The sequence below is a fragment of the Lactuca saligna genome, chromosome 7 (assembly GCF_052625555.1).
Source record: "Lactuca saligna cultivar CGN05327 chromosome 7, ASM5262555v1, whole genome shotgun sequence".
Lineage (NCBI taxonomy): Eukaryota > Viridiplantae > Streptophyta > Magnoliopsida > Asterales > Asteraceae > Lactuca > Lactuca saligna.
The window spans coordinates 129,135,823-129,207,911 of NC_136423.1; the positions used below are offsets into that span (position 1 = coordinate 129,135,823).

At 34.3% G+C, this 72,089-nt stretch overlaps 2 protein-coding genes across 2 annotated transcripts; one reads left to right on the plus strand and one right to left on the minus strand.

Annotated features, from left to right (window-relative positions):
- The first annotated feature begins 8,038 nt into the window (after nucleotides 1-8,038).
- MAA3 (P-loop containing nucleoside triphosphate hydrolases superfamily protein) lies at nucleotides 8,039-13,986 on the plus strand. The gene is made up of 19 exons (XM_078964925.1): nucleotides 8,039-8,207; nucleotides 8,286-8,439; nucleotides 8,715-8,842; nucleotides 8,916-9,113; nucleotides 9,219-9,410; nucleotides 9,501-9,536; nucleotides 9,614-9,699; nucleotides 9,802-9,852; nucleotides 9,954-10,065; nucleotides 10,146-10,251; nucleotides 11,150-11,247; nucleotides 11,350-11,463; nucleotides 11,542-11,634; nucleotides 11,746-11,799; nucleotides 11,949-12,007; nucleotides 12,083-12,167; nucleotides 12,250-12,741; nucleotides 13,369-13,455; nucleotides 13,546-13,986. The coding sequence occupies exons 1-19, from the start codon at nucleotides 8,106-8,108 to the stop codon at nucleotides 13,750-13,752; spliced, it is 2,454 nt and encodes an 817-aa protein (XP_078821051.1). The 5' UTR covers nucleotides 8,039-8,105; the 3' UTR covers nucleotides 13,753-13,986.
- A 2,058-nt stretch (nucleotides 13,987-16,044) lies between these two features.
- On the minus strand, nucleotides 16,045-17,286 carry LOC145005972 (uncharacterized). Its single transcript, XM_078965070.1, has one exon. It carries the CDS (start codon nucleotides 17,139-17,141, stop codon nucleotides 16,122-16,124), a length of 1,020 nt encoding a protein of 339 aa, XP_078821196.1. The 5' UTR covers nucleotides 17,142-17,286; the 3' UTR covers nucleotides 16,045-16,121.
- Nucleotides 17,287-72,089: the final 54,803 nt, after the last annotated feature.

Sequence of the window (72,089 nt, forward strand, 5' to 3'; positions counted from 1 at the left end):
CTTGATCTTGACTCTTGAAAGCTTAGTGTCATAAGTGTTACACCTCTAATGGCTCACAAACACCAAGAGCAAGAGAATGATGCAGAGGAGAGAGGATGAGATGCACAAAAACGTCCAAGAACCCTTAGGGATTGCTTCCACGCGTTTTGGGGCCTTAGGGGTTTCTTATATAGTGAGGCTATTAGGGTTATCAAACAAGGAAACCCTAATTTGACTGCTTAAGCTCCAAACAGCCCATAGACTCCCTCTTTAGAAGCCTTGGACGAATTCTTATGGGCTTCCCCATAGATTTCGTCCACTCCAACTTCTATGGAGTCCATTAGCCCATTTTGCAACTATCTTATAATTAGAATATCAGTCCCATTTATTTAATTAATCAATTTTAGCCACAAAATTAATTTCTTAATTAATTATAGTCTAATATTAATTAAACTATATGATTTCTCTTTTAATATATTATTCATATAACATATTAATAAACCATCATAACCTTTTTCTTTATAAATCATCCTATCAAGTTGCTTTAGTGAAGACAACCCAAAAGGACCATGCACAACCGGGTCAAGTACTTACCAAATATAGTTATGGGCTTAGACACTAATCCAACACAAATGTCATACCTTTTTGACGTTTGAAGAGCATCGTGTGTTTATACTAGGTCAGTCAAGCATGGTTATAACTTCAATCACATTTTAAATCCTAAATTAACCAACACGGTTATAAGGCAATAAAACTATTAGTAGAATATTTTAACTAATACAGACACTTCATTTTCATTTCTTTAAGAGAACAAATGTACAAACAGTCGGGTCTTGGTAGAAGACTACATTTCATTATAAGCGGAAAATATAGGATTTTCTGGGAAGTAAAATAACATTTTCATGATACAAATATAATCATTTCTGTAAAACAAATGCAACACAATGACTTTAAATACTTATGATCTCACTAACATTTTTATGTTGACACTTTTTTTTTCAAAATAACTTGTATTCTCAGGGAACCAGTAAGACAGATATACTCATTCAGCTTTTGAGAAGATGGAGCGGAATTTAAGACTTGTCTTATTCTGTTGTTACATTCATTTTTGGTGTCATTTGAACTTTATAAAGAACACACTTGTATTAACTATATTATTTAATGAAATGGATGTTGTTGCTTGATTTACTATTATGCATTGTTATGATACCGTACATGACGTCCTCCACCCTCGAATGTTTCCGCCAATTCTGTTTGGGGGTGTGACATCCAGCAAGTCCGAAACCCCAAACTATAGATATGATCCCCTATGGTGAAGATACCACGTAAAGTTGTCAACTTTACGTCTATGCATGGCATTAAGGGGGCTAAAACACTCAATCGTAGCTTCTTAAGGGGTTTAGGGCATGAAGGAAGGCCATGACTTGATAAAGATGGCAATTTTAACTCAAAAGAGGCCATGAGATGTCCAGATCAGAAGTCATAACTTCATGACATGCTCAAATCCAAGAATGGTCCCAAAATGAGTTAATAATTACCATAAACTCCCACATGAAGAGATCTAGCAAATAAGTGACCAAGGTATCAACTATATACCTTAATATGGTTGCCACAACAGCGAAGACACCAGATCTACAACCTCTCTTTTCAGCTATGCACCTCTTACTTCAAACCTTCTTCAAACAAACACCAAAAATGCACTCTTTAAGCTCTCACACACTCAAAATGGTAGGAAAAGCACGGACTAGGGTTTCTCTGGACAAAGGGGCGATGAGGGGGGCTAAGAATGAGGCTTAAGGGCTTTAAATAGGGCACAAACCCTGAAAATTAGGGTTTTCCTTTCCAGCATCTACTTGTCGAGTTGGGGCTCCCCAAATCGTCGAGTTAAGTCCTTAAACCTGCATCCAAATGAATCTCTACACATCGATTTTCAGCCCAAAACCTTAAAATATTGAGAAATAAATAATACATGGACTAAGCGTTGCAACGTGGCAAGTAAAGGCCACGACATGGCCACTACTGACGTCTTAAACCATAATTCTCCGGGTATTTAATGGAAAAGGGAGGATATGGTTGCTCATCCTCAACCTTCATCACTCTCGAACCCCACAAACCTAACCTTAATCCTCCTTGGTACTCTTATGCTCATTTTAGCAAACTTGTGTGGTTTTGAAGGAAGAAGAAGAAGAGCTAGCATCTTGATTCAACAAACAATCCTTTGCTCAATTTGTGGGCATCTTATGGACTCTTTGTAAGTCCTCAAACTTCAACCTTTTTGTGTTATTCTTCATAGATCTAGGTTTTGGAGTATGTTATGGTCATTTTGGAGTAGTTCGAGTGGTTATAAGAGATAAAGTTTGCAACTTTATAGTTTCTTTATGTCCCTTGAATGTTATATATTATAAATCCGAAATCTTGTGGTAAGATGTGAACCATGCATGGATTTTGGGTCATATTGTTCCCTTTTTGACCTAGTTTGAAGAAGGACATGCATGGGTCATGAATATCCATAAAGTTTGGATTTTTATAGACCATTAGGGTCCTAGAAGCATTTTGGAGAAGTTTGACTAAGGACCTTCGGGATTAAGTGCTTAATGGTTGACTCTTTGCCATTTTTAGCCTTATGGAACCTAGAATTAGAGATTTTGTCCTTTTGGATGGACTTAATGGAGAAAGTTGGAAACTTTATCCTTCTAGACCATATTTCGGAAGAGATCTGAGCCTTAGAGCTCTTGGGGCTGAAGGAAGCAACTTAACCCATTAAGTTCTTTTGAACCTAGTGCCCACGACGTGGCATCAGGTCACCACACTGTGGAAACTGGGGTTAGATCGATTGTTTTGTCCTAATTCGATGCCACAACGTGGCCAAGTATGGCCATAACATGGCGATTCGCTGAAGCTAATGTTTGACTTTTGACCTTGACCTTTGGCTGTTGACTTTTTACTTGTTGTCTTGGGTCAAATGTCTAGTTTTAGAAGGTAGACTAAGGGTATTCCTTGCTTGTTTACCTAGGTGATGTTTAGCACTGGTTTTGGACCTTATGAGCTTGTTGATTTAGAGATGCTTTTTGAGGTGAGTCTTTTCACTATACTCGTGGATCGAAGGCACCAATGCCCGCCCACTGGATTATGTTTGTAGGATGCTAGTTGTCTATGTGATACTTTCATGTTTTGTATATTGGGAGGGGCCCATTATACAAGTTAGGGCGAGGCCTGTTATACTCATTGGGTGGGGGTCGTTATGCGAGTTAGTGCGAAGCTTGTTATACTCATTGGATGGGGCTCGTTATGTTAGTTAGGATGAGGCTCATTATACTCATCGGGCGATGCCCGTTACTTGTATGATATGTGGTATTTTGGGGAAACCCACTAAGCTTTGTGCTTATGATTTAAGTTTATGTTGTAGGTACTTCCGCTTCGAAAAGGAAGGGCCCAACTTGATCGCAACGCATCCACCATTATCCAACACTTTTATGATTTTAGGATTGTACTTTGATAGCTATTTTCACATTAACATACTTTTGATGGTTTGATATGAATATTTGATGGTTTTGGTTGACTTAAAAATGAAAATTTGTATCTAGTATTTTTGGGATGTTACAACTGTTATGTGTTATGTTTGACGAAGTGTACCAGGTTTACTCTAAAGTTGGATCATTTTGAAAGTTTGATATGAGTTTTGGTCATGTGTAGTTAACTTTAATAACCCTTATAGTAAATTTACAAATCAATCAATTTGCTTTTTGCTTTTTGACCCATTTGGTATTTAACGGTTTTGTTACCAAAAAGAATGAACTCATTGTTTTTACAAATTCAACACAATGGTTGTTAAAGTTAACTGCATAGTGACCAAAACTAACACGAAATTGTGCAGTACACGACCTAAACTGCAAAAAAAAAAAAAAAATCATTTATGAATACACTTGATAGACAAAACCGCACAAATGGTCCCTGTGGTTTGCTGAAAATTGCCACTTTAGTTCAAAAATGTTTGGACTAGCACCAGAGGTCCAAACTTTTCATTTTGTTGCGAGTTTGGTCCAATTTGGTTTGAACTTTTTTATAAAGACGATTTTGCCCCTGATTATTTAATATTTTAATTTTTGTTTTATTACAATAATTAAAAAGAATTAAAAGAAAAGAAAAAAGAACATACTCTGTCTTTGTCTCTCTCTCTCTTTCTTTCTTTCTCTCTCTCTCTCTCTCTCTCTCTCTCTCTCTCTCTTTCTTTCTCTCTCTCTCTCTCTCTCTCTCTCTCCAAAGCAGACGAGCACCAGAGGTTATACAACCTTGTGATCGATCGACACTCCCCGGAAATCCCCTTCTAGCCTCGCCTCTCATACCTCTCTCTCGAACCAACCGTCACACCCGCTTCTTCTTCTTCTTCTTCTTCTTCTTCTTCTTCTTCTTCTCCTGTCGAGCAAAACCCACCGAGGACCTCGTCTTCTTTATTGTTGTTGCTCGTGGCACCTCATCGGGACCCCCAAATGAACCTTGTTTTCGATTCCTCTTCCTGTTTCAAACCAACACCGGAGGCGTGTGGTCTACTTTCGTTCTCTTCTAACAATCGCTCGGGGATGAAAAGGCCAAATCGGAGACCAAATTTGCAGAGATTGGCACTCTACCTGTGTGTGTCTAGGGTTTTTTTATTGGGGGTGATAGAAGGTTAGAGAAGGAAGATTCTAATGCTAAAACGACTTCATCTTTGTTCGAAGCAATCCCGATGATCTCGATTCTCAAATCGCCTCTCTCTACAACTTCTTTACGAACCCTTCTCAGATCTTACACCGATGAAGGTTTGGCGCTAAACTCGACTGATGTCCTTCTAGTTTTTTGAAACCCTAGCTATTCAGATCTGTTGTGGTGTTTGTGTGTGTATGTGTGTTTAATCTCTCGTTTGTCTTGTTCGAGTTTGTGTGTGTGTTTAATTTGTATGTGTGTGTGTTTGTGTTGTATCTGTTGAAAAATCGATGGATGTTTGTGTTGATCTGTGTTTGCTCATCAGATTTCATTTTTATGTGTGTGTGTTCATTTGATCTGATTTTGTGTGTGTGTTCATCTGATTTCATTTAGGTGGAGATGGATATGACAAATTGTGGTTGTGGCAGGCGGTCGTCAAACAATGGTGGTGGAGGACGACGGTCGAATTGTGGAAGTGGCGGAAGATATTCTTCAGCATTCTTGAGGAAGAAGAAGAAGATGGGTGAGAGAGAGAAAGAGAGAGAGAGAGAGAGGGGGAGAGATAATATTTTCTTTTTTCTTTTAATTTTAATTCTTTTTAATTGTTGTAATAAAAGAAAATTAAAAATATTAAATAATCAAGGGCAAAATCATCTTTATAAAAAATTTCAAACAAAATCGGACCAAATTCGCAACAAAATGAAAAGTTTGGACCTCTGGTGCTAGTCCAAACATTTTTGGACCAAAGTGACAATTTTCAGCAAACCACAGGGACCATTTGTGCAGTTTTGTCCACTTGATAAAAATTACATAACGTAGGATAGTTTTCATATATGCTTCCTCTCAATCCTTTTGTGTTCACCAACTGGTTACAATATCATTCCCTGCATAATTACATAAACTTAGTCAACATCTTTTAGGATTGTTCTTTGATAGCTATTTTCACATTAGCATACTTTTGATGGTTTGATATGAATATTTGATGGTTTTGGTTGACTTAAAAATGAAAATTTGTATCTAGTATTTTTGGGATGTTACAACCGTTATGTGTTATGTTTGACGAAGTGTACCAGATTTACTCTAAAGTTGGATCATTTTGAAAGTTTGATATGAGTTTTCGTCATGTGTAGTTAACTTTAATAACCCTTATAGTAAATTTACAAATCAACCAATTTGCTTTTTGCTTTTTGACCCATGTGGTATTTAACGGTTTTGTTACCAAAAAGACTGAACTCATTGTTTTTACAAATTCAACACAATGGTTGTTAAAGTTAACTACATAGTGACCAAAACTAACACGGAATTATGCAGTACACGACCTAAACTGCAAAAAAAAAAAAAAATCATTTATGAATACACTTGATAAAAATTACATACCGTAGGATAGTTTTCATATATGCTTCCTCTCAATCCTTTTGTGTTCACCAACTGATTACAATATCATTCCCTGCATAATTACATAATCTTAGTCAACATCTTTTAGTTAAAAAATACGAAATGTAAAGTGGAATGAAGCATTTAGACCAATGATTATCAAATGTGGATAAGAGCTTTTCACCTTCTGGTCACGTAAGCATATCTAGCCTTTCACCTTCCACCTCAACCTAGAGAAAAAAAATAAAGTCAAGAAGACTTAGCAATAATATTCTTACTAGGTTCTTTATATAACAACTAACAATAAAGGTATGTGAGATATTCTCAAGAGTACATCAACATAAAACTAAACAATTATTTGTAAGGAGTAAAACCAATAACAATTCTAAAGTAGTGAAAAATCAACCCATAAATCAGAATAAGAACCCTATTTCTTAGTTTATCTAGAATTATGAAGGCAAATACCATTCCATCGAATTACCCTTTCCAACTTACATGAGTTTTTCCAACGGCAACAAAGTGATCAAGTTAACAACATGGCTGGTAAACCTTTTAAAATGACCATTATATCCTTGGACCTAAAATTTAACAGTTAGGTTCTCAACTTAGGCAACACAAGGACTTAAACCATTAGGAAAATTCAAAATAAGGACTAAATTTCTTAAGATTATCAAGCTCCAAAGGCATTTTTCCTGTTAACTTCATAAGTAAGCAAATTCGCTATAAAGAGAAAATCCATGACTTATATTTCATAAGTAAGAAAATTCCTTGCACACAATAGGCAACCCATTAAAAAGTCCATTAACCTTACCTTGGTTCTGTACATATAAAAGTCAAGGTGAAATTAAGAGAAACAATTTCAATAAAACGTTTTAATTAAATAATGCTCATTAACTTTAATTTCATGGTAGATTTATACCGGAAAAGCTTTGTGAGCAAGATGATAATGAACGAACCTAAAAAGTTAACAACAAAACCCCTAGAATTGATGAACAAATTTACTAAAAAAACGTAAACCTTACCTAAATCCGAATGTGTCACGCACAATGCGTTGGCTCCACCCAGAGGTTAACACATGTCACTCCTCTGTTCATCCACGTCACCCAAATCTCAGCGAATCCGATCGTCAGACGTGCGCGTCACGCGTGACACACGCTCAGTTTCCTTGATCTTGTAAATTACGTATCTTCCACACACGGACTTCGTTTTCGATGTTCTTTATATATTTATGTAGCTATCGATTAATACTACAACTTTCCTTTATGTTATATTGACTAATTTTGACTTTATTTTTCCTCCGTATTTTATACCATAAATGATTTCGCAACAATCATATCTTACTCGTACGAATTCTGTTTTTGACATTTTTTATTTCCTCGGTTTTATAACAAGGAGTACTTTGATTATCCTTCACGTAGTTTTTGCTAAAACTCAACCGAGTTTTCTTTAACTTTTCACACGCTTATTTTTATAGTCTTTTGAATGATTTGACTGATATTTCTTATACACTTGAATAAGAAATTTCACATATTTTCTATAGTTTGATAAATATTACATATTAAATTTATTGTATTTTCCATTTGCTATGCTTTGCGATTTGCGATGGCGATGATTTATGCAATTATCACATACAATGAGCCATCACTCCCCTCTTACTCCTTTGTCGTGATCATGGTGCCTCACCTTCTCCTCATGTCCAATCCCAAATAGAGTTTCTCCATCCACATCTTCAATTCATTGTATCGTGTATGAGCCATTTGAATATGTTTCTTAGAAAATGATGAAGAAATGAAAGAAGCGATGAAAAGGCTACAACCTTGTACTCATTTTGAGTTTTTGACCACCTCACACTAAAATTTTTAATGACTTTTGTTTTCTTGGCAAAAAAGCCCCTTAATGTTTTATCATGTACACTGTCGACCCTCCGTAGCAATTTCAACATTTTGTCAAATTTAAACCCTTTTACTTTTAGAAGTTTATTATTAAAAAGGATAAATTTGGAAAGGCTCTACTAATTAAACCCTGGTGGCGTCTAAAACCCTGGGTTTTCCGAGAGCGTGGGGCGATCAGCGATGGCCATAGAGAGGAATTTGATCGAAGAAGAAGGATGCCTCCATCGTTTCTACAAAATTGTTCTCGGTTGGGACTATCTCCGCCTCCTCAAAGAATCATCGGTAAGTTCTCTCGTCAGCTTTAATTTCGTACGATCAATATGCAAAATTTTCATACTCATTTGATTCGATTTTGAGCAGAAAAAGAACAAAAATGCTGCTAATGAAAAGGATTTGGGTCTGAAACAAGTTAAGGACACTTATAAAGATGTCGATGATTACCTTGCCACATTTGAGCCTCTCTTATTTGAAGAAGTTAAAGCTCAAATCGTACAAGGCAAAGATGAGGAAGAAGGTTTGTTGTTCGATCTTATTCTAGTTATGATCCGAGTGTCACCATAGCATTATAACGATGTAGTTTCATTAGAATGCAGTCGAACTAGTTTCTGTTTCTACATTTGATTTATGATGTTAACCTTTTTCAAAAAGTTCGGATATTAGTTAAATTAGCTGTACCAAACCTTTAATTTTCCTCTAATAATCAATAAGTCTTCTGTTTTTCTTTCTGTTTTCAATATGTATTCATTCAAAGCCATGACATGTTTATGTGATTTTTTCCCTCTTTTAAAGAAACGGAGTGGAAGATGGGTATAGTAATTCAATGTCATGAAACCGGTGGATTTCATCTACCAGAGGTATTTGGTGAAGACTGGGGATCTGTATCACAGAATGACTTACTATTGCTGACAAAAAAGAAGGTAAGTATAGATTTGAAACTTAATTTGATCTTATACATTTGATTGGTTGTATTATATTGATTCAATTTTGCAGTTTGGAGATGATAAAGAACTTCCCACTACATATGCATTTGCATTAGTTGAGCATCGTCTACCAGACAAGATCAGACTCAGAATGCAATTAGATGGAGAACTAAAGCGAGTAGATAAAGATGAGTTTAACACTTCCAAAAGGCTGATAAACATGCGTTCTCTTATTGGGGAACAAAACAAACCCTGGAGCATAATGAAGGTACTTTTATAGTTTTATGCTTTCAAGAGATTTAATATGCTTACTAATTGTATATAAAATGTAGTTATCAGTTTCTTCTTTAATGACATATTTTGTTAAGTGCAGATTTGCAGTTTATCAACCATAGCTCGTGAATATGTTGCTCTGCGTTCAATTAGCTTCTTGCCATACAAGGATTTGATATTAACAGCTTCTGATAGTGTTCATGGTTCTGAAGATCAAGCTTGGAAAATTTCTAAGCCACTTATGGAGTTCATTCAAACTAATCATAACACAACACAGCTGGAAGCTATACGTGTGAGTTTTCAATACACCACTTGATTACTTTTCTCCCTTTTTTTCGGGATATTATTAGTTAACTCTTAACTATAAATTTGAATCCTGCAGGCAGGTCTTTCACGCAGAAAGTTTGTTCTTATTCAGGTTTGCTTTTTACCATTGATTTCCTTATTGAAGCATTGTGCTTTGAAAATGTTGACTCTTACTTTTTGTCCATTTAGGGCCCACCAGGAACAGGAAAAACACAAACAATTCTTGGGCTTCTTAGTGCCATATTACATGCAACTCCAGCTCGTATACATACCAAGTGAGTATCTAGGCCTCTTAGTAACTCTGTAAGAGATTGATTTCTTGAGGGTATTTATGGTATGTAATGTTATCTTCTTTTGTTAACACTGTCTTTATGCAGGGATAAAATAAGTGAAGTAAGACGTGGGCCAGATTTAGACATTCAAGACAAGTATGCTTTTCCATCGGTTATTTAGTATTTACATTATTCATTTTTACTTTTTGCATAATCACTTGAAAAGAAAAGTGAAATAAAATATGAAATTGTTGTAGATACAATCACTGGGCAAAAGCTTCACCATGGTTATCTGGTATTAATCCTAGAGATGCAAAGATGCCTAAAGATGGTGATGATGGTTTCTTTCCCACTACTGGTAATGATCTGGTAAGTTCTTTTTTTTTTTTTTTTTGTTTTCTTTTTTTCTTTTTCTTTTATATTAATATTATTTTCTTGTGTTTACACAGCAACCAGAAGTTGTGAATTCTAGCAGAAGATATCGTGTACGTGTTCTTGTGTGTGCTCCATCAAACTCTGCACTTGATGAGATTGTGCTACGACTCTTGAAAACTGGTATATAATTCCATTTCTGATTTTTTTTCTTATAAGTTATTGTACTTTGTAAAATCTGCCAATTTTAGCATTTTACTTTCAACCTTTTTCTTATTTTTAAAAAATCTACCTAATTATAGTAATGAAAGTTGCTTTGTATACGGATGACATTATATAATACATATCCCTCTTAAATTGCAGGAAATATCCAAATGACAGTTTTGATCCTTGTAGTTTTTATTTTGCATGATTTACAAATTTGGTCCCTTTAGTTTGTTCAGAGAAATGGTCTATGCATGAGAACAAATTATATAATGGTTCTTAAATATGACACAGTTACAGAAATTGTCCCTGTCTAATTATGTAATGGTCCTTAAGTATGAAAAAATTACAGAAATGGTCCCTGTTTAATAGTGAAGTTAAAGAAATGCTCCTTGTGTAAGACAAAGCTATAAAAATGGTCCTTATGTAATAGTGAAATTACAGAAATGGTCCATGCGTAAAAACAAATTAGTTTAATGGTTCTTAAATATAACACAATTATAGAAATGGTCCCTGTCTAATTATGTAATGGTCCTTAGGTATGAAAATTTACACAAATGGTCCCTGTGTAAAATAAATTATGGAATGGTCGTTTAAGTATGAAATTTTTTTACAGAAATGGTCTTTGTTTATTAGTGAAGTTACAGAAATGGTCCTTGTGTAAAATAAACTTACAGTAATGGTCCTTGTATATGTCAATGCCATAAAATAAAATTAGAGTAATGGTCCTTGTGTAAGACAAAGCTATAAAAACGGTCCCTATGTAATAGCCAAATTACAGAAATGGTACATGTGTAATAACAATATTACAGAAATGGTCCCTGTGTAAGACAACTAAAATTGTTCGAATTGACAAATTGTTTGTGATTATTTTCAGGCATACGTGATGAGAATGATCGTGAATATACTCCTAAAATTGTTAGAATTGGTCTCAAGGCACATCATTCTGTCAAAGCAGTATCTATGGATTATCTTGTATGTAATTCATTATTATTTTTATTAAACCTCTAAAAGAAATAAAAATATAATAATGATTTTAAATATTAATATGGGAGGTTTGATTTTTTTGCTTTTTAGGTGGAACAAAAACTTGCAGGCATGGATTTTCAAACTGCTGATAAACAGAAGCAAGGTGGTGCTGGAAGGGACAGAGACACAATGCGTGCTTCCATCATGGATGAGTCAGCAATCGTATGTATTTTTATTTTCTATCCCAAATCAGCATATTATTATTTATTAATAATTTTTTTTTTGGTTTTGGTTTTCCAGGTTTTTTCCACTCTTAGTTTCAGTGGTTCGAGTCTTTTCACAAAACTTAGTCGCGCTTTTGACATTGTTGTTATAGATGAAGCTGCTCAAGCAGTAAGATTATTGCTCTATTGTTTGCTTTTTCATGATTAATATTACTACTACTATTAATAATAATAATACTAATATAATATTTGAGAATATATTATTATTATTTTTCTACAGGTGGAACCAGCTACACTAGTCCCTTTAGCCAGTGGATGCAAACAAGTATTTTTGGTATGTACATTGTGCAAACAAGACTTCTTAGCATTGTACTTTCAACTACTTTCTTATTAAATCAATGTTATAATAATAAACAACTAAATAAAACTACATTGCTATTTTTTTTCAATTAACCCTATTCAGATACTCTTCCGTTTTGCTAGGTTGGTGATCCTGTTCAGTTGCCTGCCACTGTTATTTCTCCTGTTGCAGAGAAGTTCGGGTAATCAAATCATTAAAAAAAAATATTTAATTGTGATAACTCTTAGTTAATTAATTACCTTATTTTGTACAACAGTTATAGCATGAGCTTATTTAAAAGGTTTCAAAAGGCTGGATATCCAGTACAAATGCTCAAGACACAATACAGAATGCATCCCGAGGTCTAATTCTAACAATTCTTACAAATTTGTTAAAACGAATCTTTTTACTCAATATCACTGAAGTTAATTTTATGTCACACAGATAAGAAGCTTCCCTTCTAGTGAATTCTATGATGGAGAATTGGAAGATGGGGTGGATGTTAAAGACAGGACAAAGCGTGCATGGCATAAATACCGATGCTTTGGGCCGTTTTGTTTTTTTGATATTCATGAAGGAAAAGAAACACAGCCTTCAGGGAGTGGATCATGGGAGAATGTTGATGAGGTGGATTTTGTGTTGTTGATGTACCATAAATTGATCACTAGTTATCCAGAGCTGAAGTCAAGTGATCGGCTTGCTATTATATCGCCTTACAGACATCAAGTCAAGCTGTTTCGTAATAAATATAAGGAAACATTTGGTGTGGATTCGGAGAAATTTGTGGATATTAATACTGTTGATGGCTTCCAGGGAAGAGAAAAAGATGTTGCCATATTTTCATGTGTTAGGGCCAATAAAGAGAGAGGGATTGGATTTGTCGCTGATTTTAGAAGAATGAATGTTGGTATTACCAGAGCAAGGGCTTCTGTTCTGGTATGCTTTTGTTACTTGGGCTTGGGCCCCATTTTCGTTTATTACATATGACAGGTTGTACTGTGTTTGACATGCATCGGATTGGGACTCACACAGATGCCAACAGGTGACAAAAATTGTAACTTTTTGCCCCACTCAACAAGGTGGGATATGGACTCGCACTCGGTCTCACGTATGTGCAAAAGACATAAATGCCCTTCTCATCCTTGTCATCAATAATAGACCTAGAAAATTTTCCTTTTTTCATCCGGTGTTGTGTCACAAATGCAGCCTTACGGCTGCATTTGTTACATTGGACAGGACTAAAAAAGTTTATTTTTTCTAGGTCTATTTTTTTGATGACGAGGATTGAAGGGCATTTACGTCTTTTGCACACACGTGAGACCGAGTGCGAATCCATGTCCCACCTTGTTTCGCTTTTTGAGTGGGACAAAAAGTTACAATTTCAGTCACCTGTTGACATCTGTGTCAGTTTTTGTCCAATGCATGTCTAATACAGCACAACCTGTGTTGTCCTGTGGAAAAAAAAACGAAAAGAGGCCTAGGGTTTCTACAGTCCAACTTTGTTAATTGTAGCTCTGGTTTTTATTTTGTTTTTTTAACTGACTGATGTTTTGGTTATGTTAGGTGGTCGGGTCGGCCGAAGCACTAAAACAAGACAAGCACTGGAAAAATCTGATTGCAAGTGCAGAGGAGAGAAATTGTCTCTTTAAGGTTGGTTTTTGACTTTTTTCTTATTGCTATTATTTTTTTTCCAGATTTCCAAGAAATGAAGATTTTCTCATTAAATTGTTTTGTGTTTAGGTTTCTAAGCCATACACAGAGTTCTTGACTGAAGCTAGCTTGGAATCCATGTTAAAAGTGGAGGCTGTAGCAGAGGGAACAGGGTTAGATGACATGGAAAATGATGCACTATATGATCCAATTGAACCTGATCAAGGTTTACTAGATGATGATTATGGGGATGATGCTGGTGGAGGGGATGATGATGGTGGTGGCATGGATGACTAACAACTAAAATGATATTATATTTAATTGTGATTTTTTTTGGGTGCATGAATCGATTATCATATCACCCCATTATATGCTATTTTATCCCAAGTTACATAAATAGTGTTAGATAAGATATTTACGAGTCTTGGTATTGAATCTGGAAAAGGAAAAAAGCGAGACTGAAATTATATAATAGAGAAAATAGGCCCACTGTAAATTCCAAGTTACAGAAATGCTTCCAGAAATTTGCTTCGTTTTTGTTTTTAACCACGAATAACACTAGCACGTCAAAAATAGAAATCGACCCTTTAGAACTAAAGTGTTATAGTTTGCGTTAGTTGAGGACAAATGTTTAGTTGAAATTATACGATTGGTCATTTATGGTTTGCCAAAACATGCATGGTGAGGACAAATGTTTGAAAAATCTCATGATAATAATATCTTGTTAACTAGCAAGCTTTTTAAAAAAACTCATCTATTGAGTACTTTTTTGTCATGAAATAACTACTAAAAAAAACTCTTAAAAATCATGGAGAAACTTGAACAAATTCGGCGAAGATTCCTATGGGGCAGGGATGAAAGTAACAAGAAGATCCATTGGGTTGCATGGGACAAAGTCGTTGCTCCCAAAACTGAAGGTGGACTAGGAGTGGGATTTATTTGTACGTTGAATATAAGCCTACTAGTCAAATGGTGGTGGCGTCTAAAATATGAAAAAAGACTCGCTTTGGGTGAAAGTCATAAAAGGAATTCATAACCTAAGCAATAAACCTCATGATTACCTGTCAAGCAAGAAAATAGGGGTGTATGGAACAATATTGCAGAATGCAGGAAAGAACTCATGAAATTTGGACTTGGAATTGATGATGTGTTCAAACTACATGTAAAATCAGGTAAGAATACTTTATTCTCACACGATAAATGGCTAGGACCAACTACATTTAGAGAAAAATATCCATCTCTCCTTGATCTTGAATCCAGGAAGAAATGCACAATTTGACGGGCATTGGAAATCGCAAGTGGAAGACGAAGGAGATGTCAACAATGTAAATAACCTAATAAGAGATCTATCGGATGTGCGGTTGGGTAAAGGTGAAGATCAATGGAAATATATTGTCGATATTACCAGCCTCTTCATGGTAGGCACACTAAAAAAGGAACTCGATCAACTCTTATACCCAAATCGTGTACTTCCATGGTTTAGATGGAATAAAGTGTCCCCGATCAAAGTAAATTGTTTTATTTCGAGAGCAATACAGAAGAAGATCCTATCCGTGGTGGCTTTGAGAAACATGGGCGTTGATATTGAACATGATAATTGTGGGGCTTGTATTAACGACATTGAATGTTCAGATCATATTCTCATATTGTGCCCTTTCGCCTGCGAGGTCAGGAAACAAGTTTTCAAATGGTGTGACATACAATAGGAGAACTTTGTATCTGTAACTGATTTACTTAGTTTCGTAGCAAATTGTGGCAGATGTCCTAAGAAATGGAAGAGATTCATCTCCATTTGTCATGGCCTAATTTGGAATTTATGGAAAAATTGGAACGACCGGGTGTTCAATAGGGTATTCGTAAATCCAACATTGAGTTTAGGGACGTCTTTGGTGTTCTTTTGGTTGAAGTGCAAGGTAAGGGTGGAATTTGCGGCTGGAATGATTGGGTTTCTTCTCCTTTTAAGTTTAATTCCCCTGTATCTCAAATCATGTAATTGTTTTACTTTCTTGTTATTCTTGTTTTGTACTTTTGGGCCCTCGCTAGTTACTTGCTAGTTCGGGGTTTTTTTTTTTAAATATAAATTGCCGTTTCCCAAAAAAAAAAAAAATCTATTGTCGATGCTTTAATGTTGGAGCTCATTTATGAAAACATTGTCTTTACTTTGTGGATGTGTGACTATCTACCCTTCTACCTCTTTGTTACCCTATTCTTATTGTACTTGAGTTTTGTTGATAAATTTGTTATTTTTCATCATCTAAAAATTTATAAACCAGAGATTTGTCAAACATACAATCAGTTTTTATTGAACTCCAACTAAAACAGAAAACATATGCTCATATAAGACTTTCTTCCAAACAAATATGTTTCATTTAGACAAATACTTATCGAAAAAAATAGAACAAGTCCCTAGTGACTAGTCTTGTACCAAAATAATTCTTATTTAAAATGCTTTTAGTAATTTCATGTCGTTTGTTAGTGCAGTTTCCACCAATTAATCACAGAAAAATCAAACACGAGGTCTACTGGAAATATAGCAATTTCATCAGAACAAAAAAATATTTTTATTGAAGAATGATTTTCAGTAGGATTCAGAAGAAGCATATCCTAATTCAAAGAAAATATGAAGCATACACTAATAGCAGTAAAAATTACCAGATGTTTTAGCCTTATTTCTGTGCACAAATCATGTCAGATGCGATATAGAGTTTTCGCGCATGGATTGCAGCATTCTTCGGATCAACACCGTTATCAGCCAGCCAACAGTCGACGGTCTCATCATCCGCCGGAGTAAATTTCTGTAGACGGTTACTGGTCTGTTCGGTAGCCGGTGAAAGGTCGTCGTCAGCGACAGCAGAAGTCAACTCTAATAGCTTTGCTCTTGACACGTGTTCCTCAAGATACGTGGAATCACTCGGCGACTGATTAGGGCTAGCAATTCCGTCGGTCGTTGGGGATAAATCGGAAGAAGAATCGGAAGGAGGAGACTGCACGTCCTCCGGAAACTGAAACGTGAGATTTCCGATTGGATTATAATCAAGGGGAGGAGGAAGGTCCTGTGTGGAGGAGCTAGGAGGTGACAATTCAGCGTCCGGCGATTGCAAACTCATGTTACCGGAGAGATCCGACAACGATGCGGCTGTCACATTCGGAAGCGAACTTCGCGTATGAGGTCTGAACTCGAGAATGCCATCTAATCCATGTACAGCAATGTCTCTACCGTAGAACATACCAGGAACAACGATATCAACACCTCCGACTGTAATCAACGATCTCGGATCCCGGCGCTGCTCGACGAGGATATTCTGACCAGGCATGAGCGTAGGAATGTAATTCTCACCAGGCGGAAGGCTTAACAGATCGGAGATCGACATACGGCGGGGGACAACGTGGTATCGGAGGGCCTCAACGTAATTTGACGCCGCCATGGTCATGTCAATAGCAAACAGAGCGGAATTGATCGGCGCAAATAAGGTAAAGTTGCCGTTGGATTTGATATCGTAGTGGATGTCGGAAGTGGCGATGGCGTTGGCGAAGAGATGGTAGCCTCTGCCTCTCAATACACCAAACACGACGTTAAGTTCGCCTTCACGGACGGCGCTAACGATGGCGATGTTGATGATGGCTATTGGTATGATAAGGAGAGGGATGATCAAGAAGGTTGAGATGCCGGAAGTAGATGATGCCATTGTTGCCGGAGGAGAAAGAGAACACTGTTCGCGAGATGATTGATTTTGGCGGGATATTCCTTTTCTGTTGCAACTGAACTTACTGAAGTCCAAAAGTCGGTGTGAATGACATGTTATTTACAATACCTGTCATTGGTTGTACCTGGTTTCTAAAACCTAATAAAATCATACACTACATCATAATCTAGAGAAATGAATATAAAAAAAAGTTTGCCAATAAATTTAATTTATTATGTAAAAACGTAATGAATACAAGATTTATGTGTTTTGACATGTTATTACAAGTTTATAAGTTATTAAACAGAATCCTGTGTTTCTGAAAAACCGGATAAGATTTTGGGTGAGTATCATGAAGTAGAAGCTAGATAATCTCTCGAGTGTAAATGCAAAATGAACATAACACCAGAGATGTCATCGAAATGAATTTCAATCAACAACAAACCCAGATATCCTCAATGGAGCAAAGTGGATGGTTGTATACGGTCTGATTTTAGGCAATTTTTTTTATTATGTGATATATGTATTATATATTTATTTAAAAATAAAAAGCTTATAATAATGATAAAGATATTTTTTTTTGGATTGTCCAGGAAGTTTGAGGATATTTAAATCCATACGACCGGCCCTACGAAATATCCTCAAATTTAACATCCCAATCAAATTTAAATTAAATTTAATGATATTTGTCACCATCTAAAATAAAAAGTATGATGATATTTAATTTCTTTTTTTCCCAAAAATTTGAAAGTTAGAAAATATCATTATAGACTTTGGTCATAAAACATAAACAAGTTTAAGTTCACTTTAGGTACACGAGCGTTTAATCATGATATCTTCACGAAAATTTAAATAAACCATACATATCATGACATTCTAAAGATCCAATAAGTTAACCAAATCTTAAACTTCATTTGCGAGTACATGTCAAAATAACACATTAGGCTTGAAAAGCTTAATGAGTAATACTAGTATCCAAATATGGTTTGAAATTGGGTAATAACGATATCCCAATTCCCAAGTCATGATTCCCCATCTGTAAAATCTTTTCATAAATATTTAAACCATCTCCCAAAGAAATTTGCAACAAGATATGAGTTTAAATGTAAATGAAATTATACTTAATGCTATACCCAACCTAAGTTCTTTACTCTTAATGAAGTCCCTCACGTTCTAGTCTTCATTGTCAATTAAGCTCATATCTAGCTTACAAAGAGGAAAACTTTTCCTATTGTGTAGATAAGCCGGTGTCTACCTTATAAAAGGGAATATGTTTTCTTTGTCTAGCTCATAATAATCCTACATTCTATCTTATGAGGGAAAATGTTTCATTTATCAAGTAAGCTTCATGGCCGTTCCAAACAAATTTTAGGCTTATAGCAAGAGAAAAAAATGGACCCTTAACATACACAAATGTCATCAAGTTTGTTATAATAACTTAATAATTAAAAGAAAATTATTTGTATTATCTTCTAAATATCATAATTTTCATAAAATATTTAAACCCCTTTAAAAGATGGTCCTAAACAGTCGTCCCTATCGCCAACCCTTTGGGACAGGCTTGGTAAACCTATACCTAACTTACAGTAAGTCTATATCTAGCTTATGAATAGGTGAAGTGTCTCTTTATCTAATAAACTCATGTCTAGCTTACAATAAGCATATATCTAGATTATAAAGATGAATTTGGTCCTTTGTCACACACTATCAAATCATATTTGGAATGCACATTAAGGATGCACAAACCAATTTCAAAATCAAGTTCAAAGAATTTTCCAAAGCAAGTTCAAAATTGAGCTAAACTGTAGTCAATGATAGATCGAACTCATGTTCCAAGGTTATGGCAAAAAATAATCCTTGTATACACTTTAGGGTAAATAACACAAAAGACACTCACTTTACGCCAAAATTCTAATTTGACATTGTTTTTTTTGTCTCAAATTTGATACTGTGTTTTTCAATTTACTACAATTCTGACCACTTGACCAATTAACCAGGTAACATGCTGACGTAACATGCTAGCATGATATGATGACGTGTCAAAATTGATTTTTTTTCCACAAAAAACACTAAGTTTTCATTTTTTTCGATTTTGACACTAAGTTTAATTTTTTCTTTCAATTTTGATACTGTTTTTTTTTTTTTGGTTCAAAATCGAACATCATTTATCAAATTTTATTCAATGTTGACAATTTTCTATTTGAAACCGTATAAATAACTTTTTTTATTACATTTTAAACCTATAAATATATATATATATATATATATATATATATATATATATATATATATATATATATATATATATATATATATATATATATATATATAGAAGTAAGTTAATGCGAAAATATAAATATCCTGCGAAAACGCGAAAACAGCTTTTATCTTATGAAAATTAGATACATGTACTATAAAAAAATAATTTTATTAGCAATAAATTAAAGATAGTAAGTTTACATTAGATGGTGTTATGATAATATAGATTTAAAGACGGTTTTTATAATTATATTTTTTTCACGTCCTTAATCATTTTTAAATTCATGTTTTCATAATAAAAATGTTAAAAATCATACTTTGCTAATATGAAATAGTCTATCATCTATCATCGATTATCATCATGTATTTCAAAGTTTGGATGAATTATTTTCCAAAATATAATGTTGAGGTGACATAATATCATATGGTTTTCTTGTTTTCGCGTTTTCGCAAATTATTTGCATTTTCGCATGAACCCTCCCCTATATATATATATACATATATTTTCATTTAAACCGTATAAATATATATTTTTTTATTGAACAAAATTGGAAAAAATGATGTTCGATTTGGAACAAAAAAACATAATGTCAAAATTGAAAGAAAAAAAATAAAATTAGTGTCAAAATCGAAAAAAATAAAAACTTAGTATTTTTTGTGAGAAAAAAAATTCAATTTTGACATGTCAACATATCATGTCAGCATGCCACGTCATTAAAACTGGCACGTCATCATGTCACGTCAGCATGTAACCTGGTTAACCGATCAAGTGGTCAGAATTGTAACAAATTAGAAAATACAGTGTCAAATTTGAGACAAAAAAAATACAATGTCAAATTAGAATTTTGGTGTAAAGTAAGTGTCTTTTGTGCTATTTACCCATTTCTTTATTTTCATGTTCCAAGGTTTTGGCAAAAAATAATTATTTTATCGCAAGTCTTATTTTTAATATCTTGATGTATACACTTGGGTCTCCTTAAACTTCATCCTAATAGTTTATTTATTTCCACATTTTGATTTCTTTATAGCACAAAATACACATAACCTAGCATAATAACATGTTTCATGAGTTTAGGTGGTGGCGTGACAATGGTGGTGATTGGTGGAGATGTAACATCCCGATTCTCATGTAGTGTTAATATGAGTTTTTGGATTAGGCCCTACTCGACGAGTTGGTTGACCCACTCGTCGAGTAGCAGTGAGAAGGATCGCGGGTTAAGTGACCTACTCGATGAGTCCATATTGGGACTCGGCGAGTAGGAGCTGGCAAGTGAAACCCTAATTCCCTGGGTTTGCACCCCTATTTAAAGGGACCTTAGCCGCCCTTGGACCTCCTTACAGTTCCAAAGAATCCTTAAGAGCCTTATTTGTGTGTGTGCACCTTGTGTGTGTGTTTGAAGCTTGAAAGAGAGTTCTTGGAGGGAGAAGACTTGGAGGAGAAGGAGATTGAAGCAATTGGAGTGTGGGAATCAACACTCATCTCATATATCAACTTCAAAAGGTACCCAAACCGTCATTCTCCTTATAGATCTCCTTTATTGGGTGACTTTTAGGGTTTTCATGGAATATCAAGTTGGTATGATGAGCTATGGGCTAGATCTGAAGTTGTAACTTCAGATCTAGGCTCTCTTTGGATTCTAGAAGCATAAAGTTGCAGCTTTAGTCGTGATTGAGGTCCCCTTTGTGCATAAAGACCCATCAATAGCTTAGATTTGCCATTTTGAGCCTTTAAAGCCATGCATTCACGTAAAGTTTGCAACTTTACGTGATGAGCATGTTGGGTTATGAGCATTATAACATCCCTAAGTGTACATGCAACCCTAAATACCTTGGATCTATGTTTTCTCTATTATACATGCAAATATCAACTTTCCAAGGTATTGTTCTATTCTAGCATACTAAACTTTGAATAACACAAGTTAGAATAACATACCTTTTGTTAGTGCTTGTCTTCATGAAGCTTGAGTGCCTAGTGCCCCAAGTGTGACACCTCAAATGTTTTACACAACACCAAATACACTAGGAATAACTTGAGAGAATTCTACACTTCATGAAATCGGCTAGCCCTCTCTAGAATCATACTAGTGCCGATTTTGTCAAGAATAATATCTTTATATAGTGTTACAATTAGGGCAAACCCTAATTGTCATGACTTTCCATTTCCTTGGATCCATGGGTTCAAATACACCATGGAGCATCATATGGGTTTTGGCCCAGCTAGATAATCCATGGAGCATTAGCCCACTATACAAGTATGGATGATTTACACAATCAACCCATATATTTAATTAGTCTTCTTTTGATCACTTAATTAATCCTAAGATTAATTATTGATCAATACTAATTAAATAATCTTATTATTCTTATTATTAATATACTAGAACTTATAATATATTAATAACCATAAGTATCTTATTTCTCTAATTATAGTCAATCCAAGTGCATGATGCCATGCAACCCAAATGGACCATGCCGGGTCGGGTCAAGTCTTACCAATTATAGTTATGGACTTAGACATTAATCCAACAGTCTCCCACTTGGATAAGTCTAAAACTATTATTGCGTATGACTTCAGGAACCGACTGGCAATCGTAGCTCTCAAAAGCTTTTGTCGAACTCTGACCTTGTCGATGAACTCTGACCTTTGTCAATGACTTGTCCATTAGATAAGGGATCATATATTCCTCCATTCTAGATATCATATGGACTGAGACATGGATTATAATCATTCTCTCTGTCCATTTGTTGTTTCCCAATTTCCGATTTATGACGACTGACTAATTGAACAAATCAAATCAGTCCTGGCCCGGCCGAGCACTTCCATTTGTCATCATCAAATCATCGAGGGGCCCACAGATATCGCTTTTATCCCGAAGGTAAAAGGAATGGATAAACTTCGACTCATATGACTTGTTCTACTACTTGTTGAATCATACACAAAGACACGTTTTATAGCACCGAGTTACCAAATGCGGTTTCGTGCAATCAATGTACTATCAACTCATAGTAACAACTCATATCTCTAGGTTTGAAGAATATAAGATATTATCGTCTCATGATCACTCGTGATAAAATCCATGAAGTGATTCCAATGAGCGTGGGTTGAATCCAATACTCAGAACTTATGAGCACTCATGAGTGTTGTAGCCCTTTGTCCAACACCTTAGACCTCTACAAGCCAACCCATGACAGTCTTAATTCATATCTACTTCCAACATATGACCGACTGTGGATGGTTTGAATAACTTAGTCATTCCGGAAGAATAACCTAGTTTATTCGGGAAGTCAAAACATGCAAAGTGAAACACAATAATAATTGAATCCAATATGGTATCAAACCTATGAACATAAATAAAACACCTTTTATTTATCACCATATGATTACACATTATTCATTGTATACTGTTTCAGCTATCAACTTTATTCTTGAATTTAAAACAATAGTTGTCCCATGCTCCAAGCATGTACACTATGTTTTCTAAACACTAGTCATGCCATACACCAAGTATGCATACTATGTTTGTCTATGATCTTTACTTTGTGAACTAGATCAATTGAACATAACTTCAATGATCCTCTTTTCACACTCCCAAATCCCTCCTGCAAATGCAAGAATTCCAAATTCATGCCATTTACTGAAATCTGTTAGATTCTAAACTTATATGCATTGGTCCTCTTGTAATGATTATGCACAAAGTCATAAAGACTTGACAACAAACATTACAGAGCATTCCAAAGGAGATCAACTCCTTGGAAACATCCTTCTTGCATTAAGTTTCCTTAATCTTACACAGATTGAAAAATCTAACTTTGAAACATTTCCAGATTCATTTTGACTATCACTTCTGAACAAGAGTTTCCTCCTTACAGATTATGTCAATATGGTCCTTCCAAAATTATCACTATACTTCCAACTGTCCTTGAGCAACCAATATTTGGTAAACCTTAGATGGTCCTCGACAATTGTTTAATCCTTTTAGTCATATCCAGTTCTAAACCTTTTCCCTTCTTAATGCCCCAGGCATTTGGAAACATTTAGAAAGGATGAATATAGCACATGTAATCGATCCTATATCCGAAGCATATGGGACACGATTCATGATGTCTCACATAAAGACTAAACCAGTCTTTTGCTATAATATTTCCATTTCTATTTGCCAAGTTCTCATAATTAAGATTATGAAAAAGGGATGCCGTAATCATAATCGAATTTTAGAACGCAAATAATGGACCCATATACAGAATTTCCTTATGTTGAACCATTCCAACATGAAATTCATATATATTTCCTTGACTAAATGATTAAAACCTCACGATCTAAGCTTATAGATTTGAGATGAAGTATAATTTCCTTTCCCTTAATTATAGCAAAACAACTTTTCCCAATTGAAACCTTTTGTTTTCTATAATTAACATTGCTAACTTGCAATACTTATCATAATTATCATGCTCCCACTAACATGATGATTATTAGCATAACACTTATGCTCCCACTAGCTTTGACATGTACTCAGAAATCAACTGACTTTCTTACCAAAGTTCAGATTTCTAATACTAGATTGTTTTGATAAAACTTTATCAAAATCATACACCCTCCTTTAGATTGCACACTCGTGTGTCTACACAATTATGAAGAGGGATGCCGTAATCATAATGTTTAGACCTTTTTTCCACTTCTCACAAGTCCAGGTTAGTGTGCCGGTAAACCACACACGCTCCACTAACGACTTTGAGAATGCAAATATCACAATTGCTATCTAGCTAAAATCTACTTAGTGAAAGTGTTTCCTCACCAACATTTTCATGAATCGGAGAGAAACCTTATGACACTTAGATTTAATGGTGTATGTGTTCTTATCCATGTGAATTGTCAAAACCATAGTCATAAGACAAGGATAATGACAAATCCAAAATCATATGGACTGAACTCAATCTTAATTTCTTGCCACCTGGCAGCTCAAGGACCTGCCATTGCTTCCAAGTTGTTGTACAACACATTAAGAACTCTAAGAACTCATATGCAAAGTCACCTTTAACTGGAATGGGCACAGACTATGCCAACACGATATGTTATAAACCTCAAGTCGTGTGCTAGAGAAGAACTCCAGGTTCTATTCTTAATTAGTTCTTGAGACTTTCAAGACCTTTAAGCCTCCCACTATCCTCTTGACCTATAAGACTCCATTGTCAAACATCCAAGAGATAGTGCAGATTCTAATCAAGACAAACACTTCACACAATTAGCCTTAGTTGGTCTTTGTTTTATCCAAAACATCACAACTTACCAATGCCAAATGTACAAGAGTAGGAAACTTTTACTCTTACATTTGATATGTGTTTTTAAACCTTCTTTAAGACATGCCACTCAAATTACAATCTTGGAGTATGACTCTAAGACTTGTATTGGAACGAAGTATGACTCATCTTCTTGATTTAACCACTTCAACAATTCAAGTTCCTCTTCTTAGTCATAAGAATGCACTAAGATTTTCCTTAGAGAACTAATTTTGATATGGTTTCTTAATCATTAAGATGATCACAAAGCTGATACTAAAGTACTCTCCCATCTTTTCAGATTTGAGAAACTTTTATCCTTCTGCCTAATTTGATTCTTCTTATTCGCTCTGCCATACGTTGGAACCTCTTTCCAATGTCTCAGAGTTACACTTAAGCTTGTAAGTATAATCATATTTACTGAGCTTTAGTAAACTATGACGAATAGTTTTATCAATCTTTTTGTGGTGGACTTGACCAGTGCACAAGAATGTGTACTTGATCCCTTAGTCCTTCACTTGACTCACACATCCATGTAAACAAGTAATTAGTCTTAATTTTTTTCCAATACTTGAAAGTTCTCATTCATCATGCTATACAACTTGCATGATTCCAAGTCCCGGTCCAATTGAAACTTGGGTGATGAGAATCTTTCCTTATTTGGTAAATTTAGACATTACCACAAATGAAAGAATAAATTTCATATTTCCACTCTTGCTATTAATGGAATCATGTAAGCAACAATTTTTCCTCAAATGCCATTGTAAGGATATTTTAAAATAACTAAAATCAAAAAATTTCTTTTATTTTAAAACCGTGCAGAAAAACTTATCCTTACAATCCATATGAAAACTTGTTGTTATCTATTCCTACGCAATATCTCATAACTCCTAAGAAGTAGCTCAAGAATCTGATTTTCAAACTACGCGATAGAAATCCATCTATGCGATCAGATTCAGCATATTCTTTCTTTAAGTTCCTTTACTTTTGTTTGATTCTTAAAACATTACCATGTGACCCAGTCACATCATGTATCAGGAATCTCAGAATAGAAACTTAACAGAGTTAGATTAGTGGACTTTACCTGAATTAGAGTCAACCTTATTGACTTTAACATCCTTAGGTAAATTTGGCAGCTTCGCAACTAATGACCCTTCCTTTGGCAATATAAACATATGGACCCTTGATAATGGTACACGAGACTATTACAAACTTAGCCTTTTCTCTTTACCATTTGGTCAACCTAGTTGACTGTGGTCAATCCCTTTCCTTGGGAAGAGAATGTTTTTTTTCTGTATTTCCAGTGTCACCATTGTCAATGTCCATAAAGTTTTAGGAAGTTGATCTTAGCAAATAGATAAGATCATTAAGGGTCTTGTCATAGTCTGTTTCATAGGTGTTCCAAAGAACTCACTATGTGATTTAGAAAGTAGTTGAACCACCAACTTCCTCATGACTTTGACACCCTTCTCTCCCGGCTTGTCAATATGTGACTACATCTCCAAGATGTGACCACACCTAGACCTTCTCTTGCCAATAGGGTTTGAGTGACCTTAAACTTTTCAAGAACTTGTGGGTTAGGGAGAATAACTGGAGGAGGTGAGAGAAGTATGATTTCCATGGGACATCATCTTCATTTAGGAAAGCTTGTTTCAAGAGATTTGGGAAGATCATAAATGTCTAAACCAGACATCTTTTGGGAGATATTCAAGATAGTTGATCTTAAGTCCTTAATACAACACCCAATATGAAATATTAAGGCTAGGACCCAACAAACTATTTTATAACTTAGAGGAGGTATGCCGTAATCCAAGCTATAAAAAATTTGAAGGTAGGTGAATGACGATTCACCAATTTCCACCAAGATAAACGAAATGTATTATTAGGTTTTAATTGGTTTTGAAACTCCTAAATCTTTTGAGATTCATTGAACTGTTCAATGGCATGTTTCAATCTCGAGTGTGCCCTTCAGGTTTTGTGACTGGGATGCCGAGGATCACAAAACAAGGTGTGAAGTAACCATGCAAATTACTTGGTACCCTTAAGTGTTTACCCTTCAATCAATGTGCCGGTTAACCACACACGCTCCATCGATACTATGATAAACATTAAGTTACCCTTTGCCTACCTTGTTAAATACGAGTTAGTGTGCCGGTTAACCACACACGCTCCACTAATCAACTTAAACAAAGTGCAAAGTGTAATTTCATGGATTAGCACCTTATTCACATTTTCCTAAGTAACTAAGATTGGGTATTATTAAGAGTTTAGTTACTTAGTATTTATCATTAATACTTTTAATGAAGGGAGAATTATAGTCCTGTCAAACCCGTTCGACTAACGACCCTCCACCAATCAAGTAAGCGGTGGGTGAGAGTGGACACCCATTAAGTTGCCATTTTATAAGCAACAACCTTATACCCACCTTATAGACCGGCTTCGTGAATGAGGCGTACTAGCGGTAAGACTAACTTTACTCTTATACATATATATTATTAACTTATAATATTATAAAGTATAATGGTTGAATTTTAACTCTTAAAATTCTAAGGGCTAACTTGGAATTAAAGTATTCATAAGAGAAAACTTTACAAATTCCAAAACTTGAGGGCAAGTTTTGAAACTATTCAAAACTAATTAATTCCATAACTTATGTGTTTAAAGTAGTTTTAATCCAAAAACTCTTCAAGTTCCATAACTTGAGGACAAGTTATGGAAGACTTTAAACTAATAAAAGAATTAACTTTTCTTTATTTTGTAACTTAAGGAATTAATTAAGGTTACATTTTTTTTATTTAATGAAGAGACACTTGGTCCTCCATAACTTGAGGACAAATTATGGAGTCATAACTCCAATTAATTAGAACTAGACTCTTCATTTTGTAACTTTTGCCAACTTTTATGAGTTTTATGAAACTTAAATGTGACTTTTCATATAACTTGAGGACAAGTTACAAAAACACATTTTAGAATCAACTCTTAGATTAATTTGGATTGAAAACCAACTATTCCACTCAACTTTTCTATTAATCTAAGCAACTCATAAGAACAAGATAATTCAAATCAAACTTTTTCATGTAATTAGTCTAACCTTTAAATTAATACAAAACATGAATCTATTGACAATTATCTTTGAAATTGGATTCGCATGAACATTACCACATCAAAAACATGTTTATAAGTTCAAAAACATCTTAGGGTAATGTTCCTAGTCCAATTCCAGCCAAAAAAGTCGAATTTATGCTGTCTGGGGTCCAACTCGTCAAGTGCACTAACCAAATCGGTGAGTTGGATGCTTTTTGCCTTGGACTCGTCGAGTCCCTTCATGGACTTGGCGAGCCTGCTGGGCAGACAGCATCAAAACTCGATTTTTTAGCTCCATTTGCAAGTATAACAAGAAAACAAGCCTAGGCTCTGATACCACTGTTGGGTTATGAGCATTCTAACATCCCTAAGTGTACATGCAACCCTAAATACCTTGGATCTATGTTTTCTCTATTATACATGCAAATATCAACTTTCCAAGGTATTGTTCTATTCTAGCATACTAAACTTTGAATAACACAAGTTAGAATAACATACCTTTTGTTAGTGCTTGTCTTCATGAAGCTTGAGTGCCTAGTGCCCCAAGTGTGACACCTCAAATGGTTTACACAACACCAAATACACTAGGAATAACTTGAGAGAATTCTACACTTCATGAAATCGGCTAGCCCTCTCTAGAATCATACTAGTGCCGATTTTGTCAAGAATAATATCTTTATATAGTGTTACAATTAGGGCAAACCCTAATTGTCATGACTTTCCATTTCCTTGGATCCATGGGTTCAAATACACCATGGAGCATCATATGGGTTTTGGCCCAGCTAGATAATCTATGGAGCATTAGCCCACTATACAAGTATGGATGATTTACACAATCAACCCATATATTTAATTAGTCTTCTTTTGATCACTTAATTAATCCTAAGATTAATTATTGATCAATACTAATTAAATAATCTTATTATTCTTATTATTAATATACTAGAACTTATAATATATTAATAACCATAAGTATCTTATTTCTCTAATTATAGTCAATCCAAGTGCATGATGCCATGCAACCCAAATGGACCATGCCGGGTCGGGTCAAGTCTTACCAATTATAGTTATGGACTTAGACATTAATCCAACAGAGCATGCCCTAGAAGCTTGGATCTGTGATTTGGAGCCACTGCATGGCTCAAAATGGATCTGTATGGAAAGAGGACTGAATGGACTCGACAAGTCGCAAGGTCGACTCGGCGAGTCGCATGAAGATGGCCATTGAACTCAACGAGTCTGATGAAGATTGTCATGAGACTCGACGAGTTGAAGAACAACTCGGCGAGTCGGATGAGTTTTAACCAAGAATATGTTCGCGAGTATATCCGTCGAGTCGCAGGGAGGGAACTCGATGGGTGGCCTTAAGGTCTGATCGAGATTCGAAGGAACTCGACGAGTCACCTCAATGACTCGTCGAGTTGGATTGTGTTGGGTTTTGGTATCATACAGCATCCTATGGTGCACATACAACCCTAAATACCTTGGATCTATGTTTTCACTAATTATACATGCAAATGGTTTCCAAGGCATTAAACCTATAACTAGCATGCATTTGACATAAACCATATAATATACTAGTTAGGGAAACATAGCTTTTATGTGGCTTGAAGTCTTGATGTATTTGGCCTTAAGAGCTTAGCACCAATAGTATGAAATGCCTCAAATGTAATCACAACACACCTAGGACAAAGGTGGCTCTTGAGAGAGAATTCTGTGCACCAAAATACCTCTATATTTCTCTAAGAAAAGAAGTGGTGATTTTGGCTATGGAGTAACCTATTTATATGTAGGATTCCAAGGGTCATGGGTATAACTCATAATCCATACCCATGGATTTTATGATCCATGGTTCATGTGGCCCAACTCTTTATGTATCCATACATAAACTTGGTCCAACATGGATCATAAGCCCAACACATATAAATATAACTAATTATCATAATTAGTCCCCATAGATTTAATTAGTCTCTTTTGATCACTAAATTAATTCCAAATTAATTATTGATCGATACTAATTAAAACATATGATTTCATATTAATATATTATAACTTATAATATATAAATAAACCATAAATAACCTTCTCTCAAAAGTTCATCCTAACAAATTGTCCTCATGATATGCAACCCAAATGGACCATGCTACTCTCGGGTCAAGTACATACCAATAATAGTTATGGGCTTACACATCTAATCCAACAGTCTCCCACTTGGATAAGTCTAAAACTATTATTGCAAGTACGACTTCATAACCCGACTAGCAATCGTAGCTCTTAAAGCCATTGTCGAACTCTAAACAAATCAATGACGCGTCCATTAGATAAGGGATCATATATTCCTCCATTCTAAATATCATATAGACTGAGACATGGATTATAATCATTCTCTCTGTCCATTTGTTGTTTCCCGATTTCCGATTTATGACGACTGACTAATTGAACAAATCAAATCAGTCCTGGCCCGGCCGAGCACTTCCATTTGTCATCATCAAATCATCGAGGGGCCCACAGATATCGCTTTTATCCCGAAGGTAAAAGGAATGGATAAACTTCGACTCATATGACTTGTTCTACTACTTGTGAATCATACACAAAGACACGTTTTATAGCACCGAGTTACCAAATGCGGTTTCGTGCAATCAATGTACTATCAACTCATAGTAACAACTCATATCTCTAGGTTTGAAGAATATAAGATATTATCGTCTCATGATCACTCGTGATAAAATCCATGAAGTGATTCCAATGAGCGTGGGTTGAATCCAATACTCAGAACTTATGAGCACTCATGAGTGTTGTAGCCCTTTGTCCAACACCTTAGACCTCTACAAGCCAACCCATGACAGTCTTAATTCATATCTACTTCCAACATATGACCGACTGTGGATGGTTTGAATAACTTAGTCATTCCGGAAGAATAACCTAGTTTATTCGGGAAGTCAAAACATGCAAAGTGAAACACAATAATAATTGAATCCAATATGGTATCAAACCTATGAACATAAATAAAACACCTTTTATTTATCACCATATGATTACACATTATTCATTGTATACTGTTTCAGCTATCAACTTTATTCTTGAATTTAAAACAATAGTTGTCCCATGCTCCAAGCATGTACACTATGTTTTCTAAACACTAGTCATGCCATACACCAAGTATGCATACTATGTTTGTCTATGATCTTTACTTTGTGAACTAGATCAATTGAACATAACTTCAATGATCCTCTTTTCACACTCCCAAATCCCTCCTGCAAATGTAAGAATTCCAAATTCATGCCATTTACTGAAATCTGTTAGATTCTAAACTTATATGCATTGGTCCTCTTGTAATGATTATGCACAAAGTCATAAAGACTTGACAACAAACATTACAGAGCATTCCAAAGGAGATCAACTCCTTGGAAACATCCTTCTTGCATTAATTTTCCTTAATCTTACACAGATTGAAAAATCTAACTTTGAAACATTTCCAGATTCATTTTGACTATCACTTCTGAACAAGAGTTTCCTCCTTACAGATTATGTCAATATGGTCCTTCCAGAATTATCACTATACTTCCAACTGTCCTTGAGCAACCAATATTTGGTAAACCTTAGATGGTCCTCGACAATTGTTTAATCCTTTTAGTCATATCCAGTTCTAAACCTTTTCCCTTCTTAATGCCCCAGGCATTTGGAAACTTTTAGAAAGGATGAATATAGCACATGTAATCGATCCTATATCCGAAGCATATGGGACACGATTCATGATGTCTCACATAAAGACTAAACCAGTCTTTTGCTATAATATTTCCATTTCTATTTGCCAAGTTCTCATAATTAAGATTATGAAAAAGGGATGCCGTAATCATAATCGAATTTTAGAACGCAAATAATGGACCCATATATAGAATTTCCTTATGTTGAGCCATTACAACATGAAATTCATATATATTCTTGACTAAATACGATTAAAACCTCAATCTAAGCTTATAGATTTGAGATGAAGTATAAGTTCCTCTCCCTTAATTATAGCAAAACAAATTTTTCCCAATTGAAACCTTTTATTTTCTATAATTAATATTGATAACTTTCAATACTTATCATAATTATCATGCTCCCACTAACATGCTGATTATTAGCATAACACTTATGCTCCCACTAGCTTTGACATGTATCCAGAAATTGGCTGGACTTCTAGAAATCAATACTTTATTGACTTTCTTACCAAAGTTCAGATTTCTGATACTAGATTGCTTTGATAAAACTTTATCAATATCATACACCTTATCTTAGATAGCTCACATGTGTGTCTGAACAATTTTAAGAACTATGAAAAGGGATGCCGTAATCATAGTCTCGATTGTTTACACTTTTTCCACTTCTCACAAGTCCCGGTTAGTGTGCCGGTAAACCACACACGCTCCACTAACGACTTTGAGAATGCAAATATTACAATTGCTATGTAGCTAAAATCTACTTAGTGAAAAAGTTTCCTCACCATCATTTTCATGAATCGGAGAGAAACCTTATGACACTTAGCTTTACTGGTGTATGTGTTCTTATCCATGTGAATTGTCAAAACCATAGTCACAAGACAAGGATAATGACAAATCCAAACTCATATGGACTAAACTCAACTTAACTTCTTGCCACCTGGCAGCTCAAGGGCCTGCCATTGCTTCCAAGTTGTTGTGCAACACATTGAGAACTCTAAGAACTCATATGCAAAGCCAACTTTAACTGGAATGGGCACAGAGTATGTCAACACGATAGGTTATAAGCCTCAAGTCGTGTGCTAGTGAAGAACTTCAAGTTCTATTCTTGATTAGTTCTTGAGACTTTCAAGACCTTTAAGACTCCCACTGTCCTCTTGACCTATAAGACTCCCTTGTGAAACATCCAAGAGATAGTGTGGATTCTAACCAAGACAAACACTTCACACAATTGGCCTAAGTTGGTCTTTGTTTTATCCAAAACATCACAACTTACCAATTTCAAATGTACAGGAGTAGAAAACTTTTACTCTTACATTTGACAAGTGTTTTAAACCTTCTTTAAGACATGTCACTCAAGTTACAATTTTAGAGTATAACTCTAAGACTTGTATTGGAGTGAAGTATGACTCATCTTCTTGATTTAACCACTTCAACAATATTCCTCTTCTTAACTATCAGAATGTACTTAGAGGATGAATTGTGATAAGGTCTCTAAATCATTAAGATGATCATATAACATGATACTAAAGTACTCTCCCATCTTTTCAGACTTGAGAAACTTTTATCTTTCTGCCATACTTTGATTCTTCTTATTCGTTCTGTCTCACATTGAAACTTTTCCAATGCTACAGACTTATACTTAAACTTATAAGTATAACCATATTTACTGAACTTAAGTAAATCATGACGAATAGTCTTCTTGATCTTTTGTGGTGGACTTGACCAGTGCACAAGAAGGTGGACTCGATCCCTTAGTCCTTTCCTTATTCACATAATGAATTAGTCTTAATTTTCCAAGCTGAAAGTTCTCATTCATCATACTATACAACTTGCATGATTCCAAGTTTCGGTCCAATTGAACCTTGGGTGATGAGAATCTTTCCTTATTTGGTAATATTAGACACTACCACAACCGAAAGAATCAAATCCATTTTTCCAATATTGTTATCAGTGGAATCTTATAAGCAACAACTTTTCACAAATGCCATTGTAAGGATACTTAAAATAAATAAAATCAAAACCTTTTTCATTTATTTTAAAACTTTGCAGAAAAACTTATCCTTACAATCCATATGAAAACCTTGTTGTTATCTATTCCTGAGCAATATAAATATCGTAACTCTTAAGTAATAGCCCAAAATTTTGATCATCGAACCATGCAATTGAAATCTGTCTTCGCGAGCATGTACTATTAAGAGTTAGACAATGGACTTTACCTAAAGTAGAGCCAAACTTATTGACTTTAACATCCTTAGGTAAATTTGGCAGCTTTGCAACCAATGCCTCTTCCTTTGGCAATAGTTACCTATGGACCCTTGATAATGGGACTATCTCAGACTTAGCCTCTCTCTTTACCATTTGGTCAACCGAGTTGACTATGGCCGATCCCTTTCCATTGGGAAGAGGGAGCTTTACTGGATATCCAATGTCATTATTGTCAATGTCCACAAGTTTTAGGAAGTAGATCTTAGCAAATGGATAAGATCATTAAGGGTTTTGTCATAGTCTGTTTCATAGGAGTCCCAAAGGAACTCACTATGTGACTTTGAAAGTGATTGAACCCAACTCTCCCGGCTTGTCAATATGTGACTACATCTCCAAGATGTGACCACACCTAGACCTTGCCTTGCCAATAGGGCTTGAGTGATCTTAAACTTTTCAAGAACTTGTGGGTTAGGGAGAATAATTGGAGGAGGTGAAAGAAGTATGATTTCCAAGGGACATCATCTTCATTAGGAAAGCTTGTTTCAAGAGATTTGGGAAGATCATAAATGTCTAAACTAGACATCTTTTGGGAGATATTCAAGATAGTTGATTTAAAGTCCTTAATATGACACCCAATATGAAATATTAAGGCTAGGACCCAACAAACTATTTTATAACTTAGAAGAGGGATGCCGTAATCCAAGCTATAAAATATTTGAAGGTAGGTGAATGACGATTCACCAATTTCCACCATGAAAAACGAAATAATAATTAGGTTTTAATTGGTTTTGAAACTCCTAGATCTTTGAGATTCATTGAACTGTTCAATGGCATGTTTCAATCTCGAGTGTGCCCTTCAGGTTTTGTGACTGGGATGCCGAGGATCACAAAACAAGGTGTGAAGTAACCATGCAAATTACTTGGCACCCTTAAGTGTTTACCCCTCAATCAATGTGCCGGTTAACCACACACGCTCCATCGATACTATGATAAGCATTAAGTTACCCTTTGCCTACCTTGTTAAATACGAGTTAGTGTGCCGGTTAACCACACACACTCCACTAACCGACTTAAACAAAGTGTAAAGTGTAATTTCATGGATTAGCACCTTATTCACATTTTCCTAAGTAACTAAGATTGAGTATTTATAAAAGGTTTAGTTACTTAGTATTTATCATTAATACTTTTAATGAAGGGAGAATTATAGTCCTTGTCCTACCCGTTCGGCTAACGACCCTCCACCAGTCAAGGAAGCGGTGGGTGAGAGTGGACACCCATTAAACTACCATTTTATAGGCTTTAACCTTATACCCCCCCTTATAGACCGGCTTCGTGAATGAGGCCTACTAATGGTAAGACTGACTTTACTCTTATACATATATATATATATATATATATATATATATATATATATATATATATATATATATATATATATATAAATATTATTAACTTATAATATTATAAAGTATAAGGGTTGAATTTTAACTTTTAAAATTCTAAGGTCTAGTTTGGAATTAAATTATACATGGGGGGTAACTTTACAAATTCCAAAACTTGAGGACAAGTTTTGAAACCTTTCAAAACTCTTTGATTTTTCATAACTTATGAGTTTAATTAAGGTTTAATGAAAAAAAAACCAAGTTCTATAACTTGAGGACAAGTTATGGAAGACATTAAATCATTTAATGATGACATTAAAAATAGAGACTCTTCTATTTTCATAACCTATGAGTCTTAATGACACTTTAAAAAGAAAAACTCTTCACTTTCCATAGCTTGAGGACAAGTTATGGAGTTCATAAAAACCATTAAGATCAAATATTCCAATTAACACAATAATCAAATAATTTTTCTATGATCTAGATTAAACTCATAAGTAAAGATAATTCATATCAATAATTTTCAAGAAATTAGATAATCATATAAACTAATACAAATCTTGAAACTTTGATAATTATCCTTTGAAGACTCTTGGACTTCATAACCTAAAGAGTTAATAAATGAGACATTTCACATCCATAACTTATGGAAGTTTCAAAACTCTTAAGATCATAACTTAAAAAAAAAAACTTTTGAGTTCCAAAAATTTATGACAAAATTTGTAACTCCTTAAAACCACTTAGATCAAACTTTTAAAATAAATAAAATAATCATATCATTCTATCTTTTAATAAATTGATCTAATTCAACTCTTGTAGCAAAGTGACTCAAATTTTACAAATTATTAGTTTTTCATAAAATCAAGTAATTATCATAAAATTTGACAAACTTCCTGTTTTTTTTTCCATCAACTTGAAAAAAAAAAATACATTTGCATCAAATATAGGAGAAAACAACCCATGGCTCTGATACCACTGTTGGGATTTGGTATAATACAACATCCTATGGTGCACATACAACCCTAAATACCTTGGATCTATGTTTTCACTAATTATACATGCAAATGGTTTCCAAGGCATTAAACCTATAACTAGCATGCATTTGACATAAACCATATAATATACTAGTTAGGGAAACATACCTTTTATGTGGCTTGAAGTCTTGATGTATTTGGCCTTAAGATCTTAGCACCAATAGTATGAAATGCCTCAAATGGAATCACAACACACCTAGGACAAAGGTGGCTCTTGAGAGAGAATTCCATGCACCAAAATTCCTCCATATTTCTCTAAGAAAAGAAGTGGTGATTTTGGCTATGGAGTAACCTATTTATATGTAGGATTCCAAGGGTCATGGGTATAACCCATAATCCATACCCATGGGTTTTAGGATCCATGGTTCATGTGGTCCAACTCTTTATGTATCCATACATAAACTTGGTCCAACATGGATCATAAGCCCAACACATATAAATATAACTAATTATCATAATTAGTCCCCATAGATTTAATTAGTCTCTTTTGATCACTAAATTAATTCCAAATTAATTCTTGATCGATACTAATTAAAACATATGATTTCATATTAATATATTATAACTTATAATATATTAATAAAACATAAATAACCTTATCTCAAAAGTTCATCCTAACAAATTATCCTGATGATATGCAACCCAAATGGACCATGCTACTCTCGGGTCAAGTACATACCAATAATAGTTATGGGCTTACACATCTAATCCAACAGATTGTGCTTCAAGGGACTCGGCGAGTAGCTGGGTGTACTCGGCTGATGACTTTGACCTTGATCAGGGGTTGACTAATGGGTTATGGAGTACCTTATAAGGTTAAAGACTTAGGCGTATATTGAACTATAGTTATATGTGGTGGGGCCTGTGTCGAGTGATCTGAGAGTTGGAGTTTACCTTCCGAGTCGACATCTGCGAGGTGAGTTATCCTCACTATATCGATAGGGTCTACGGCACCAAGGCCGTCCCTTTAGCTGTTATTGTTATGATATGTTACATGTGGTTATGATTTGTTAGTTCGGAATCATGGTAGACAGTACGTTATGCTTTTATGATCCGTAGGGATTGGTGTGATAGTGACCTGCTAGGTCGGTACTCTAGTTACAGGAGAATTCTATGATTGTGATCAGTGAGATAGATATGTTGATGTTTGTATATGCTAGTATATGATAGTTATGCGCACATGGTTATTTGCTTGTTGGTTGGGTTGAGGCGGTCCTGCTTTGTGCTGAAGGCCATCATACCCTATGACCGGTCCGGGGAGACTGTAGGCCCACATGGCGGACCAGTCATGCCGAAGGCTCGAGATAGATCCAGACATACTGTAGGCTCGGTAGGGCGGTCCAGTCAGGCCGATGGCCCACTATGCATGTTGATTGATTGATTATTACTGTTATGGTATTGCCAGTGTGGTGTTGGTATTTTGGGGGTAGCTCACTAAGCCCTCAGGCTTACAATTTTCAGTTTATTGTTTCAGGTACTTCAGGAGATCATGGAAAGGCGAAGGCGTGACCGTACCGCTCCTCATCCTTATGTTATGATTTTGGGACACTCTGATGGAAAATGATTTGAAAACATTTTGTAAACAATGCTATCTAGTTTTTATTTATGATTGAAAAAGTTTAAATTTGGCGTAAATTTTATGGTTATTACAGGAGATTTGCTACCTTGAAGAATCTCGTTTCCAGATCTTGACCAATAGATCCACCTTATATTTATCAATTAAAATTCATTTTGCAACTATTTTGCATTCCAATCCTATAATCTCCATTTGAAAAGGAAAAATGTTAATAGAAACTAGAGTGATAATTAACTAAGATACAATCTAAGTCAAAGAAAAACTAGTTATATCTAAGCATTTTACCATACAACATTCATTCAATGTAGAGAAATTTTGGCAAAGATTTTGATGTTGATCAACATTTCTGACAAAGATAGATGCAGAATTTCCATTTTTTTTAAATAAATATATATTTCTTATGAAAAACAAAACTTTATTAATTAAAATGGTAGAAGAAAAATTCCAATCAAAATTTTTGCAATTCCTCAAAATCAATGCATCTATGCCTCAAGTATTTATCATTCATCATAAACCTAGATTTTGTAAAATTACAAGGACCAAATTCATGGTCTTCAATGGGGACAACATATTCCTAAAAAACTAATCAAACTCAAACAAGCAATGGTAACTGTTTGCTATAAATATATGAATATTGCTATCATATTTTGTTCATTAGTTAAAGTAAGAGGAAATACCATCTGAAACCCATAGATAACTTGTGATCTAACCATCATCTTTACAAAGCTAGGAAACTCGGTTCCACGACTTGATTGAAACTCTCTTGCTCGAATCATAGCAGGTGTAGTTAGGGTTGGAGTTGGAGTTTTGGAGCCTTTAGTTGGAGACTTTACTTTCATTAAATTGCATGTTAAATGTGTAACAATCATTATATGGTTTTATATAACAAGATAAAAGAACTCTAAAGCAAAACCTATACTACTTTTCAAATGTTATAGAACTTTATGATAACAAAATATATTTTTACTATGCCCCATAATAGATTATTGTTCATCAAAACTGGAAAGGATGAAAGTACATACCTTTAGCAATCATAATAGATTCATCTTTTTGAGAAGATTCTGAATCCGATTGGTTAATGTCATCATCATTAAGAAGTCCATCCGTGACATGTAGGTTTGACTTAATCGCCTACTTAAATCGGCGCTGATGGTTAAGGCATTCACCAACTCTATTGAGACAATTCCTAGAAATGATTTTAAAAACAATAAGATAACCATATCATTAGCATAAAAAACCCTATATAAAGTTTGGATAAAACGTGCTAACCAAACAAACAAAGATGATCATATTCATATGCTTACTTCATGGTAATGAGTATATTTCCAAACATTTTCACTTGCAACTTTATATATCTGTTGATTTTGTTTTAGACAACCCTATTTCCTGCCACTTATTCTTTTTAGAATCACCAAATACACCTTGATAATGTAAAGAGTTTCATCAAGAACTAACATTGAATAATTATTTGATATATTGACAATAATAGGAGATTCAGTACATGCAAAGGCTTAAATTAAGGATAGTAATAACAAGTTGAAAACCAAATGTTCATGCTTAAACCTATCCAAATTTTATAGAATACTCTGTGTTGAGCTCAAAATTTTCAATATTTACTTTCTTTGTATCTTCTTCATAACAAAATGTATTTTAAATATTGCTTCATGATGCATAATAGGTCAATGAGGTAACATAATGTTTGAGAGTCTCAAAATTGAGGATTTTTGGTTGAATCGGGAAAAATCGCAGCATAATAAGTTACATAAGAAAGTATTTAGAAGTATGAGAATACCATTGAGCTATTCATAATAGAGTCCTTGCCTCCATTCACTTCAATAATCCTACATATGGTTGGATGTCCATAAAGTATTGAATCTCTCAAAGGGCTAGAATTAAACAACAAAAAATATAAAATCAGATGTTATCTAATCATCATCCAATCGACAGTCCAACTAAATGAAGAACAACCACACAATCATAAGTATAAAACAAATACAAATTCTTCAATGTCTAAACACAAAGCCCCAATCTCATCTTACCTCAATTGAACAATCACACTCTTGAATCGAACGAAAATAAAAAAACAAAATGAAGCTAATTCAGTAAATAAATATTGAATTGACCTGATGCAAAGCGTGGCGATGCTCATTTTCTTCTTAACTTGATGTTGGAAATCTTCTCGTGCATCGACGTCTCTCGATCTCATGTTGAGGGGAGAGGAATGAGCGATGTCGGTGGAGCTCTGAACAGACGAAAGGAGGTACGTCGAGCCGTTGACAGTTGCAGATGTTGTTGTGTATAAGGTTTTCACCTACTAGAGTATTGGCGTATAATGTTGGAGTATGCTTGCTAGTTGTTATGTATCAATTAATGGATCCTCGATTTAGGACAAACTGCAAATCAAAGTCTAAGGGCATTACGGTCTTTACCGCATTACCATTAGGGTTTAATATAACGAAACTATTTTTTGTTAATGCTAATATAATAAAAGGTTTGACAGGTCAATCCGCAAATGGGTTATGTAGATTTAAACTTTTGAGAGTCCAACGTATTTATAGTTAATGAATAGTTATTGAAATTAATTATTTAAGCTTTAAAAGCCATAGGATCTTTATATAAATTTACTCTATATAATAATAATAATAATAATAATAATAATAATAATAATATTTAAGTGTTGGAAAGTATGTATAGTGTCAAACTTAATTTTTTTTTTTTTTTTTAATTCGTAGACAACAACCAATATCTTTTTCCCAGCCCATACATATAAAAATAGCTAATGATTATTTTTTTGGTCATTAAATCTTCAAAAGTCTTCAATTTAGTGATCACCTTTTTTGTCATTAAGCTTCAATTTAGTGACTGCCATTTTAGTCACTAATATCTTTATGATGCTAAAAATATATTTTGGTTTTACTTCTACAATTTAGTTACCGGTGAGTGATGATCATTACAAAATTAGACACAAAATTTGTAGCATTACCAAAATTTAGTGACCACTAAATTTGTGGTCATTATTTGATATTATTGGTGACCAGATATTTGATGTCACTAAAAATTGATCACTAATAAGAACTTTTTTTGTAGTGTAGAATATTCTACTAAAATGATAGAATATTTTATTGTCATATCTTCTCCCACCAATATGAGATAGAAAAACACTTGCCAACTTACAAAATTACCTCTATAATTTTCGATAAAGAAATGTTAATACATACATTTCTAGTAGATTACATTTAATTCTTTGGTCCACATGAGTTAGTGACGATTGAAATCTCAATAAAGGTATTGAACACATTACATAATACCATAGCCGAATCCCAAAAATTTCAAGCGATGCAATTCTATATTATATTTTCCCATCTGATGACCATAGTTGAATATAATGAAACAAATCCTGTACTCCTTGGTTATTCATGAATTTCCAACGAATACATGCAATAAGCACCCTTAAAGTTAAACTACCCAAATATTTGATGATAACATCCAAAAATACTTCATTGTGACTTAGGATTTCACGTTAAACAAAGCATGTATGATTTGATGTTGCAAATATTAGTTTATTGTCACATAATAATAATAATAATAATAATAATAATAATAATAATAATAATAATAATAACGTTAATTTATCTCCTTCTAATTTGTATATTGAGTAGTTTTCGACAAAATTTACAACACCGTTTTTCGCTTTATCGTAGTATCAAAATATGCAACATTTTACTGGGAATCAAGTGAAACCATTTGCATAATTTTGGTTTGTTGAATAAAACGCTAAAAATTATAATATACTTATGTAATTTTATAAATAAAATAAAATATCATATATAAATAAATATTCAACCACTATCACATTATAATCTAACTAATTTCCAACTTGGTTGTATTTTTTTTTTCATAAGGCAGAACAAAGCTGGACTATGTATCATATACCGTGCAATTGTAACACAACCAGTAACACCACAACCTATCACAACTTGGGAGTTGTTTTAGGTGAAAGAAAATGTGGTACCGGTATCCTTCCCCCACGTTTTCTCTCCTCTTTAGACTATAGTTTAACTATTTTTTATTTTTTATTTTTATAATATATATATATATATATATATATATATATATATATATATATATATATATATATATATATATATATATATATATATATATATATATAAGTGTGTTGCCGTGTCAGAAGAATGATGACTTTACTGATTTGGTATACTCTGAAGACGCCCTCGGTACAATATTCACGATCTCACAAAGATTTTTTTTTTCAGTGAATTTCCATTTACTGATCTAATCTTTTACGGAATTGATCCCCTTTTGACTGTACAAGAATATGTGGAGCTCAGCATGTCTGGAAGCACAGGAGAACATTCTTTTGCTGATATTATTACCAATATTTGCTATTGGGTCATTCATAGCATTACTATACCTTCCTTATTCATTGCGGGTTGGCTATTCGTCAGCACTGGTTTAGCTTACGATGTGTTTGGAATCCCTCGACCAAACGAGTATTTCACAGAAAACCGACAAGGAATTCCATTAATCATCGGCCGTTTTGATTCTTTGGAACAACTCGATGAATTTAGTAGATCTTTTTAGGAGACTTCAATGACCATAGATCGAACCTATACAATTTTTGGGGTCAATATTAGCAATGCAGTTCATACAACGATAAACCTAATCCGAATTCTAGAGCTACGACATAATCAAACCCAAACGAACAAAATGTTGAATTGAATCGTACCAGTCTTTACTGGGGTTATTACTCATTTTTGTACTTGCTGTTTTATTTTTCAATTATTTCTTCAATTAAGAAAATGAGAGAGAACTAAAATAATAAACTAATCATTCTAGGTATCCTTTCTCTTACCCCATTCGGAAGGATCTCATATCATAAATATCCATGATTGTTTATGTCTCTAGCATGACAACTTGATGAAATGTGGAGAGAAGTGAGGTAAATGTCCGATACTACTGGAATAATTCCTTTTTGGATAATAGGTACTGTAGTTGGTATTATTGTGATCGGTTTAGTAAGTGTTTTACACTAAAAAATTATAAAATGTATATTTATGTTTTTAATTCTATACAAGGAAAGTATAATATACAGAGAAATTATAACATTGATATAAAATAGGTATTAAAAAAAAAACAAAATGTAATAATTTTCTAGATTTTGAAAAAAAAAAAAATCTAATCTATGCTTTATGGATACACATAAAAATATTAACTGAATTATTAATTATGAATAATATTATAATAATTAAATGTGAAATTCAATAATTATAAAAAATATTCTATATAATTAATATGTTTTATATTTAATTATTATAATATTTCTTAGTTTTTATGTATGACACAGTAAAAAATAGATAAACGTTGAAATAAAACTAAGATTAAAGTAAGTTATACTCCCACATAAGATGGACTATGATTGAATATTTCTTTAAACTTTTAATTTTTCACATAAATTAACAAGGGCTCCCATTAACAAATTAAAGTTATTAAGCATTAATTCCTCTAAAACCTGCAAACTTACAATTGACTAGAATTTTAAATTAAAAAAAATGGTCGTGGGATCCTGGAGGTCGGCTAGAACTGAGCCGGCCAACAAAGGGTTGTCTAACAAAGGCCCCAAGTCAATCCCAACATAGCAAAGAGTCAACGCACTTTCTACTCAGCACAAGGGCAGAGGCACTGCCACCTCTTTATACTTTTGGCTACTTTTGCCGTTTAACCTCATTATTATTATTATTATTATTATTATTATTATTATTATTATTATTGAAAAAACTTTATCATTATTAAATGTATTATCCTGGGCATAGTTTTAAGAAATTCGAGATATATAATAAAAAAAAGGTTGGTTTAAAGAAAATAACCAAGAAAAAAAAAAGGATTTTAGAAAATGACCAAAGGATCAGTAGAACACCTCTGCGGATCTCTCTACAGTTCTATGGATCCCTCTATAGCTTTGCAGAATGTTGGTTTTTAATTTTTTAATTTTTTAATTTTTTTAGTTTTTTTGTCTTATTTTTGTTTATTAATATTAATTTTTTTTAAATACACTAATATTATATAAAAAAGACAAAATTACAAAAATGATCCCTATGGTTTATCAAAAGTTACAAAGTTAGTCCCTGCTAATTTTTTTTATGCAAATGGTTCTTGTGGTTTGCAAAACTTACAAAGCTGACCCTTTTTACTAACACCGTTAGTATATAACCGTTAGGGATTGAATCTGTAAGGATATTTTCATCTTTTTAAATATAAAAGGACTAAATTCATGACATTTGATAAACCACATAGACCATTTTTAAAGTTTGTTTGGAAAAAAAAATTAATTGATTGAGAGGAAGGCTTGAACTGAAACCTTCACCCCCCTAAAATGACAACAGGCCTTAACCATTTGAGTTGGAGGCTCATTTAGTTATAACTTCCTAAAACTAACTTATATAATAACAAAATCGTTAATACATAAATAATAAACAAATTATTAAAAACATTTTTTTACATATATATATTTTTTAAATAAAAAAGATTTATTTTAGTCGTATTATAAATAAATAGTTTTTTACAAACAATTTGTATGTATTTTTATATATTTATTTAACGTAAAATATTTTTTTTTATATCTTTAAAAAATATGTTTTCGTAAAATATTTTTTTTATATCTTTGAAATAATAATAATTAACACTAATCATGACATAAAAAAATATATAAATTATTTTGGATCGCTAGTTCTAAAACCGTTTTTTCGGTTATATGTATTAAAAACAACTCAACAACGATTTTGTTATGTATTTAAATAATTTATACGTATTTTTTAATGTCAAGTATACTATTAATTATCGTTATTTCAAAAAGCTATATAACTATTTATTTTCATTTTCATTTTAACTATACGATTTAAAACTTACAATTAAGATGAAGTACGTATTTTAAATAAGATATATAACCGAATAAGTTTTTTTATAAATACATATAACCGAAAAACGATTTTTAGAAAACCGATTGGTCCAGTCAGTTTTTTGAAAACTGTTTTTCGGTTATATGTATTTAAAAAAGATGAAATACGTATTTTAAATAAGATGAAATATTTATTTTAAATAAGATGAACTATGTATTTTAGAACTAGCGACCCAAACAAATTTATATATTTTTTTATGTCGTGAGTAGTGTTAATTATTATTATTTCAAAGACATAAAAAAAATATTTTATAAAAACATATTTTTTAAAGATATAAAAAAATATATTTTTTGTTAAATAAATACATAAAAAATACATATAAATTGTTTGTAAAAAACTATTTTTTTTATAATACGACTAAAATAAATTTCGTTTTATTTAAAAAAAAAATTATGTAACAAAAATGTTTTTAATATTTTATTTATTATTTATGTATTAACAATTTTGTTATTATATAAGTTAGTTTTAGGAAGTTATAATTAAATGAGCCTCCAGCTCAAATGGTTAAGGCATGTTGTCATTTTAGGGGGGGGGGGGGGGGGGGGTGAAGGTCTCAAGTTCGAGCCTTCCGCCAATTAATTTTTTTTCCAAACAAACTTTAAAAATGGTCCTTATGGTTTATCAAATGTTACGAATTTAGTCAATTTATATTTAAAAAGATGAAAATACCCTTACAGATTCAATCCCTAACGGTTATATACTAACGGTGTTAGTAAAAGGGTCAACTTTGTAAGTTTTGCAAACCACAAAAACCATTTGCATAAAAAAAAAATAGCAGGGACTAACTTTGTAACTTTTGATAAACCATAGGGATCATTTTTGTAATTTTGTCTTTTTTGAATACATTACATATATAAACTTTTTCTAATAAATATCTTACATATAAATTACCTTACATATTAATTATCTTACATATTTAATATGAAAATTTATTTTAATAAAATGAAAAATACAATAAAATGATAAGTGAAAAATAGAAATTTCAAAAATTCTAGAAAATGTCATATTTCCAAATGAAATAAAATTTACATGTGACAAAAAGTTTTTTATTTATTAAGGAGAATTTGATATTTGGTTGGATTAATAAAACTAAAGCTCTTAAGAGAGCCATTGTTAAATATAAAATTTTATATTATTTGTATACATTTATAATACTAAATGAATTAATCTTTTTTTAGATCACTTTTATATATATATATATATATATATATATATATATATATATATATATATATATATATATATATATATATATATAGAGAGAGAGAGAGAGAGAGAGAGAGAGAAGGAGGAGGGTTCAATTGAAAAAAAAAGTTGAGAATGGTGGAATCATTCTCAGCCATTCATTTATTTTTATCGCAAAAGTCTCGGCCGTACTAGCGAAAATGGAAAATGAATAAACATGTGTTTTCCAGCAAAACATGTTTCCTTAAACTATGTTAATAATTACCTTAATATATACAAAAACATAGTTTTTTTTTCGTTTTTTTTTTAGTTTTTAAGAAGTTATTTTTATCGAAAATGATTTTAAATATACAAAAAAATCATGATTTTTTATTCTCTACAAATAGACATCAATATTGATATAGTTTTAAGATAATATATATATATATATATATATATATATATATATATATATATATATATATATATATATATATATATATATTTCCAGCTATTGTTATTCACAAGTGAATAAAAATGCATCAGGTTTTTACTACAGTACATTCGTTATTCACTTATGAATAAAACGTATGGTTTTTTTTTTTTTTTTTTTTTTTTATTTTTTTTTATTACAATTTAAGTATCACTCATATATGAATATAGCATATAATAAACATAATATATTCATATTTAAATATTAGATGATACAATCACTTGTGAATATTACATAATATATTTACTTGTGAATATTAGATGATATATTCAGTTATGAATATTAGATGATATTTTCATATGTGAATATTACATAGTATTACATAGTATATCACATGTAAATATTACATATCATATTCACTTGTGAATATTAGATGATATATTCACTTATGAATATTACATAGTATATTCACATATAAATATTAAAGGTGGTTTCACAAATATTTTTTATATGTTATTCACATATGAATAACATACAGACTTGCATATTTGTTTTGTGTTTTTAATAATCATATACTGATTCAGGTGAGAAAACATATTCATATGTGATATATAACGTGGTAATTTAGTTTATGCATTTCATCAAACAGTTGGAGTGCATACAAGTTAACTTTTTTAAAATTGTTAAAAACTTGATACTTCCGATTCAAGTTATCAATTCCAAATCATCATATACTTCCGATTTCGACTTTGAAGTGTGCAATTCCGATCTTGATTTCATTCCAACAAAAATTCTGATTTCAATTTTGAAACCTTGAAATCCTGGTTCCAGATTTCTTTGTAATACCGATAATCAAGACGCGAACTGTTCCGATTAAAATATATGTTCCAATTTCAAAAGCTTCTGACTTCAGATGTGACGTCCTATGTTTGATCGATTTCACATTTTGATTTTGATTTCCGAAAATCTGATTGGGAACCTGTGAGTACCGATTCCGAGTCCTTCAATGTCGATTGTGACTGCGAGTCCAGAATTCCGATTCCAAATTCATGAACAACGAAGAAATTCCGATTCCAATTGAGTTCATTTGCGAATCTGGGAAATTCCAATTCGGAGTATTCAACAAAGAAATCGATGTTACGTATTTGAGATTGAATGTTGTTATCATATTTACAAGTTTGCCACCACGTCTTTTTATTCTTAGATTAAATGAGTGGCTGAGAATGATTATCAAATTCTCAACCTTTTTTATTTTTTCAATTGAACTTCTCTTTCTCTCTCTCCCTCTCTCTCTCTCTCTCTCTCTCTATATATATATATATATATATATATATATATATATATATATATATATATATATATATATATATATATATATATATATATATATATATAACGATTGTTATCTTTATAATATAACTATACGAACATGTACATTTAAAAAAAATCTTGTTAAAATATGAAAAAAAATATATGTTTAAGATTGTTATATTATTACATAATAAATTTTATACAAATTATATATATAATCTCAACTATTTTGAATAATATTATTTAATAACCTCTATTTATGGTTGTACATAAATAAAACTAAATATGTTTCTCATTTAGTTTTATTTTTAACTAGTGTAATTAATAATTAATTTAAGATTTTATATATACAATCATAATTTAATTTCAATGATGTTTATTTAAAATACAATTCATTTTTAGTTAACATGATGTAATTTATAATTTGATGTTATCACTATTTTTAATTATTGTTTTTTAATTTTAAATTCACTTATTGTTATAAATAAGTTAAAAAATACATTTTTAACAACCATTTATTATTATTATAAAAATATTAAGACAAAATTGTAAAAATAGTCTCTATGGCATGCATTTTTTTTTTCTTAAGTTTAGTTCATTTTGGATTCATGATCCTTTTGACCATGTTTATATGTTGTTTTAGTCCCTCCAAAAACTGAAATTATTATGTATTTATTTTTTTATTTTTCTTTCATTATTTATCTATTAAAATAATTAAAATAATAATAATGAACACCTCTCCCTCTCTTTCTTTCTTCTTCTTCTTCTTCTCTCTCTCTCTCTCTCTCTCTCTCTCTCTCTCTCAAAACAATAAGTTCCATGTCTTCCATGTCTTCCAACCGTCCACATCTTCTCTCACCGTGAACCATGAAGATGGAGAAAAACCAAGATCCATCTCCACCACATCCTGTCTATCTACCTGCCTAATTACCTCCAATGACCACTTCCTCATCCCAGTCAATTTGTTCTGATTCTTATAAATATGAGCTTTCAAACAACATCCAACAATATTTAAATCGAGAAGAAGTGAGAAAATCAAACCCAATTGTGTGTTTGATATTGATATTTTGTATCTGAAAAAGGGTGAGATATCTGGAAAAAGGTGTGGGTCGGACTAGTGTCTATTGACAAAAAAAATAATAATAATAAAGAATAAGAGATTCAAAATTGAATCCCACCCCTAAGATGAAGCATCCCACTATCTCCTTATTCTTTCCTCCACTATTTTTCAGAAACCCACACTTGTAAGCTTTTCTTTGAATTTGAATATGCATTTGGATCTAGATCTGTAGGAGTGTGAGTTTTTCATCATAAAATTATGGGTTTTACATCCTTGTATGTTTTTCATGGTGTTGTGTGTATATGATGTGTTGATGAAGATAAAGTGATTATTACAGCAACCCATGAAACTATTATTACAATAACAGAGGTGAAGAAGACTCCATATCCAGAGACAGTTTTTCATCAGTAAGTTCAGATGTATGGTAGTATGTGTGTGTGTGTGTGAGAGAGAGAGAGAGAGAGAGAGAGAAAGAGAGAGATAGAGAGATAGATAGATAAGGGGAAGGGTGACTAGAAGGTTTGATGTTGATGATGGGAAGGTTCTGATAATGCTACGTCCGACTAGTAAAGAACAAATAGTCTCGTTCTTTCTTGGTCAAAAACAATTTGTAACTGGTAAGCGACCTTAGTAGCAAGGTTGCTTTCTAAAAGAGGTTTCCGACGACCTGAGAACGACTTATTATTTTCGATGAACCACCAAGACTACGTTCACGATTTGAAATCAATGTGGCTATTTTGTCTGCAACAAAATAAGAGAGAGAGGGAGAGAGAGAGAGAGCGAGAGAGAGGTCCTCTCTTGTTTTTAATTACCAAAAAATGTAATATAAAAATAAAAGGACATTTTAGTATTTTTTGTAACGTCTGGTTTCCGGTATGTATTTGATCTTCTCAATTATTCAATTTTGTAGAGCAACTCGACGAGTTGGTGGCCCCAGCTCGTCATATTGAAATATTATGGACCGTGTGTTTTTAAGTGGCCAACTCGACGAGTTGACTGTAAGAAATGAAACCCTAATTTCAGGGTTTTGCACCCTGTTTAAACAACTTAAGCCCCATAGGTTGGCCTCATATCTGTTGGATAAGGTGTCTAAGTCCATAACTTATTTGATATATACTTGACCCGACCCGACATGGTCCATTTGGGTTGCACTTCACCCAAACTATTTATGGATAATTTTATGAGAATTGTATACTACGATTTATTAATATATTATAAGTTATAATATATTAATATAAAGTCATGATATTTAATTAGTTTTAATCTTGAATTAATTATGAATTAATTTAGTGATTAAAAGGAAGACTAATTAAATTATGGGCTATTACATTTATATGGTGTGGGCTAATACTCATTTGTTAATGGGCTAAGCTTATATGGAAGTCCATGGATGATCCATGGAGCTTTAACCCATGGATCCTTGGAAGAGGAAAAGACATGGGTTATTAGGGTTTCACTCTAACCATGCACACTATATAAACAGGCTTATGTTGCATGAAAAACCACCCTGGTGTGTGTAATAGTGGTGGCCGAATTCTAAGAGTTAGTATACTCTCTCATATATATTCCAAGTTTGTGGTGATTTTTGATTTCTACTTGAGGCATTCACATTATTGGTACTTGGCTCTCAAACTCCAAGGAATCAACAATCAACAAAAGGTATGTAATTCATCTAGTTCTTTTATGTTTAAAAGTATCCCATGCCATGCTAGATAGGTTATAAACCTTGGAAAATAATATTTTGCATGTACCTTAGACACAAATAGATCCAAGGTTTATTAGGGTTGCATGTACACTTAGGAAGTGTTAGAATGCTCAAAACCCAACAGTGGTATCAGAGCCTAGGCTTGTTTGTTTGATACTTGATGCAAAATAGTGAAAAAAAGGTCGAATTTTTGTTGTCTTCCTGATGAACTCGCCGAGTCCATGGGGGGACTCGCCGAGTTCATGTGTAAATTCATCCTACTCGGCGAGTAGGTTCGTGCACTCGACGAGTAGAAGCCTCAGAATGCAGATTTTCAACTTTAGCTGCTGGAAATGGACTAGAAATATTACCGTAAACTGTTTTGGTGTTTTAAAACTTGTTTTAGTTGGTGTAATGGTTGTTCTAATCCATTTACAATAGCTTCTATCAAAATTTCATGCTTTATATGTGTTCATATAATTCTTGAAACTTTGATGATCATGTTTATGTTCTTATGAATTTAGAAAATGATAGGAATTATTTGCTGAATTGTTTATGATTAATTCTTGATCATTTATGTGCTTTAATGGAGTCCATAATTTGTCCTCAAGTTATGGATATCCAAAGGTCACATCTTTTAAACTCACATTTAAAACACATAAGTTACATAAAATGAAGAGTCTTCATTTTTATGAACCCTTAATTCATAAGTTATGAAATGAAAAGTTGTGGATGGTTACAAAACTTGTCCTCAAGTTTTGGAATTTGTAAACTTTCACACATTATAATAAACTTTAATTCCAACCCTTATAGTTTTAATAGTTAAAATTCAACACTTATACTATTTATAACATTAATGGTTAATTATTATATATATGTATAAGAATAAGTCGTTTTACCGTTAGTAGGCCTCATTCATGAAGCCGGTATATAAGGGGGGTACAAGGTTGTTGCCTATAAAATGGCAGCTTAATGGGTGTCCACTCTCAACCACCGCTTCCTTGATCGGTGGAGGGTTGTTAGCCGAACGGGTAGGACAATGACTTTAAATTCTCATTAAAAGTATAATGATTATTATAAAGTAACTAAACATTTCTTTTAATTCCCAATTTTAGTTACTTTAGAAAAAATGTGAACATGGTGCTAGTCCATGGAACTCACACTTTGTACCTTACCAAGTCGTTGGTGGAGCGTGTGTGGCTAACCGGCACACCAACTTGGACTAGTAAGGATCACGAAGGGTGACTTAATGTTTATCATAGATCAATGGAGCGTGTGTGGTTAACCGACACATTGATTAGGTGATAATATTAAGGGTACCAAGTGAATTAGCATGGTTATTCACACCTTGTTTTGTGATCCTTAGCATCCCAGTCACAAAACTTGAAGGGCACAATCGAGATTGAAACATGCCATTGAAAAGTTCAATGAATCTCAAAAGAATCTAGGAATTTCAAATCCAATTAAAACCTAATAATTCATTTTGTTTTTCATGGTGGAAATCGGTGAATCGTCATTCACCTACCTTTCAAATATGTTATTACTTAGATTACGGCATCCCTCTTCTAAGTATAATATATTGTGATCGGATCCTAGCCTTAATATTACATTTAGGTGTCTTATTAAGGACTCTATATATCTAAACTAAACTTGCTTTCTTCTTTCAGATGTCTTCCAACACTAATGCTTCGGGCTCTAACCCAACTGGCTCTTTCTCTCTCATGAATCTTTGTGGGAGAGTCATCTTTGATGGTTCCAACTTCATGGACTGGATTAGGAACATCAGGATGGTTAATCATTATGAGGACAAAGAATACATCCTCGATAAGGAGTTAAAGGAGCTTGATGAGTCCACTGCTACTCCTGAGGAGATCGTTGAATTCAGGACACATGAGAGAGATGCTACTAAGGTGGCATGCATCATGATGACCACGATGACAACCGAAATCCAAAAGTCCTATGAGGACTTCTACCCTTTTGAGATGCACCAAGACCTGATGGAAAGGTACCATCAGAGTGCTTGTCAGGAGCGGTATGAAATAATCTCCTCCATGATAACAACCCGCATTAATGACGGTGAATCTGTCACGGGCCACATGCAAAAGATGCAAAGGTATGTGGACCGTCTGCTCAAGCTAAACGTGAACTTCCCTGAGGAGTTGGCAATTGACATCATTTTGCACTCCTTACCTTCTTGCTATGACCAATTTCGTATGACATATCATATGAACAAGGAGGAAGTTACTCTTAGCAAGCTTCAAGGACTCTTGAAGACCGTTGAAACCGGTCTTAAGGGCAAGTTGGTTGTTACCTCTACTACTCCTATTCCAACATCTACCCCTGTTTTGGCTATCGGGCAAGGCAAAGGGAAAAAGAGGAAGTCCCCTTCGAAGGGTACCATGGGAAAGTCTCTTGAAGGCTACTCATAAAGGAACAAGAGCGGTTCTGTCACTCCTTCTGCCATTCCCAAGGATGCTGATTGCTACTATTGCCAGGATAAGGGGCACTGGAAGTGAAAATGCCCTAAATACTTGCAGGATCTGAAGGATGGGAAAGTGAAACCCACCCACGCAGGTATTTACACAATATTGTCTAATAACTCACCATATTCTAACTCTTGGGTGCTTGTTACAGGATGTGGTATTCACATATGTTCTGATTTGCAGGGCCTAAGAAGAAGTGAGGATGTGGAGCACAGAAAGATAAACTTGATCATGGGGAATAGGAAGGCTTCACCTATTTCCAAGATTGGAGTTTATACTTTGTTGCTGAATAATGGGTTAAACTTAGATTTGAATAAATGTGTGTACTTGTCTGAAATGGCGAGGAATATTATTTCCTTTCATGGTTTGTACAAATAAGGTTTTACCTTTTCGTTTGATAATGAATGTGGTGGTATTGATGCTTTCTTTAATAATGTGTTTTATTTTAAAGCATTACCTTGTGATGGTGTGTATGAAACTGTGTCGATTGTAGACAACTTAGGAAATAATGTGTTGTATATTGATTCTTCTACTATCCTAGATAAAACATCATTGTGGCATTGTCGTCTTGGACATGTAAACAAGAAACGCATAGGCCAACTCCAAAAGGATGGAGTCTTGGAATCATTTGACCTTAAATCGGATGATAGTTGTGAATCTTGTCTACTTGGAAAGATGACAAAATCACCCTTCACTGGTACTTGTGAACGGGGTGAGGGTTTGTTGGACCTAATACATACTGATGTATGTGGACCATTCAAAACCGCCACAAGGGATGCTAATCGGTATTATGTGAATTTTATTGATGAATTTAGTAGATATGGTTATGTCTATTTAATCAAACATAAGTCAGAAACCTTTGAAAGGTTTAAGGAATTTAAACAGGAAGTAGAAAATCAATTGGGCAAGAACATTAAGATGCTTCGATCCAATCGAGGTGGTGAGTATCTTAGTACCGAATTCCTTGACTATCTTAAGGAGTGTGGGATTGTCTCACAATTGACCCCTCCTAGAACACCACAGCTAAATGGTGTAGCTGAGAGGCGTAATCGAAGCTTGTTAGACATGGTTCGCTCTATGATGAGTCAAGGTTCGCTACCAATATCTTTTTGGGGGTATGCCTTAGAGACTGCTGCCCATATCCTTAATCTAGTCCCTACAAAGAAGGTTACCAAAACACCTCATGAGATGTGGACTGGGAAGGTTCCCAATTTGGACCACATCAAGATTTAGGGTTTCGAGGCTTTCGTGAGGCGAGAAACTCATGATAAGCTTGAACCCCGAAGTGAAAGGTGTATTTTCATCGGCTACCCACAGAAATCCTTCGGTTACCTCTTCTACAGACCCAATGAGAATGTGGTCTTTGTAGCAAGAAGAGGGGTCTTTCGTGAGAGAGAGTTTATGAGCCAAGGAGATAGTGGGAGGCAAATTCATCTTGAAGAAATTCAAGAATCAATTGGTGAAGGAACCTCAGACACTAGCAATCAACCTGAGGAGGAAACTCCTGTTGAGCCAGCTGACGAGTCTGTACCTCCGAGGCGTTCCACACGGGTTAGGAACACACCTGCGTTTTATTATGGTTTTATATTACTACAGAAGGTGATACATTTATCAGCGATAGTACACTGGTAAATTTGGATGAACCTAGCAGTGTTAAGGAAGCCATGGCAGGCCCAGAGTCTGCTAAATGGAAGGAGGCTATGGATAGCGAGATACAGTCAATGTATGACAATCAAGTTTGGAACTTGGTTGACAATGTACCAGGACGTAAAACAGTTAGGTGCAAATGGATCTTTAAGAAGAAGACCGACATGGAAGGAAAAGTGCACACTTATAAGGCTCGACTGGTTGCGAAGGGTTTTACTCAGACTCAGGGTATTGATTATGATGAAACCTTCTCACCGGTAGCAAAGATTAAGTCTATTAGGGTTATGCTATCCATTAATGCATTTCATGATTATGAAATATGGCAAATGGATGTCAAAACCACTTTTCTTAATGGAAAGTTAGCTGAGGATGTGTACATGAATCAGCCAGAGGGTTTTGTCAGTGCAGAATACCCTAATAGAGTATGCAAGTTTGAGAAATCCATTTATGCATTAAAAGAAGCATCTCGTAGCTGGAATCTTTGTTTCGATGAGAAGGTCAAAGAGTTTGGCTTCTCGAGAAGTGAAGATGAGTCTTGCGTGTATGTCAGAGCTAGTGGGAGTATAGTTAGCTTCTTGGTACTGTATGTAGATGACATACTACTTATAGGAAATGACATCCTAACCTTGTAGGAGGTTAAGTCCTGGCTTGGGAAGTGCTTTGCTATGAAGGACCTAAGGGAAGTTACCTATATCCTAGGGATAAGGATATTAAGAGAAAGGAGTAAAAGACTAATTGGACTTAGTCAGAGTACCTATTTGGATAAGGTGTTGAATAGGTTCAACATGAAAAATTCCAAGAAAGGAGATTTACCGATCCAATGCAATGCCAAACTGAATAAGACTCAGAGTCCGAGTACAGAGGCTGAGATAGCAGAAATGAGTCGATTACTGTATGCTTCCGCTGTAGGCTCGATCATGTATGCTATGACTTGTACCCGCCCTGATGTGGCCTTTGCTTTGAGCATGGTCAACAGATATCAGGGAAACCCTCGCAAGGCTCATTGGACTGCGGTAAAGAACATTCTCAAGTACCTGCGGAGGACTAAGGATTGGATCCTTACCCTTGGTAGGAGTGATGACTTGAGAGTATTTGGGTATAGTGATGCTAGTTTTCAGACTGATAGGGATAACTTTTGCTCTCAGTTGGGCTGGGTCTTTACCCTAAATGGAGGGGCAATCTCTTAGAAGAGTTCCAAGCAGGAGACAGTAGCTGATTCGACTTGTGAATCAGAGTATATAGCAGCGAGTGAAGCGGTGAAGGAGGCGATATGGCTAAAGAACTTCATCGGAGACCTTGGAGTTGTACCAACTATTAAGGAGCCTATGGAGATTTTCTGTGATAGCAATAATGCGGTTGCCTTAGCCAAGGAACCGAGAGATCATGGCAGATCCCGGCACATTGACAGAAAATATCACTTCATAAGACACAAGATAGAAGAAGGAATCCTCGTGGCAAAGAGGGTATCGTCAGATGAGAACCCTGCAGATCCCCTTACGAAGGGACGGACGAGGGTTAAGCATTTGCAGCATGCGAGGCACATCGGGCTGAGGGTTAGTTTTACAGATTAGATAGCCTTTTCTGAAACTTGTAAAATATAATCGATGTTTGATGATGAATAAAATTTTTGATTTATTTATAAGTAAAGTGTTGCTATCATTGGCAATTATTTACTATTGTTTCAATTTTATTCAAACCTCCACAATCGGTCATACGTTGGAAGTAGGGATGAATCAAGATTGTCATGAATTGGGTTTGTAGATGGATAAAGGTGTTTAGACATAGAAATGGTTTCTACAACGTTCATGAGTGCTCATAAGTTATAAGCATTAGAATAAACCCACACTCACTTGTATCACTTCATGGAATTTATCTCGAGTGATCGTGAGACGATAATATCATATAAGTCTTCAAACCTAGAGATATGAGTTGTTACCTATGAGTTGGTTGTGCATTGATTGCACGTAAACACATCAGTAACTTGATGTCTTAAAATATGCCTTTGTGTACAATTCAACAAGTAGTAGAACAAGCATATCAGTCGAAGTTTATCTGTTCCTTCTAGAAATAGAAGCAATATCTGGGCCCCTTGATGATTTTGTGTTGACCCATGTACAGGGCCCGGTCAGAACTAAATTGATGTGTTTAGTTAAGTTCTTTGTCAAACAAATCAGAAACCGAGAAACAATGGCCAGACAATAAGTAAGACATTGTTCCATGTATTTGTCCGACTCATATCATGAGAACAGAGGACTATATGATCAGTTGTCTAAAATGGTGCTTCATAGTTCAACAGATTTTTCGAGAGCTACGATTTTCGGTTGGTTCCTGAAGTAATATAGGCAAATACAGTTATTATACTTATCCAAGTGGGAGTCTGTTGGATAAGGTGTCTAAGTCCATAACTTATTTGGTATATACTTGACCCGACCCGGCATGGTCCATTTGGGTTGCACTTCACCCAAACTATTTACGGATAATTTTATGAGAATTGTATACTACGATTTATTAACATATTATAAGTTATAATATATTAATATAAAGTCATGATATTTAATTAGTTTTAATCTTGAATTAATTTAGTGATTAAAAGGAAGACTAATTAAATTATGGGCTATTACATTTATATGGTGTGGGCTAATATTCATTTGTTAATGGGCTAAGCTTATATGGAAGTCCATGGATGATCCATGGATGTGACAACCGAAGTTGTTCCGTTACATTTCCCCGTTACCATTAACGGAATATTCCACTGTATAAAAGTTCTGTTACTTAAGGGGCGTCAATTTAGTAAACATTTCTTTTGGTTGCAATAAGCATGCCGTTAAGTCGTGATAAAAGGAAATAAAAACACAGGACACACATTTCCATTTATTTGGAAAATATCAAGTTTTATTATTACGACCACTAAATCGGGTGCGACCAAAAGCCCCGTTTAACGGCAGTATCACGTAAAATCTCACTGAGCCCCGACTCAAAACCCTATATAAGGGTGAGTGGAGTCTATTGGAGACTTTTTACACTCTCTCTCTATACTCTCTCTCTAGACCCATTTTCGCCCCGAAACCGCAACCAAACGCTTCCAAATTGTAAGTCTGCTTACCCTAGCTTATTCTAAACATATTGATTCATGTTTATAGCCCAAAATTCGGACTTACAAGCTGTTACAAAGTAATTTATGGCCTAAGCTCCTCCTTAGGCCGTAAACCCCTTAAACAAGGCCAAAATGACCCAAACTTGTCCCTAATGGCTTGGAAATAAATAGAAGAATTAGCCTAGGAGTGTTTGCACATTTAAAACAATCATTTTGGGGCATAAAAGGGAGTTTACGGCCCAAGCACATGCTTAGGCCGTAAACACCTCTAAACCTTGTTTAAATGTCCCAAATACACTCCCAAACCACTCTAGGGCTTAACACATAATTTAGGGACTTAGTATCTTGGGTTTAACACAATTAAACACAATGAAATGAAAGGGAAAAAGGAGTTTATGGCCAGGTGTATACCAAGGCCGTAAACACCCCTAAATGTGCCCAAAAGTATGGTTTTTACCTCCCAAATGGCCTTAGACATTTACCATAAAATACTAGGAAGGATTTAAGGGCTTAAAAACAAGAAATGGAGGGACTAAAAGGAGTTTACGGCCCAAGCAAGTGTCTAGGCCGTAAACTCCCCAAAACACATCCAAATGATAGTTTTAACCCTCCAAAATAGCATCACACTTCATTAGAAATCACTAGAAAGGCATAAGGGGCTTTAAACTTCCCAAAACTCTAAGGATTAGAGTTTACGGCCGTAAACTCCTTTAGGAGTGGTCCCTTGGCCGTAAACTCGTAGAACATGCCCTTAGAGGCCTCAAACCCACTCATGCCTTTTATGAAAAGTCCTTAGAAAAATCCCATGAACAAGCTAGAAGCATAAAACACCCAAGAATATACCCTTGGGAGTTTACGGCCGTAAACTCCCTTGAGTTGGGCCGTAAACTCCAAATTGGTCCATGTTAATGCTTTAAACCCATTCACACACTTGATATTTGAGTTTAGCAAAGTTCCACAACTGATAGGAGACCCTTAGCACCCTTAAACGCTACCCGAGACACCTAAACACTTAGCCAAAGTGTTTTCCGCTCCTTTGAGCGTGTATATTTGTTTAATTAGTATTAAATATACTAATTGTATGTGAACATATGATATCATATGTTAAATAGGTCATTGAGTGTGCTCGAATCCTTACGTGGCACCGAACGCCCAAACAGCACTCTCGTCGGACCTACTTACACCAGGTGAGTTCATACCCCTGAATAAACTTTTTAATGTTTTTAAATGTTTTATAGGGGGGAATACAAGTTAAACATGCCAGTTATCATGTCAACCACATGTGATTGATAACCCGCATGCACAAGATTTTACCACTTTACACTGTTTTACCGAGTGGGACACTATAATGATCTTTACTTATTTCATAACTTTTACTTATACTGATTTATCCAACTTCATTCTAAATTGGTTTATGAAAGATCCTCTAAGGTTTTTAAACATATTTTACAAAAGAGTACAATTTGTGATTTTCTCTGTACATAAAGGCTTTTCATTAAAAATTTCCCTTTAGACGTATACTTTTACTTGTTAAATACTGCTGCTTCGCTTATACTTATTTTATACTCCAACTCGGTAACGCTTTCACTTATACTTGTAGTCGCGTATACTTGACGACGCTTATACTTATTCACGATCTTACTTAGTGATACGATTCTTCTTCACTTATACTTGATAACGACTCTACTTCACTTACACTTGATACGCTTTTGCTTCACTTATTGTCGCCTCTACTTCGTGATACGCTTTTACTTGTTCGACACTTCTACTTCACTTGCGACCGCTTCTACTTCACTTGTTAGACACTTCTACTTCACAAGGATCACTTCTACTTGATACACACTCAGTCGTAGTTAGATGTATGTCCGTGCTTGTATAGGTACATATAAGTAATGATTTAAAAGACTTAGGAAGACTCGTCTGCCCTATTTCCTTTTCTTCGTTGAGATGTGGTCTGGTGGGATCGGATGGCCGTCCGAAGGTCGTTTGACTCATTAGTTATATATTATGTATATGAGAATGGACATACAGGAAATTCTCTAGTCAGTTCAGTTAAGAGTCTATACCTCTAGTGTACACTTATATTAGAAACCCACTCTCTCCTAGTAACACACTATCCTCTATTTGGGATGCATCTTCGGGATGCGGCCTTCTCCGTCGTCTAGTTGGTAACCAGAGTCTCCTGTAGGGAGAGCGGACATTATGTGTATAGGCCTATACGAGATTGACAACCCCGCACCCTAACTGCTAGCTATAGTCCACAGCCTATCAAGCCAAGGGGTGACAAATGTCACATTATATAGATGCTTGTAGGGCATCTGGAATTCTAGTCAGTATGGTTACGAGTATCCTGGGTTACCTTATAATTCATGGCTTTAAGGTAACGATATTTCGTCAGCGAATTACACTGTATGATGAGGTCACCTTTTTCAGAGTCACACTGTTTGACCTTGCTAGATGTGTCTTTCATGTGATACTATCTGCGGTCTGTAGTCTCTGTTTTGACCTTGCGAGATGTACCCTTCATTTGGTATCGTCTGCGGTCTATCTTCACTGTTTTGACCTTGCGAGATGTACCTTTCATTTGGTATCGTCTGCGGTCTGTCTTCACTGTTTTGACCTTGCAAGATGTACCTTTCATTTGGTATCGTCTTCGGTCTGCGTTCACTATTTTAGACCTTACCAGCTGTACCTTTCATTTGGTACCTTCTGGGGTCTGTGTCTCCATTTGTTAGACTGAACCAGGCGTGTCATTAGTTCGATACTCTCCTGGAGTCTACGATTCTTTTGCCTTAGTCAGCAGTCCTCACTGCTGAGGCACATGGTAGTTCGATACTCTCCTGGAGTCCACGATTCTTTTGCCTTAGTCAGCAGTCCTCACTGCTGAGGCACAGGTTATTCCCTGATATCTCTTGCTTTCTTTAATAGTCAAAATTCAGTATTTTGATAATAATAACAATTAAGGGAAACTTCTTTTTACCACATTACACTGACCAGTCTTGGTAGAAGGCTGCTTTTATTAAAGAAAATATAGGATTTTCTGGAAAGAACACTAATACACTGAAAACACTTAAACTACTACTTTATAAAGTTATTTGACTAAATGACACTAAATACTTATGAACTCACCAGCATTTGTAAAAAAATGATGATACTCGCTTTTCAAATAACTTGTATTCTCAGGTTAGCATTAGACAAGTACATCCCCGGAGCTGTTGATGAAGATAGCTTAGTACTACGCTGTATTTATTCTATTACTTGTATTACTTTAAATTGTTGTAATGTAATCTTGTAAAACTATTACTATTAATGCAATGTTTTGTTGTACTTTGATTACTATAATGCATGTGTTGTGATACTTGACATGACGTCATCCACCCCAGAACGTTTCCGCCGTTCCGGTTTTGGGGTGTGACAATGGAGCTTTAACCCATGGATCCTTAAAAGAGGAAAAGACATGGGTTATTAGGGTTTCACTCTAACCATGCACACTATATAAACAAGCTTATGTTGCATGAAAAACCACCCTAGTGTGTGTGTAATAGTGGTGGATGAATTCTAAGAGTTAGTATACTCTCTCATATATATTCCAAGTTTGTGGTGATTTGTGATTTCCACTTGAGGCATTCACATTATTGGTGCTTAGCTCTCAAACTCCAAGGAATCAACAATCAACAAAAGGTATGTAATTCATCTAGTTCTTTTATGTTTAAAAGTAACCCATGCCATGTTAGATAGGTTATAAACCTTGGAAAATAATATTTTGCATGTACCTTAGACAAACATAGATCCAAGGTTTATTAGGGTTGCATGTACACTTAGGAAGTGTTAGAATGCTCAAAACCCAACAATATGCAGGCTCCCCTATTCTAAACCCTAACCTTGAAACCTTAAGGCACCTTCGAGTGTTTGTGAGACATTTTTGAGTATGTTGTGTGTGTTTGAAGCCTTTGGAAGAAAAGGGACCTTGGAGATACAAGAAGGAGCTACCGAATTGAAAATCTTTGCTTCATTTTCGACATCTTTCTGGTAAAAATTATTTACATTGCTTTGTGGTTATTTAGACCTTTATTTTAGTGTTATTTTGCTTTTTTTTTGTCCAAATAAAGTGGTCATTGGGAGTTGGAAATCCCATATGGGCAAACCCTTTCAGATCTAGGGTCTTAAGGAGCTTTCATGGCATAAAGGTGCCAATTTTATGGCCCTAAGAGCTCCATGCACTTTCTAAGCCTTGGTTTTGGCCTTTTAAGCTTCTTTTGGCCATGCATGTGAATAAAGTTAGAGACTTTACGTGAACTTTTAGCCTTTAAGGTCTAGATCTATGTTCATGAGCTTTATCTTGAAGATATGATGATTTTTGGACTAAGACATAAGCCTTTTTGGATTAGGGTTTGAGCTTAATGCCTTTGGGGTGGTTCTTAATGGGTAAAGTTGGAAACTTTACCCTTTTAGGCGTAGTTTCAGCCTAGATCTGGAAGATAGGGCTTTGGTTTGAAGATTAAGTGGCTTAATGCATTAAGTGGGTTGGCAAACTGATGAACTCGATGAGTTCATAAGGGACCTCGGCGAGTTGGTTTGGGATTGTCGTGATTCTGTAGTAAAAGAAGGAACTCAACGAGTTAAAGGATAATCAATGAGCTGATTCGGAGTATCGTGATTCTGTGATTTATGGAAACTCGACGAGTTGAGTCAACTCGGAGCGTTGAATTTGACTTTGACTTAGACCTTGACTTTAACTGTGACCAAATATCACACCCCTAAACAAGAATGACGGAAACGTCTGAGGGTGGATGACTTCATGAGCAGTATCATAACATAATGAATAATAGTGATCAAAGAAACACAACCATCATAATTATAATTGGGAAAATTACATTGTATCCGAATGTTGTTTGTTTCAATTCCAATTACATTACGACAAAAATGAATCGTGTGACGATGTAATGTCCATCCTCAAAACTTTGTAATTACTTTGCTTAACAATTCCCTGAGAATACATGTAGTTTGAAAAGTGTCAACAATTAAGTTGGTGAGTTCATAAGAGTTTTGTATGTGAAAAATCTACAACTTTTCCTTGTAGAACAATAGTGTATGTTCCAGAAAATTCAATATTTTCTTAAAATGAGTTGTAGTCTTAAAAACCCTAAGACCAAAAATATATAATTACTTCTATACTTGAAAGTAGTATTATGTAGTTTTATTATATAAAACCATTTAAGTGAATGTTTCCCCATAAACCGAATGTATTGTTAATTCCCCAATAAGAGTTTTGTATGTGAAAATTTTGTAACTTTTCCTTGTAGAATAATAGTGTATGTTCCAAAAAATCCAATATTTTCTTAAAATGAGTTGTAGTCTTAAAAACCCTAAGACCAAAAATGTATAAGTACTTCTGTACTTGAAAGTAGTATTATATAGTTTTATTATATAAAACCATTTGAGTGAATGTTGCCCCGTAAACCAAATGTATTGTTGATTCCCCAATAAGAGCTTTGTATGTGAAAAATCTATAACTTTTTCTTTTAGAATAATAGTGTATGTTCCAGAAAATCCAATATTTTCTTAAAATGAGTTGTAGTGTTAAAAACCCTAAGACCAAAAATGTATAAGTACTTGCAGTACCCGAGATTAGTATTATGTAGTTTTATTCTTATATAAAACTATATGAATGTATGTTAGACCCGTAAACTAAATGTTTTGTTAATACCCTATGTGAGGTCTTATAACCATGCAAAAACCGTATTTGGCCTGCTACGACGTTCTTCAAGCGTCGGAAATGTTAGACAATTGTCACCTCAGACCTGCCGGTCTAGCTGTAGCTAACAGCTTAGGTGCGGGATTGTCAGTCCCGTATAGATCTATACACAAGTGTCACGCTCTCTTACCGAGATTCTGGTTATAATATCAGACTTTTGTAGGTACTCTGGTAGGTACAGTGAAGACTATGTCTCACAAAATTGTATCAACAAATTTACGTATAGTGTAATGAAAACTCTTTTGTAAGTGGAAATATTACCTTTCCATAGTAATTACATAGTGTAAAATAATTATACCTTGAAATAATTTTTTGTTCGCCCCAAAATGGTAAAGTAATGTTAATGACCCATAAACTACACCCATTATAGTTTATCATAAATGTTTTGTTGTGTGTGTGTGTGTGTGTGTATATATATATATATATATATATATATATATATATATATATATATATATATATTAAGTTAGTATGTTTAGATGTTTTAAAAGATTATATCATATAATTTTACATCTAACACAAGTATAAGAACATTTAGTATGATAAAGCCAAATTTTAAAGTTTTTGGCTTTTTTTAACATCACTAACCGGCAAAATTTTAGTTGTAAACCTTGTAAAATTTATTTTTACATTTTGGTGAATATTAAGTGAAACTAACATTATATGTTTAAAATAACATATGTTATGTCAAATGTCACAAAAATGGTATCATAACCTAGTCATTTCCATTCTTGCTAGAAAAACTCTTCTGTTACATAAAAATTGTGGGTTTTTAAGGTTTTCTTTTTGTAAAACCAAATCTTTGGTATTTTTAACTAGTTTCATAACACATATTAAAAATAGCATATTTTGATTTGTCTCCCACAAAAATAATGTAATAACTTGGTTAAAGCCATTTTTGCTAGAAAAGTCATATTACATCATAAAAACCATAGTGTTTATAGTTTTGTTTTTGTAACTTTTTCTCATTAACATATATCACGTTTATAATCAATTTTCATAGATTTGTATTTTAAACAACATACCACACACAAATGTTCAAAATACTAGGTAATAATATTATTTCATGTAAATAATACTTTTACAAATCTTGAAGAAGAAGCTTGCATAACAACTTATGTTATTATACAAGTTTACTTGTATTCCACCCCCCCCCCCCCCCCCCCCACACACACACAATGTAATACCCGTGTTTCTGGGCTAAAGCATTAATGATTGTGTAATAGTCTAGGTCAACCTTTGTAACTCTTTTTGAAATAATAAAGAGGAATTATGTGAATATTATGTGAATTTTGTGCTTGTTTACTTAATTATTATGATTTAATAAGTTAAGAATAAAAATAAGCGTCGAAAATAAACGTTAGATAAACCCGATAACTATGAAGAACGTTGTAGTGATTGAAAAAAGGATTCCATAGATATAAAGAATACCGAAATCCGAGTTATAACGAAGAAGTTATGACTAGTTGAAGTTTCGCGACAGAATCGACACAATGTTATATGACGTAAAAAAGGGATTTTAACTAAAGTGCCTTTTAGCCTTAGCGATCTAAATAAAAGTCATAGAGTTCGTTAAACCGAGAGCATACATAAAAGAATGTCTAAATCTGACTTCGTATGAGGAAGTTATGATTTTTCGAAGTTTTGACTTAGCAATATGCAACCCAAAACTCGAAATTTAGATTGAGTGATTTTTTTAGTGGAAACAATCTATATGAGAATTGAAGATCTTGTTGATTGTAGTTTAATGGTAAAATGACAGACGAAAACGGACGTCGGATGAAGAAGTTATGAATTTTTAACGGACTTTTCCTGTCCCGACCTGTTAAAAATATAACTTTAAAAATAAAGTCAAAATTAGCCAATGAAGTGTAAACGAAAGTTGTAGAGTATAGTCTCACCTATGCGTGGATATAAAGAACATTAAAACGGAGCTCGCATGTGAAAAATACGGATTTTAGAAGTTTGGAAATTCGAAGTACGCCCAACATACAGGAGTACGCCCAACGTACCTGTGTTCATGGGATGAGTTGGGCCATGTCGCCCTACTCCATCACTTGAGTGCCTCGGGTCCGAAGCCTTGACGTATCCGATTTGATCCATTTACTATGCCCGATGTACTCGGTGTACGCCCAACGTACTGGACCGCCTCGTAGTACGCCCAACGTACGAAGATATTACACCCAATGTAATTATAGGTTCTAGCCCCTATAAATAGAACTCGAGGGCAACCAGATTTGGTTTACTTTCTTTACTTCTTTCACCCCTAAACTCTCTCCTAAATTGCAAGAAATAACCCCGAAGTCCCGGTATCATATCGACACCTGAAGCAAGTCCGAGAGCCCCAAAGATCCCGAGAAAAAGAGTTTTCGAGTCGAAACTCTGCCCGTGTGGTGCCCGGTTTTTGGGAAAACATCCTGGTTTTTATCGGAAACGATCATTTTAAAAGACGAGGTGCTGCCCGATTATCGTCTTATCAAGTGAGTGTATAGTCACTTTCACCTTACACATAGATATGAAGTATTTTATACAAAATAGGTGCTATGTGTAATTATATTGTTTGTTCATTTGAGATGGGTGTTAAATGAATGTTTTATATAGGTTTTAAAATGATTTAAACTGTATATATATATATATATATATATATATATATATATATATATATATATATATATATGTATATGTATCTACAAATATGTTGGGTATAACATGGGTAGATGAAATAGCTAGTATGTGTTAAAATGATGGGAGATCTCAATATTGTTGTTGTTTTAGTCGTCTAACGGAGTATAGATGAGGACCACAGACTTTTCTAGACAGTCCAGTGGAACGCTAGCAAGCTCGCAACCTGTAGGTGTTTGTAAACTTATTGTTTAGTGGTATACTCCATCCCCCACATGGTTGCCTTATTTGACATAAATTTCTGAGGAATCCCCTAAAGCAGTGTTGTCACCCCGATGAAAATCCTTAGACTAAGTCCGTTGTGATAGGTGTTTAGGGACGTAAAGTGAGGATAACGGGAATGGGTAATCAGGGTTATTGTTGTTTGATAAAATTAATAAATTTATTTCGGATTGATAAATTTATTGTTGGGTGATAAATTTAATAAATTTATTTTTGGTTGATGAAAACTAATAAATTTATTATTTGTGGGTTGAAAATCCTAAATGCTTACTAGACTCTCAAGCCTGACCCACTCAACTTTTTGTATTACAGGTAGTGGACCCCGAGCATAGTTTGGAGGTTGAAGAGGGATTTTTAAATTATAAGCTAGTAGTTATAAATATCTTTTGTAGGGATTATAATTTACTGTTTATGTTTTTGGTCAATCTCAAAACATGACATCCCGATGTTTTTGATATATAATGAAAATATTTATTTCTTTAATAAATGTTTGGTTAAGTTTTTTTATTACATTCTGTTTTGGGAACAAATTCCGCAACATCTTTTGGAAAATTACTCTGATTTTATTTTAAAAGCATAAACTAAATCGGTTTTTTCTGGCAGAGTAAATTGGGGATGTCACAGTATGAAACTCTCACTAGATTCTTAAAACAATCTAAATTTAAACAAGGCTTGGTCGACCCAACCTTCTTTCGCAAAAAAGATGGTGATCATCTAATGATCGTCCATATTTATGTTGATGATATCAGCTTCGGATCTACTAATCCTAGATTGACTACGATGTTCTGAAAGTTGATGGAGACTAAGTTTGAGATGGGCTCAATAGGTCTAATTAGATTTTTCGTTGGTTTGAATATTAGACAGAGTTAAGAGGGTATATTCATAAATCAGGAGGCTTATACGAAGACTTTATTCGCGAAGTTCGAAATGGTGGGAGATTCGAAGGTAAAGGTTCCAATGGATTCGGAACGAAGCTAACACCGTCTTTGGACATACCAGCTGCTGATATGACACTCTATCGACAAATGATAGGTTCATTCATGTATCTAATTGCTAGTCGTCCAGACATCATGTTTTCTGTTTGCTATTGTGCTAGGTTTCAAGCAAATCCTCGTGAACCTCACATGAATACCATAAAGAATATCTTCAGATATCTTAAACAAACCTCCTTGCTCCAAATATGGTACCCTTCGAACTCAGGGTTCTTTGTTTAAGCATTCTCAGATGCTGATCTTGGTAGATGCGGTCTTGATCGCAAGAGTACAACGGGAGGATGTCAATTTCTTGATGGCAAACTCGTCAGGTGGCAATCTAAGAAGTAAACTTGCATCTCCCTATCAACTACTGACGCTGAGTATGTTGTAGCTACCATGTGTACCTCCCATGTCATTTGGATTCAAAGTCAGTTAAGAGATTATGGGATAAATATGCAGCGCATCCACTTATACTTCGATTCTGAAAGTGCAATTTGCATTTGCCACAACCCATTGCAGCACTCCAAGACTAAATATATTGCACTGAGGTACCATTTCATTAAAGATCACATGGAAGATGGTAATGTTGAAATTCACTTTGTGAGATCTACTGATCAACTGGATGATATCTTTACGAAGGCCTTACCTGAACAAACCTTCAATAGAATACTTCAAGGCTTAGGTATGATTGAATCTGAATATGCTCCAAAAATACCTTCATAGTTGGTAAGAATTCGATGCAAATGGGTCCGAATGCTCGGAGTGGTTAAGAGTAGACTGTTTTCGCTGTAAATGGGTCCGAACGCTCGGAGCGATTCGGAGTCCACTATTCATTCGGAGGTTCGGAACTTCTTGTATCCTTTGTATATTGTTTTTTCTTAAGTCTTTGTACATTGTGTGTTCGTTTTATTATTTTATGTTTTTATTTATTTGTCAAATAATCCAAAACTCTAAAATATTTTCTTTATTTCTGTATTTATTTCTTTTTCAAAAAAAAAAAACTCAAAAATTAAATATATATATATATATATATATATATATATATATATATATATATATATATATATATATATATATATTAGATTTCATTTCTTTTCATGAAAATATTAAAAATACCAAAAATACTAGATAATTGAACAGGATTGAAGGAAGAGTGTGTGACTCTCAATTACGAATGATAGGGCAGGTATTTCATTCCGAATCTTTGCACTGGTTAAGTGTCCCTAGAAGCATGTTGTCTGAAGCTTCCGAGACTCTATGTTTGAAGCCTTAATGAATCAATAATACAAATCGTTTCTTCCCAATCAGGCTAATATTCACATAAGTCATTGAGCTACCTTACTCTTCTCATTCTGAGTTATGAGTTGATTTCTTGGTCATTCTTATACAGTAGAGGTACATCACTCTTCGGAACCACCTTTCATATTTCTCCATATCACATTCGTAACCCTTGAGACTCTAAGAAATTACCACCGAGGTTTATGCTTACACAACTTCTGTGTTCATGATCTTAAATTCGTTATCACCACAAATTGAGTGAAACCCAAAATCCAAACCAAAAATACTAGATAATTGAATAGGATTGAAGGAAGAGTGTGTGACTCTCAATTACGAATGATAGGGCAGGTATTTCATTCCGAATCTTTGCACTGGTTAAGTGTCCCTATAAGCATGTTGTCTGAAGCTTCCGAGACTCTATGTTTGAAGCCTTAATGAATCAATAATACCAATCGTTTCTTCCCAATCAGGCTAATATTCACATAAGTCATTGAGCTACCTTACTCTTCTCATTCTGAGTTATGAGTTGATTGCTTGGTCATTCTTATACAGTAGAGGTACATCACTCTTCGGAACCACCTTTCATATTTCTCCATATCACATTCGTAACCCTTGAGACTCTAAGAAATTACCACCGAGGTTTATGCTTACACAACTTCTGTGTTCATGATCTTAAATTCGTTATCACCACGAATTGAGTGAAACCCAAAATCCAAAACTAATATCTGTATTGACGGTAAACGATTATTATGTTCTAGACTTTTCACCATGGAATTGACGAATTTTAACCCTCGTAGTTCGTACCTTGAAATCTCATTATTTTATTTTTGCAAGATCTTAATGAAATGTTCTATACCTAAAACGTTTCTTCCCAAGAGATCCAATATTTATTTTTCTTGAGATTTTTATATTTTCCAGCCACTCATATAACTCCAAAGCATACTTGTTCTTATGACTACACTAGTCAGACAAGTACTTCTTCCGAACTTTCAGACTTATGTTAAGTTTCAGAGTTTGGCTGAAGATGAAGCCACCCTGAAAGTCTTATGAAAAGAAGAGTTTCACTATTTCTCAACAAACAAATGATTGTAATTCAAAGGGATACCACACAGACACTTCCGAATCTCTCTTGACCCGAAGGAAGAGATCGTTGCCTGGGATCCAACTGTTTCATGTCTTTAATTACATCACTAAGATCCCTTAGATAACTTGTTTTATTTCTTTATCTTTGGCACACTCTTGCACGAAGATCCTTGTGATTTTCAAAATGTCTGGGGTCGTAGTTCTAATGATTACTTTCAGATTCGGAGAACAGAAAATGACAATCTATTACGAATGTGAAAAATTTGAATGGCACGTCCGAAAGGTGTTTTGATTTCAAAATTGGGTGTGTGCTTTCCTGAAATCACGCTTTGTTAGTTACGCTGTCTGACATCACGCCTATCAATCACGCCTTTTCAGGACTATGAATAGTCTTTTTACAGCTGGCTTTCTCTCTCATGCCATACCATATAAAAGGAAAATTGACGGTTCATTCCAACTTACCAAACATTCCTACTTCCAGAGCAAGCAAAATTTTTCTCTCTCTACTGTTTATCATCTTCTCCGACGATTTCAATGGCTGCTTCATCAGAAACTCCATTTAGCGCTGACCAGACTGCAACATTTGGGCTACTCGGTTTCAAGGATAACCAGAATCTTATCTTGGACCTCGATCCATCGAAGTATGTCGCTTTTCTCCAACCACTGATTGAATTCCTAAGACACTCTCCATTGGTTTCTACTCTATCGAAGACTAAACATGTTCTTCTAGTTCATCTGTCCAAAGCTTTCTCTACTTCTCGTTATGAAGAGAGTATGCTACTATTACTTTTGAGCTTAGTAATCAACAAACATCAATCACCAAGTCCATACTGAGTTGTTTTTTTGGACTTTCATCAGCTAGGGCTTTGGTCGATCCTGAGTCCATCTCCTGTTTTGCTATCCTGGATATGTTCTACCAGATGGGTTACAAAGACCATCTTGTGATTCTATCCAAGTTCAACAAGCTCAATCTTCCTTGCATGTGGAATGGGCTGTTTACCCTAATTTTCAAGAGTTTTTCAGAGAGGATAATGGGTTCCAATAGCGCAAGTAAGCTTCTTCTTAATATTCTTTATGGCATTTACTTAGGGATCAATCTGGATTACGGTTCAATCCTTTGGACTCAATTATTTCATAGTACTTTATGTGTTACACGACATACAGAGATATATTGTGCTCGTTTTTGGCCATTATTGTTCAGAGGGCAATTGAATGTCACAACATTCCAGTGATTTCAGGTTCGGCAGTTGTAGCAATTCCCATTTTTCACACTTCCAATGTTACAGTGTCTGATAGTTCGAGATTTACTTTCATCAGATCTATTCCAGAAATGATGCTTTGCAATGTCCCAGTATAAAGTGAAGTTATCACTAAATATCGCAGACAACCAAAATTCGACTCTCGTCCATTAACCGATGATATGTGAAAGGCTTTAGAAGAGGCTGACAAGCCAAAGAAAGGGGGAAAATGAAAAGCAAAGGTTGGTCCCTCCGAGCCCGCTGAAACTCTAAAGAAGAAAAAGCTAGTTGCTCGTAAGCCAAGGATTACTTCACCAAGTTATGAAGAGGACTCAGAGTCACACACCAGCTCCGACGTTCGTATAGACCAACACGAGACTAGCAATACTATTGTGTCTTCGCAACCCATGGTTTTGGAACCATCAACTACTAATCCTGAGGTAACTTTTTATGTGCCAACTTCTATTCCCATAACATATGACTTTTCCAGGATATTACTCCACCTTCTCCTACTTCTTCTACAACTCCAATCATATTAGCTCCATGTCCGAATGTTTCTATGGGAGTTTCGTAATCCCAGGTGTTTGTTGTATAATCAACTCTTTTCTTCACAGACTCAACAACAACTACAACAACAACCACAAGTACACCACTGGTCAGTTCCAACGTATCTGATATGGGGGCAAGGGCTTCGGGTTTTTCTTTTAGTGCTGATTTCACTCCCATATCATGACTTTGCCAAGATGATCCAGATACAATGTTTGGTGATGATCAGGATGCTTTTGAATATTTTCATTTCAGTTCGTTCCATGTTCAACAATCCAATGGGGATGATGATGATGCCCCCATAACAAACATCAGTTTAAGCTACTTCAAAACAAACTGGATTCCCTGCTCGAATCATCCAAGTCTTCCTCAATCTCAGAATACGAAAGAGCATGTTGCGAACCTTTCAAAAATGAACAAAGTTTTTGAGGACTCACAGCAAACTTGCAAGGATACGAACAAAAAGGTCGAAAAACTAATATCAAATGCTCAAACCTTCATGGGTGAATTCAAAACTTCTTTTAAATCAAACACTACTACAACAAATAAAGTGATCACCAGCCTTGGTTCTACACTTCAATCAGAAAAGGTAGCTCTGACGAAGGTTGGTACTGAAATCCAAGTTGACAATAAGGAGTTTCAAACATCCATATCCTCCAAAATCGAAAAACTTCAGGAGGATCTGGCCATAAAGAACAAGATTATGGATGTGCTTGCTGTTAAAACAGAAAAGATGAATTTTTTGTCTGTGAACTTATCTTCTACAAATAAACAATTGATGAAATCAAATATGAAAAAGTTGTAA

Excerpts from the sequence above, each read along its gene's own strand:
- LOC145005972 (XM_078965070.1), bottom strand. The coding sequence starts at position 17,141 with ATGGCATCATCTACTTCCGGCATCTCAACCTTCTTGATCATCCCTCTC.
- MAA3 (XM_078964925.1), top strand. The coding sequence starts at position 8,106 with ATGGCCATAGAGAGGAATTTGATCGAAGAAGAAGGATGCCTCCATCGT. Across the intron at positions 11,635-11,745 it reads TAGATGAAGCTGCTCAAGCA|GTGGAACCAGCTACACTAGT; the intron begins GTAAGATTATTG and ends ATTTTTCTACAG. Across the intron at positions 12,008-12,082 it reads CCTGTTGCAGAGAAGTTCGG|TTATAGCATGAGCTTATTTA; the intron begins GTAATCAAATCA and ends TTTGTACAACAG.